Raw genomic sequence first — 58865 nt, forward strand, 5'->3', positions numbered from 1 at the left:
CTCAAGTCCTTGAGTTTTTCTTCAAGGTATGAAGAAAACTGTGATAAGGTTATAGGACTGAAAATGACGTTATGCCAGTAGGTCATGTCCACTACAGCCTCAGCACTACTCAAAGGCATCCTGCCAGGCATTTATAGTACTGGAACTAAAGGTACTTGCTGGACAATTCTTACCTCACTTCTGATTCTCATTGCTGAAGTTGGGATAGCTTCTGTTTTATAAATGGAAGCTTAGACATTAGTTGAGTATTCCCGTGATCACATAGGAAGTGGCTGAATCAGCTTTAAAAAAAAAAAAAGTTGACTGGTCGGTCTAGCTCTTTCATTTACTCCAGCTTGCTTCTATACCCAGCAGTCCTGACTCCACACTAACGGGAAAGATCATTCTGGAGTTGGCTATTCCGCTGTTGGAAGGAATGCTGTTGAGTTGATATCCCATTTCCTGAGGCTTCGCCCTGAACCTTTGCTGCCAGTGTCTAGAGGCTCTAAGAACAAGTTCAGTTTAGACCTGTGGCTTTAAGAAAGTCCCTCCAAAATTAGTTGGTTCTTCTAGAAAAGTAAAAGTTGATGAGTTTTAGTATTATGCTCTGAACAGTCAAATGATTTTAGACAGGCTTTGTGGCACACACCTGTCACTCTTGTCCTCAGCGGGCAGGGGCTCAGTGAAAAAGAAAGAATAGCTCAGGTGCCCATGGAAACAAATGCTTTGTCTTGTGAATAGTCATTCTTAAAAGTAGGATTCTGGTTGTGTTACAGAGGGATTATGCTAGGGATCAGACAGGAAGCTTATTTTTTTTTTTTTTGAGATGAGTGGATGAAGTCATGTGAACTGTTTGTTCTTCCAGCAGATGAAGAACTGGGTCTCTCATATAAATGGGTGCATCCTTTAGTCCCAGACCCCTGACTTTGAGTAGTCTTCAGAAGCCCAAGCAGTTAGGCTGGAGAGAACTGATTGAAATGTTCTGTTGCTTCTACGAACACGACTTTGTGTCTGACGTGGTCTTGCCAAATTAGGTGCTGAGAACTTGGTTTTTGCTCACTTTCCGTGGCAGAGTTGGAAGAAAGCTGGCTTTGTATAGCTCTAATCTAGGCAACTTGTCAGGGAAAAAAAAATTATTTTCTTCCAGATTGAACTTTTAAATTTTTTTAATCAGATGGCAATCTTATAAGTAATTCAGAAGAACCCCCCCCAAAAAAAAGCCGTGGCACTGTCTGAACATAGTAAAAATCAAAACAAAGTTCCCATGAACCTGTTACCCAATATTAACATCTATTAGTACAGAGCAAATCATTTTTATTGGCATTTTTTCTCTTTCCATTAGTTTAATTCTCAATGTTAATTTTTATTTTTATTTACTTATCTTTTTTTTAAGATAGGGTTTCTCTGTATGGCCCTGGCTGTCCTAGAACATACTTCATAGACCAGGCTGGCCTTGAGTCACAGAGATTGCCGACCTCTACCTCCTGAGTTTGGGGATTAAAGGACACACACACACACACACACACACTCACACACACTTAGCCCTCATCATAAAGAAGTTGACACACTGTTGATGCTGAGCCTTTGTCCAGTTAGCCTTGGAAGGTTGTTACTTTCCCAAAGGTAAAATGCTATAATCAGATACACATAGTATCTGGAGGTCTTATTACCAAGTTAGGATTCTTAGGTTTTTTTCTCCTCCTCCTCCAGTGGCTCTTACACTTCAGGCTAGGTTGAACTAACTACATAGCCAAAGATAGTCTTGAACCTTCACTTCTCCCAACCTCACCGCTGTGTGCTGGGATTATAGGCATGCCAGCTGCTGTGCTGATCTTTTTGTTTTGGGGGGGGAGGGTATGGGGGGGTGGTTTTGGACTTTTTGTTTGTTTGTTTTTTAAGACAGGGTTTCTCTGTGTAGCCCTGGCTTTCCTGGAACTTACTCCTTAGACCAGGCTGACCTTGATCGGTCTATCTCTGCTGGGATTAAAGGCTTGTGCCAGCACTGCCCAGCTGCTATGCTGATCTTGAAAGCACAGGCCTCTGTTCTGTTTTGCCATTTCACTGGCCACAGTGATTAACTTAGCTTCTTGCGCCTGTAGTTTCATTTGTAAAGTGAAAAGTCACATGTTTTCTGTAAGTGTCCAGATGATTATTTTTGGCTTTGTATATCTGAACTGTGTTGTATTGCTGTATTACCCAGGCTGGTCTCCAACTTCACGATCCTCTTAGGGCAGCCTGTGAGTGCTAGTATTATAGACACATTCCACTATGCCCAGCACTACGAGAATTATTAATTTGCTTTTTCTTGTAGGCTGCAAGAGCCCTCATGGCTCTCTAAGGAACATGATAGAGACTTGTGACTAGCTTATGTAAGGCTTCTAAAAGCAAATTGTGTACAGCCTTTAGTAATCCATGTTCTAACAGACAGTGCTGTAAGGGGGATGGCACACCCAAATGCAAAGCTTACTACACATTTATTTTTCTTCTTCACATCTTTTTGCTTCAACATCTACTGTAAAACTAAGCCGTTAGTTTTGTAATTTTGGGTGGCAGATCAGGTTGTGCCCAGCATAACTAATGCATAGGTCACAGCTCCATAGATTTGCTTTGTGTATGTTAGTTACATCCTGATGCTGTTCTTGTGACTTTATTTCCCAAATAGAGTTTATTTAGTAAGGAGTCTGGTGAGGAAGCAGTTTTGTGATGAATTGGATGGAGGGTTGTGTGCAGAGTAGAAGACATTCTTATGAATGTTCTGTAAATCTTTATGGGGACAATGCATGTGGCATGTATTAGACTTTAAAAGGAGCAAGTCACACACTGACATAAGTTCCTCTGACATATTTACTATATCACGATTTGTTAAAATATGTTTTCTTATATGCATTTCCTTTTGTGTGCATGAAAACATTCAGTGTAGTTTATTAACTGTAAAGTAACTAAGCATAAAATTGTAATGCCATTTTTACACTAATTTTTAATACTTCATTTATTAGCAGTCTTGCTTTACCAGTCTTTTTGAACAGAACTAATACAATATTTTGATGTGCCACAGGTAAATATTTCCATAACCTTATGGAGAGAAAGGACTTTGAGACATGGCTTGATAACATTTCTGTTACATTTCTTTCTCTGACGGACTTGCAGAAAAATGAAACTCTGGACCACCTGATTAGTCTGAGTGGGGCAGTCCAGCTCAGGCACCTCTCCAATAACCTGGAGACCCTCCTCAAGCGGGACTTCCTCAAACTCCTTCCCCTGGAGCTCAGTTTTTATTTGTTAAAATGGCTCGATCCTCAGACTTTACTCACATGCTGCCTAGTCTCTAAGCAGTGGAATAAGGTGATAAGTGCCTGCACAGAGGTGTGGCAGACTGCCTGTAAGAATCTGGGCTGGCAGATAGATGATTCTGTTCAGGACGCATTGCACTGGAAGAAGGTTTACTTGAAGGCTATCTTGAGGATGAAGCAGCTGGAGGACCACGAAGCCTTTGAGACCTCATCATTAATTGGACATAGTGCCAGAGTGTATGCACTTTACTACAGAGATGGACTTCTCTGCACAGGTAAGGACCTGGGTGAGTTGCCGGGGAGGGGAAGCAGTGTTCCTTCTCTCTACTAACTTACAAGGACTGATCCTTGTAAGCTCCCTCTTGAGAAGATCCAGCATTGCCTATACGGGATTATTTGTCATGGTACATTCCTCTGGGAAAGAGTCATTTTTCTGAGGGTTTGTGAGAAAAGCTTCAGATAGTCTTTTTTTTTTTTTTTCCCCAGACAAGGTTTTTCTGTGTAGCCCTGGCTGTCCTGGAACTCGCTCTGTAGACCAGGCTGGCCTCAAACTCACTGAGATCCGCCTGCCTCTGCCTCCCAAGTGCTGGGATTAAAGGCATTCTCCACCGCTGCCCAGCCAGATATTCTTTTAAGTATAATGTGAATCAGAAAGGTGTAGGTTACTTCTTACACTTTCCTCTGTGTTTGTTAATTTTATTTTATCGTGTAAACACTTTTTTTTTACATTTAGCAAGAACATTTTGAATGAATTATATCCTGTGTTTATTTCCTTGCCTTTAAAATGATGGGAAGAGACAAATTCCTTCCTTGGTCTAAAGTCCTGTAACCCTAAGAATTGGATGCTGAAAGTCTGGACATAGAAGCAGAGACAGCTGGATGTTTTTTAAACTGTTTGACACACCGTTCTGTACAGTCCACAAAGAATGATCTACCATAGCCGTACTTTCAGTTTTGAATGGGTTTATTGTCTGTTAGAGACTAAATAACAATCAGTAGAACAACCATCAGACTGAGCACTTCAGACATCTAGCAGAGATGACTGGGAGAGCAAACACAAGATAACACTATCAAGTTGGGGGCTTACAAACCTCCAGCAGAAATCAACTGGTAAAGTCAGCCAACTCCACCACCACCCCCAGGCAGCCAGCTGACTTTACCAAGTGAAAAGAGTCCTGCAGAGTAAGACTCCCAATTAAATAGCAGCAGGTGACATCATCAGATTGGGTGCTAACAGCATTCCTAAGAAACTAACTGGGGAGGTTGAGATGGTCCTTTATATTCCCAGTAGAGTCTTCTCTTCTCAGATAAGCTTCCCTGACTGAATACGTGCATTACAATGCCACTGCAGGCATTTTTATATTATGGGATAAACAGTAGTAATCTTGGTTGGAAATAATTTCCTTCTAGCTTTTTTGAAGGATGTCGTGTTTTTAAAACTCTTAGCTGCTTCCTGTTTTTTTTCTTCTCCCAGTTACAGAGCCAGGGGTCAACTTGTTCTTGGACAAAGTGCCTTGGAAAACACTTGAAATACATCTGCTGGATGTCATAGTTGCTTTTCTTTGGCTGTGATAAGACACTATGGCCAAATCACTTTATAAGAGAAAGCATTTAATTTGGGGTTTATGAATCCAAAGTCCATGATGGTGGCCATGAGCACAGCAGCAGGGAGGTAGGCAGGAATGGTTCTGGAGCAGTAGCTAAGAATATGAAGCAGAGAAAGCTGAGAATGACATGGCGTTTGAAGCCTCAAAGCTCACCCCCCATGACATAATCTTTCCAACAAGACCACACCTAAGCCGAGCATGGTCACTCTGGAGGCAGAGGTAGGTGGATTTCTGTGAGTTTGAGGCCAGACTGGTCTACAAGAGTGAGTGCCAGAATAGGTTCCAAAAAAACACAAAGAAACCCTGTCTCAAAAAACTAAAAAAGACCACACTCAATTCTTCCCAAACAATGCCACCAACTGAGGACCAAATATTCAATCATGTGAGCCTATGGGAGCCATTCTCATTGAAACTGCCACACTGGAGTATGGGACAGGAGAGCCCTCACAGAGTATACTTTTAACAAGCTTAAAGCATATGACAATGTACCTATATAATATACATTATATATACAACTGTTAAAGTTTTAAATTTTATGTTACTATAGAATTATAATGGATGTGTGTTTCTACAAATGGCTCTGATATGTGTCCACATTTAGGCAATGTCATTCCTTGGCTGTGTGTGGAATGGTTCTAGGAGTTTTTTGTTTGTTCTTAGATTTATTTACATGAGTGTTTTGTCTGCATGTATGACTACACACCAGAAGAGGGTATCAGATCTCATGGGATTAAAATTATAGACAGTTGTGTACCGTCATGTGGGTGCTGAGAATTGAACTCAGGATCTCTAGAAAAGTAGTCAATGCTCTTAACAACTGAGGCATCTTTTAAGTCCCCCAAATTTTTTATTTTTTAATTATGTATTTATGCATATGTCTGAGTTTGGATTTGTACAAGTTCATGTTCCAGCAGAGGCAAGAAGTGGGCACCAGGTCCCCATTTGTGAGCTTCTTGACATGGGGCTGGGAACCAAACTAGGGTCCTCTGCAAGAGCCATGTCTTCAGCCCAGTTCTGGTTCTTACCAGCAGTCTTAATGCCTGTTTGCTTACATCATGTACATTGTGTACAGATAACCATATTCATTGTTCAATCCAGAACATTTTGTTTAAGATTTATTTATTTATTATGTATACAATGTTCAGCCTCCATGTATGCCTGCAGGCCAGAAGAGGGCACCAGATCTCATTACAGATGGTTGTGAGCCACCATGCGGTTGCTGGGAATTGAATTCAGGACCTCCAGAAGAGTAGTTAGTGCTCTTTACCTCTGAGCCATCTCTCCAGCCCCTCCAGAACATTTTTTAACAAATATTCCTGGAGGGCCAAAACTATATAATTTTCACTTTTGCTAAGCATTGGTTGTTCCTTTGTGTAAATATATCATGTAGCTGTTTCCATGTTGGTATATATTCAGGTTTCTGTTTCATGACTTTATTTGCATCCCCTTCCCCTGCTTGGATTATTTACTTTTTGACAGAGGCTGGAGTAGAATTACCAGTTCCACAAGTGTGACTGACTCTCCGCTTACTGTCCGCACGTGTGCTGAATTGCTGCTGTGCGCACAGCAGGTGCAGATAATCTGCTTTATTAGTTAAGAAGTAACCTCTCAAGATTATTTTTAAATTGCATTTCTATATAAAGCACATATTTTCCCATGTGGTGACTTAGTCTCTGAAATGCCAGGCACTTTTTCAGTTTAATTAGTAATTTGATTACAGTATTTCATGGTTTGGCTTGTCACCCTGAACTTGCTTTATGCTTTCTATTTTTCCTGTAATTAGAACATAATCATCCATTTTTCTGTGCTTTGATGTCCTTTGTAGTTGTAATGCTTTCCAGTTGTATAAAGGCTGTAGCCTTTTTTTTTTTTTTTTTAATTAAGATATGGTATTGAAGCCAGGCAGTGGTGGCACACACCTTTAATCCCAGCACTTGGGAGGCAAAAGTAGGTGGCTCTTTGTGAGTTCAAGGCCAATCTGGTCTACAGAGTAAGTTCCAGGACAGGCTCCAGAGAAACCCTGTCTTGAAAAAAAGAAAAAAAAGCTATGGTATTGACTTGGCGTTCCACACTTAAATACTGGCAGTGGGCTCACTGTCTTCACAATCCCATTTCTTTCTTTTTTGGTTTTTCAAGACATGATCTCTCTGAGTACCCCTGACTGTCTGGAACTTGCTATGTCTACTAGATTGGCCTCAAACTCACAGAGATCTCCCAGCCTTTCTTTTTTTATTTTATGGGCGTTTTGCCTATGTGTACTTATGTGCATGCTTGGTAGAGGCCAGAAGAGGGCATCGATTCCCCTGGAACTAGAGTTATTGATAGTTTGTAAGCCACCATCTGGGTGCTAGGAATAGATCTCATGTTCTCTGCAAGAACGGCCAGTGCTAACTGATAAGCCATCTCAAGCCTTGACTCTAACTTTAAAAAATGTTACTCTGTGAGAGTGTGTGTGCATGTATGTGCTATTTTTAAGCTAGGTCTTGATATTTTAGCCTATGCTGTCCTGAAGCTTAGTACATAATATAGCTGACCTCCAACTTGTAGCGATATTCTTTCTGAGTTTGGGGATTACTGGCATTCACTAGTCATATGGTAAGCCCTAGGTTTGACTGAGAGACTCTGCCTCATAAGGAATAAAGATGGGGAGTGGTAGAGAAAGATTCTGGACATTGTCCCAAGGTCTCCACGTGCAAACATACATACACATACACACCCATACATGTAAGAAAAAGGGGGGAAAACTCATTTATTTGTTGAAAAAGTAAATGGGAAGTAATCCTCAAATCCTCTAGCTACTTGTTAATATTTGCTAGTGGACCCAAATCTGTATTTTTGTTTGTTTTCAGTGCTGGCGATTAGAAATCCAGGCTCTGTGCATGCTAGGCCTGTATTCCACCACTAAACCACGTTCAGCTCCCAAACCCTGTATTTTAAGATTAGTTTTTAGGGGCTGGAGAAATGGCTCAAAGGTTAAGAACACTGACTACTTTTGCAGAGGTCTAGAGTTCAGTCCCCAGCAACCAAGCACATGGTGGTAGCTCACAACCATCTATAATGAGATCTGGTGCCCTCTTCTGACCTGCAGACATAACATGCAGACAGAATACTGTATACAAGAGGAGGACTGGAGAGATGGCTCAGTGATTAAAAAAAAGATTGGTTTCTAAATGGGTATATATTATTTTTATTATAATTCACCAGTTTTGCATTTAAAAATTACATCATGCTTTTGAAATTGATCTAAAGTGTTAGCTAAAATTTCTAATGGCAGCATGCTTGAGACTTCACAGGTAAGAGAAATAACTTAGAAAATTATAGATGTGTTATTGTGTCTCTTTTTAAGAATTATTATTTTTGCCAGGAGGTGGTGGCACGTGCCTGTAAATCCCAGAGGCAGAGGCAGGCAATCTCTGAGTTCAAGGCCAGTGTGGTCTACAGAGCAAGTTCCAGGACAGCCAGGGGTACTCAGAGACACGCTGTCTTGAAAACAGACAACAAACAGAAAGGGCTTGTTTGGTATGTCCCAGGCATACTAAGTCAGACCAAAAATAAAAAAGAATTTTTATGTTTATTTGTGGGGGTGGGGGCTGGGGAGGCCAAAAATAGGTATCAGATCCCCTGAGCTCCCTGTCCCACCCCTCACTTCCTTATTTGTTTCTTTTTAAAAAGATTTTATTCATTTATTATGTATAGAGTGTTCTGCCTGCAGGCCAAGGCACCAGATCTCATTATTGATGGTTGTGAGCCACCATGTGGTTGCTGGGAATTGAACTCAGGACCTCTGGAAGAGCTCTCTGCAGCCCATAATTTGTTTCTCAAGAACTTTAATTTTCACTTGGGTGAATAGTGGGATCCTGAACTTGGTAGTGAAATAGCATTACCAAAGAGAGTGATGGCCACTGCTAATGATTGGCCTGGTCTGCGGGAGATGATTCTCCCTCTTTTCTGCAGTTTATTTCTGAAATGATGAGAGAGGAACCTAGTGTACTTTGCGACATTAATAGCTACTTATTTATGAAATGTGTGCCATTAGACAACAATGTGAGAGCCATGCGGGAGAAGCAGGGCAGTTCCTTTGCTCAGAGGGTACACATGCTCCATCAGGAAGATGACTTAATGTAGGTGAAAGTCTCCTGAGGACTGTGCCGGAGAAGCTTCAAATCTAGATTTTTGTGAAATGTGCTTATTATTTTTCAGTATTAATCTTTATCTGGATTTTAGAATATTGTGGCTAGGTCATGTTCAGCCTGTGGTAACCTGGATTGAGTGAGAAAACCACTGAGCCAGCTCCCCAGCCCTTAAAATGGGAAATACCAGAATTAAAAGACTTGGAATGTAAAAGAACAAAGTGTGTCCTTTTGATACCTTGTTACATGTTAAAGTATTAACACTTTTGACAAACAGAATTAAATAAAATACACTTCATTTTTTAAGTTAACCATTGGAAACAAAATTATATGCTGTTTCTATTGGGCATGCTATGCTGTTGACGACCTCTGCTTCTCAAGAGTGTTACTGGTGATAGAGAATTGCCTGACAACCTTTTAATCCCACATCTCTAAACTGGACTGCTTTAGCTTCCTTTTTGTGTGGGATTTGTCTTTGTATGCTCATTTCTTAATTTTTTGTGGTGTTGGGGTAGAACTCATAACCTTGAACCTCAGTGCACTGTGTATTCCAATAATGATCTCTTGGTGATCTTAAAAGTCTCCATCCTAGGGGGGCTAGAGAGATGACTCAGAGGTGAAGAGCACTGGCTGCTCCTCCAGAGGTTCTGAGTTCAATTCCCAGCAAAAGTCTCCATCCTAGAAGGCGCAAACCCCGCCTCTCATTTTATAGAGAGGAAAACGGAGACCAAACAGAGACCTAAATAGCTCTAATAGAGACTGTCTCTAATAGAGACAGTAAGGCAGCCTTCATTTCAGTGTCCTTGGAGTCTGTCCACATGGAAATCTTGCCCACAGTCTTTTACAAGTGATAGTTATTTAGCCATCCTCCAAACTCTGGCTCTTGACTAAAGGTGGATTTTCCTCCATTAGGATTTTTTTTTAATGTGTAGAGTGTATGTTTATGTCGCATGTGTGCTTAGTGCCCTCAGAACTCAGATAAAGGTGTCAAATCCCCTGGAACTGGAGTTACAGATAGTTGTGAGCCATCATGTGGGCGCTGGGAATTTGCTCTGAACCTTGGAGCCATCTCTCCAGCCCGTGGGGGATTTTGTGGCTGGTTTTGTTTAAACATTTTTCAGTTTTTGAAAACCAACTTGTTGGAGCTTTCCTAGAATACAATGCCCTAGTCAAAATAACTGTATTTAGTGTTTCTCAAAATGTCTTTTGTTGAGCCTCTAAAAGTAAAATTTGAGACAAAATTTAATAATTAGAATTGCAGACTTAATGAAAACTCAGTCCTGAATTACCATCATGATTAGTATAACTTTTCCTCAGAGGCCATGCTGTGTCCCGTGTGACTTGGGGCTAGGAGCCCTGAAGAAAGAACACATACATACAGTGAAGCTGGGATCGGGTGGGGCTCTCCAACCACAGTAACCCAGAACCTCGGTGTTTATTAGGTACAGCACAGTGGGAGGGTTCCTTGGTCTCAGTAGGAGGTGTCTTAGGCAGCCAGTCTCTGACTGTAAACAGCTGGGGGGGGGGAGGAAGCTGCAGTTCTCAGTCTCTGTACCATTCATTCATCAGAGACTGTACTTCCAAGGACAGCTTTGCCATCCCTTTTAGCCTGTTTAACTGTTTTGCCAATTTACCATGGGCCAACTGGTCTTGGAGTTGACAGACCTTACATATTCATTAGAAGTTTACACACTCAGGGCTTCCTCCACTCCCTACAGGTAGAAATGAAACCAACTTTTCCCTCCAGATTTAAACTGTCTGTGAGTTGATATGAATGTTTGAGGGTGATTTATCCCTAGTGTTCACTGAAGTTCCTTGACATCTTTCAGATGGCTCAAGAAATTGCCAGCTAGCTTATGTAAAAGTTACCCAGTGACCTGAGGCTCATCTTTATCCCTTTTCTGAATGGACTGTGCTTTCCTAGTCAACAGTCCTTATTTATTCAGGATTGTTAGGCAGTGAGTGGACAGGCATTCAAGTGTAAAGATGCAGCCATAGGTAAGACAAACACTAAAGTTAATATGAAAGCTCTGCTAGCCAGAGAAAGGAAATGTTGCAAATGGAAGCATAAAGAGGTGCCTTAGTCTAATATCCTACCTACAGCCCAGAAGATTACGAGAAAAGATAAGCTTGCTTTCTGTCCTAGTAAATTTAATGCCATTTTGAAGCCCAACAAATCACATTATTTTGTCCATGCTTTGGTTTTCTTAGCCATAAAGCAGAAGCACTCCAGAGAGGACTGACTGCCCTTCTTTAAGGTTTCTAGGACACACTAACCTTCCTGGTTTTTCTCTTCAAGGGTCAGATGACTTGTCTGCAAAACTGTGGGATGTAAGCACAGGACAGTGTGTGTACGGCATCCAGACCCACACTTGTGCAGCTGTGAAGTTCGATGAACAGAAGCTTGTGACAGGCTCCTTTGACAACACCGTGGCCTGCTGGGAATGGAGTTCTGGAGCCAGGACACAGCATTTCCGGGGGCACACGGGGGCGGGTGGGTTATTCTTTTTCAAGGGTCTTTACAATTACTTTAGCCATGCCTATTAAGATCAAGAGTCAAATACTTTGTATTTTATTTTTTCTTGCTTGCTTTAATCTGTGGTTTTCTCTTTATTACTGCAGCTATTTCCCTACATTTGGAATGATTTCTACATTTTGCTTTTTCTAAGCCTTCAAAACTCTCTTTTATGACCCCGTGTACTAAGAATAGTTGTCCTTCTCTCCCAGATTATTTCTCTTCCTGCACAGTCGCTCACATTTGCTCTTAGTAGATTTCCATCCTGCACACCCAAATATTCAGACCACTTTGTTTATTTATTCAAAGCTGAAACACCCTTGGGCAGTAGTTCATGGATTATATCTACACAGAGTACATCCAGTTAGTACTTGGCTGCTAAGTGAGTAAAACAAGCAACATCCTGGGACTAACATGAAAGAAATCTCTACTCTGGAATGTCCTATTACACACGTAGTCATAGTGACTACCTTACCTCCTACTCTAAGCTCCATAGGTCAGGGATTCGACTTATCTTATTTACTTTGATAGCCTTATGTTGTACCTGATACTACTATTTCTTTAGACCTAGCTCTTCTGCTACTAAACAACTCTCTTCAATATTATATATTTAAAGAAAAATTAATCTACTCTCATTTATTTGTTTTAGAAGTCAATGGTCCATAGCTAGGTGTGATGGCACACACCTTTAAGAGGCAGGCAGATCTCTGTGCTTTGGGCCAGTCAGGGCTACACAGTGAAACACTGTCTCAAAAAACAAACAAATAAGAAGTCTATGGTTTAATATGGATCTCATCCATTAAACAGAGTGATACTACACAGCATATGGATACCACAGCTTCTAGCAATTTCATTCCTTACCAGTTTTGGAGGTCCTGCTCTAAAAATGTTCTTCTATTTCTTGACACTGCTGTGGCTGTTAATCCCCTTTGCCTGGAGTGTTGCTTATTTTCTTAATACGCTATATGCATTCTTCTTGTCCCATCTCCAATATTTCATTTTCGGAAGTCCTCTCTCTGATGAGTAGTCATCATCTCCAGTGTTGCTCTAGCAAGAGTTAACCTCTTGAAAAAAACAACTTGTCTCTCACAGTTTCTTGAAGGAAGGGCCAGTTACCAATGTCCTTTTGAGTTTAGTAGACATTTAAAAACAAATACTGAAGCTGGGCAGTAGTGGCACATGCCTTTAATCCCAGCACTCAGTAGGCTGAGACAGGTGGATCTCTGTGAATTTGATGCCAGCCTGGTCTACAGAGTGAGTTCCAGGACTGGCTCCATTGCTACTGAGAAACCCTGTCTTAAAAAAAAAAAAACTGAAAATACTGAATATTCACTGCATGTCCTGAACTAATGTGGTTGCTAGGTGTACAACCTGAAGAAATTTAGAAGCTGTTGACCAAGTCTGACCTTTGAGATCCTTGTTTCTCTCTGCCCTGGCCTTTCTGGAGCCCAAGTGTTCTGCAGCTTATTTTCTTCACACTGCAGATTTTTTTTTTTTTAAGATTTACCTTTTTATTATACATAGAGAGTTCTACCTGCATGTATGCCTGCAATGCACCGGAATACATGGATGGTTGTAAGCCACAAAGTGGTTGCTGGGAACTGAACTCATGACCTCCAGAAGAACAGACCTTTGAGCCATCCCTCTACTCACCACATTGTGGATCTTAAAAGGGCTGCCTGTGCTGGTGTTTTCCTTTAAACCCTAAAAAGGGTTGCCATCATTTCCATCACACTGAAGCTGACACAAACAGAAAAGAGTATGTTAGTTGCAGGCTTTCTCATCCTTAGGATAAACTACAATAATAACAGTTTTGAAATAGATTTTCTTTGTATCTTAAAGCTACTGGTTGAATAGCTCAATTCTTAAAGTGCTCTGGTTAGGAAGTTACCTATTTGGAGAGTTAGAAGAATAAATGTTATTGTTTTTACAAAGACCCGTTGACAGTGAAGTGTTTTCACTCTGACTGTGTTGTGTGCACTAGTGTTCAGTGTGGACTACAGTGATGAACTGGATATTTTGGTGAGTGGCTCTGCGGACTTCGCTGTGAAAGTATGGGCTTTATCTGCTGGGACATGCTTGAACACACTCACTGGACATACTGAATGGGTCACCAAGGTAGGAAGACCAGGGGATGTCCTTTGTATCTGGCTCCTCACTGGTGGGGAATGGAGGATGATAGACCTTGTATATATTGTAGATGAATCATGGCAGAATAAATGAACTCACAGAGCATGGTGGTTAAGATACCTTCCTTGATTCAGAACTGTAATTCTGATTTTGAAAAGTGTTAGGATAGTAGTAGCACATACCTTTAATCCCAGCACTCAGGAGGCACAGGCAGGCAGATCTCTGAGCTTGTGGCCAGCCTAGTTTACAGAGAGAGTGTCAGAACAGCCAGGGCAACACAGAGAAACCCTATCTCAAACACCATCCCCAACAACAAAAAAGTGCAGTGCTTGTAAAATGTGAGATTGGGAGGAGCTGGGTGTTGCTCAATGGTAGAACCATGTACAAGATCCTATGATCAAGCACCATTATGACAAAAATATAGGGAGAATAAAAGAAGAAAAATGAGTTTTTAACAGAATATTGTGTTCTCATTTTCAAAATAAAATTGTTTCGAATGCAATATTAATGGTATACTTGTTGTGCAGACACATTTCTTGAGCTTATTATACTCTTTTCCAAGAGGCTGAGGATGTAGGAGTAAACAAAATAAACCTTGGTCCGATCTGATGGATTTTAATGTAATAGAAATGGTTACTATGGGGGCTGGAGAGATGGCTCAGAGGTTAAGAGTATTGCCTGCTCTTCCAAAGGTCCTGGTTCAATTCCCAGCAACCACGTGGTGGCTCACAACCATCCGTAATGAGGTCTGGTGCCCTCTTCTGGCCTGCAGGCATACACACAAACAGAATATTGCATACATAATAAATAAATATTTTTTTAAAAAGAAATGGTTACTATGTAGCAAATTCACAAAAAGTAATGTTTAATTGCAAATTAGTTCTGTGAAGGAGAAGTGTAGTGCAGTATAAGAAAATCTAGGAAGTAATTAGGAAAAGCTTTTTGAGACAGACCAAAAGGTGGCTAGGCAATAGCTGTGTAAAGAGCAGGGTATGGTTTACATATGCGTGTGTTCAGGGCCAGGAAAGCACCTGAAGAAGGCCAGTGCAGCCATGCTGTAGAGGCGAGAGCTGGCCTCATGAAGAGGTTGTGGACCAGAGTAAGGTTGGTAGATAGCAGAAGTGTATTGAGAAAGCTATTGAAAGTTATGATTTAAGGTCTGCTTTGATTTATGTATAAGAAACAATTTGAATGTGGAAAGCTGATACATAAACATGGCTACGAGATGCCTAGTTGGGTTTAGTCTAAGCAAAAGATGTAATGGCATGAAGGATCTACCTTTAATATAAAGTCACCTACAGTTAGTTATTCATTGTAGGTTAGAAAGAAGAGAGACTCAGAAATGCCTGCCAGGTTTTTATATTGGGTGGGTAATCTAAAATTTTCCCTGACTAGGTAAAAGTAAAGATAGGGAAGTTTGTGAGAAGATAGGTAACCACTGGACACATTCACTTACCAAACAGGAAAGTTATATGTCATAGGCAACCCTAAGTGAACCTGAACCATAGGTGTGGGCTCAGGATGATGCCTATGATGTGGACAAGTTCCTCCTCCCTTTATTACTTGGACTCTGTCATTTGCTAAATTCTTATGCACATTAGTTAGATGTTGGGGCAGCATTGAGCAGAGATGCCTGATGTGTGCTAACAGATCTTCAGGTCTCACTGCTCCTCTATCTCAGGCTTCTGAATGGTTCTGCTGGTCTATTTAAAGATTCCTAGGGCCTAACAATAGCAGGTGACCCCCATGTGCTGTAGAACTTTGCCTTTTCCTGTTACTATTATTTGTATGGTTCTATTTCATCTTCATTGCCATTTATATGAAGTAAAGTCATAGGTATTTTATCTAAAAAATGAGTAACTGAGAAACAGTAAGTCTGGTATAGCACATTGGTAGCAGCTCACTTAGCATGTAGGAGGCTCTGGGTTCAGTCTCCAGCACTAAGGAACAGCACACGGGCTGCTCTGTTTTCTCCAGGGCCATGGTTAGCAGATCTCTGTGACAGATTGCAGGGTCTTAGTCTGAGCCTGGTGCTTTTCCTTTGTGGTGCATATGCTTCTGAAAACAGATCATATCTGTCTACATCTGTGTGCAATTCATGTTCCTTATTTATTTGTTTGTTTATTTATTTATTCATTCGTTCATCCATTTATTTATTTATTTATAAGAGCTGAGTCGTTTTAGGTAGCCCTGGTTGATATGGACTCACTATATAGACCATGCTGGCCTTGTTTTCACAGAGATCTGCATGTTTCTGCCTTCCGTGTGCTGGGATCAAGGGCATGCACTACCTCACTTGGCTCCTTAACGTTTAAGTTACCTGCGGGGTGTGTGTGTGTGTGTGTGTGTGTGTACGCAAGAGAATGCAATATCGAGGGTCAAATTGGAGCCTTGTGTTTGATAGGCATGCAATTTACCACTGAGCTACATCCCAAATGTGCACTTTACAATTTAAAAATTAATCCTGATGTTAGCACTTCCTAATTTAAAAAGAATAGGAGTAAGTGCTTCCAACACTAGACATTGAGATACAGCCAGTAACAGAATCTGTTTGTAGTAAAAATGTTAAGAATTAACCTAATAATGAGTTCCACATCATATTTTCTAGCATAGCATATCAAGCTCATTTTCTTATTTTAAAGATTTATTTATTTATTATGTATACAATGTTCTGCCTGCATGTGTTCCTGCAGGCCAGAAGTTGGCACCAGATCTTATTACAAGTGGTTGTGAGCCACCATGTGGTGGCTGGGAACTGAACTTATGACTTCTGGGAGAACAATCAGTGCTCTTCACCACGGAACCACCTCTCCAGCCCCTCAAGCTCATTTTCATATTTTAATTTAAAAACAATATAAAATTAGCATAGGGACAGGGTGGTAAGTTCTCTGTATAATATAGATGCTTATGCTTATAGGTGGTTTTGCAGAAGTGTAAAGTCAAGTCTGTCTTGCACAGCCCTGGAGACTACATCCTCTTAAGTGCAGACAAATATGAGATTAAGGTAAGTCTTCTCCCTCTGTAATTTATCTCATCAAAGGGGAAAAAAAATAGCATATAAGGAAAACTAAAAAGGTATGACAAAAGCTAGGCATGGTGGCACACACCTTTAGTCACAGCACTGGGAAGGCAGAGGCAGGCGAATCTCTGTGAGTTCAAGGCCAGCCTGGTCTACAGAGTGAGTTCCAGTCACCCAGGACTACACAGAGAGACCCTGTCTTGGGAGTGGGGAGTGGAGGGATCCCTGGGACTTGCTCATTAAGCCAAATTGATGCACTGCAGTTCTGTGAGACACCCTATCTCAAAAATAGGGTGTAAAGTGATTGAGGATGACACCAACATCAACTCCTGGCTTCTGCATGAACTCACACCTGTGTTACGCACACTGATGAGTGTACACACAAAGGAGAAAGCACTAAAAATTGTTTTCCACATACTTAGTGGTTTTTGTTTGATTTTTGTATTTTGAGAGGCTCAGTCATGTAGCCCAGACTGACCTCAAACTTGCAATCCTGCCTCAGCACTCTAAGCACTAAGATCTTTTCTCTTAGATCTAAACTACAAAAAGAAACACTGATTTATTTAACAATTTACCAAATATTTACAAGACACATGTTTTTTGAGACAGGGTATCTATGCAGCCCTGACTGTCCTGGTACTTACTCTGTGGACCAGGCTGGCCTCGAACTCAGAGACCCGCCTGCCTCTGCTTCCTAAGTATTGGGATTAAAGGTGTGCATCACCACTGCCCAACTGACACTCCATTTCCTTGCATTTTTAAACCACCTTTGTAGTAGGCATTATCTTCATTCAGAGAGGTTAACTTCTGACCTAAAATCACAGAAAATCAGGACTTAAACTTTGTAACTCTTGACTAAAACAAGAGTCTTGACCCTGTATTTTCTTTGTGTCTGTTAGCAGGTGCCACTTTTTTTTTTCTTTGAGCCATGTTATATAAATTCTAGCTTTTCTTTATTAATAAGATCAATCATCTTCCCCCTTTTTTTCTTTTTTGGTAGATTTGGCCAATTGGGAGAGAAATCAACTGTAAGTGCTTAAAGACTTTGTCCGTCTCTGAGGATAGAAGTATCTGCCTGCAGCCAAGACTTCATTTTGATGGAAAATACATTGTCTGTAGTTCAGCGCTTGGTCTGTACCAGTGGGACTTTGCCAGTTATGATATTCTCAGGTAATGTTTCCTTGGCCCATGTGCTGTGCCTCTGAAAGTCTGTACAGTTCAGTGGTGTAAAGAGAAGATCTGAGTGTATGTGTCAGTGTCTTCTTCTGGAAAGTACCACATCAGTTAACAGTGGGGTTGTGTACACTGCATTCAGGCAAATGTTTTAGAAGCACGTGAGAAAGTATCATATGCTGAGACCTAAAGATCAACGTTCTAATCCCTCCCTTACTCTGAATTATGAGCCCCTTCTTCCCTTTCAGGAATCAAAACCTTATTCTGGAAAATGGGAGATGTAGATGAGAAGACTTTTCCAACCTCCTTCAGGTCTAATATTTTAAGTTCGACTTCATCATCAGTTGAACTTATGCACTGTTATTTGGTCCTGACTCCCAGTGGAGTCTAGTCAGTAAGTGGCCTTCTGTTGACTAGTGACTAGGTAAACTAGATTCACTTCCTTATAAAGACATAAGAGTTTCAATGGCAATTTTGTGCCCCACTGAATACTGTTGACCCCTTCCTAGGAAGTGGAAGGGTTTTGGGGGGGTTTTGTTTTGTTTTTTAAAGGTTTATTTATATATTATATATACAGTGTTCTGCCTGCATGTATGCCTGCAGGCCAGAAGAGGGCACCAAATCTCAATACAGATGGTGGTGAGCCACCATGTGGTTGCTGGGAATTGAACTCAGGACCTCTGGAAGAGCAGCCAGTGCTCAACCACCAAGACATCTCTCCAGCTCTGGAACTGGAAGTTTATGTTGACATGTTTGAGTGCTGTATGATAAATTTATGGAGAATTTACTTTGATTAAAAAAAAAAAGTCTTGAATTTAGGCACCAAAGTCTTTGGCTTTTTGGCACCTCTCATCTCAAAGATCTGAATCCTCTCCTATGGTCTGTGTGTTTTTTGTCTAAATTTCTCAATTCTGTGATCAGGTTTTTTATTTATAAATGAACCTAGTACAGGAGCTGAAAATCTTTTATTAATAACTCAGAAGCCCTTCATTAAGGACTGTTTGAATTTGTGTAGTCTCTTGTATTGCACACCTATTAATAATTCAGTCAGTACTGTGTAGCATAATTCAGGAAACAAGAGAATAAAAAATGGAATAGAAAAAACTGAACACTGTCGTCATTGTTTCTATCATGACAAATACAGTCTAGGTCAGCTTATACAGGATATGACTCTAGTCCTCTAGTATGACGTCATTGTTTCTATCATGACAAATACAGTCTAGGTCAGCTTATACAGGATACGACTCTAGTCCTCTAGTATGACGTCATTGTTTCTATCATGACAAATACAGTCTAGGTCAGCTTATACAGGATACAACTCTAGTCCTCTAGTATGACGTCATTGTTTCTATCATGACAAATACAGTCTAGGTCAGCTTATACAGGATACGACTCTAGTCCTCTAGTATGACGTCGATGAGCTCTGGCTCCCTGGTCTCAGCTACAGCCTCATTTGCATCTGAGTCAGAATAATTAGTTAGGTTTCAGAGCTGTCAGAATCACTTCTAGGGTAATCATGCTTTGAGAAAAGGATAAAAGCAGCCTAAAAGTATAAGGGCCCTATATTCTACACCTCCTAGTCCAGCATTCATCCAGCCACGGCTGTATTATCCAGATAGCAGGCATAAGCCAAGGGCACCAAAACTGAGGACACTGAAAGAACTTGAGCCATAGGTGCTGTAATTTTGTAACTTGAGAGGTGTAGCAGGAGAATCTGGAGTTCAGAGTAATCCTGAGCTAAATAGTGAAGCTGAAGGTCAGCCATATGAATACTTGTCTCAAAAAACAAGAAATCAGTGAGATCAGAGTGAGTAAAGGCGCTTGCTACCAAGCTGACCATGTGAGTTTGATTCCCAGAACCCGGAAGGTGGAAGGAAGTTGTCCTCTGAGCTACACACACACACACACACAAAAGCATGCACGCACGCAAGCACATGCCATTGTTTCAGTGCTTCCTACCCAGAATCCTGAAAGTTCTATTGATGTTCTAGAATTTGAGCATGCTAACTTTAAGTAATGAACCTGAATGATTGTTTGCTGGTAGGAAGTGCTAGGTTTAAAGTTAAAAGAAGACAGTTCTGTCTCTGCCTTTTTCCACCTCCAAACACAAATAAAACCTTTTTGAAATCCCAGCACAAATCCTGCAGCCTTGGTTCCTAGAACCTTTCTAGTTTTGAAGCTAACAAAAAGCAAACAAACAAAAAGCACAAATGGCAGCATGTTGTGCACTTTAGGTAGAGAATGGCTGTGATCTTGAATAGCCCAGGACCCAAACTGCCTGTAGGAATTCCTGTTTCCACATCTAAAGAGGTCAGAATTGGGCTCTGCATCAGCACGGCAAGTCCTGTATTCTATTCTGCAATATTGTATTTTAATCTTGGAAATTAACTCCTCACAACCTAGTTTCCACAGACATCCTGCTTTGAATTGATGGTGCTGGGATTACCACCCCCCACCCTGCTTCCTTTTGGTCTTTTATATGAATTTTCTTCTTTTCTGTTCTTTGTACCACAGCTTTATTTGTTACAAGGGATTTATTGAACACTTACCTGTAAGTCAAGCATTCTGAAATACACAGGGAAGCAGCAGAAACATTATACCAAAGTCATGGAAATAACTGACCAAGAAGAGAGAAGACCAACATGTAATAGCTAATTATAGGGCTTGGTAGCTTAGTGGTAGACATCTGTCTAGTTTGTCTGAGGCTTTGGGGGGCTTAACTCCCAATACCATAAAACAAACTAATAACATACAATTTTTTCTTTCATTTTTTTATTATATACAAAAATATCATTGATCAGATGGAGTGTTTAGCTTAACTAGATATATGCTGTTCTTGAATATTCCATTTGGTTTGGTCTCCCCCCCCATTTTCAGTCCAGGTTACAGTATGTGCTCTGGTCTAGTTTTCACACTAAGGACCAGCAGTTTTTGACTATTTCACTACTCTCATAGAATATTATCCTGGTAGGTTTTTTTTTTGTCCTGCCCCTCCCCCCCCACCCTCTACACACACACACACACACACACACACACACACACACACACACCAACAAGGTTTCTCTGTGTAGCCTTGGCTGTCGTAGAACTCACTCTGTAGATCAACTTAGTCTTGAACTTAGAGATCTGCCTCTCTCTGTCTGGGATTAAAGGCATCCACCACTATTCCTGATTCACAGCTTCCTTTTTATCAAAAAAATCTTACTAGCTCTAAAGTTGCTTAGGAATTTGATCTATAGCAAAGTTGCCTTCTGTTTCATGATTCTGAACTCTCCTCCTTGTAGGGTCATCAAGACACCTGAGGTAGCAAACTTAGCCTTGCTTGGCTTTGGAGATGTCTTTGCCCTGCTGTTTGACAACCACTACCTGTACATCATGGATTTGAGGACAGAGAGCCTAATTAGCCGCTGGCCTCTGCCAGAGTACAGAAAATCAAAGAGAGGCTCCAGCTTCCTGGCAGGCGAAGCATCCTGGCTGAATGGACTGGATGGGCACAATGACACGGGCTTAGTTTTTGCCACCAGCATGCCGGACCACAGTATTCACCTGGTCTTGTGGAAGGAGCATGGCTGACACCTAGAGCTACCACCGCTGACTGACTTTGGGTGCCAGGGCTGCGGGTTTTGGGTGCAACGTCTGTGGCAGCCAACTGCATGAACCAAAGTTCTCACCTAAAGGTATCATCGCGCAGTGCACAATCATTTATCTCTGTTTGCCAGGGCTGGGGCGGGAGGGCTTGTCTTACTGACATACACCGCAGCATGCTAATGAGGTACACATTGACTTACTTCATTTGTACTTAGTTACATTGGTCAGTATAAGAGGTTGCATTTTTGGATTTATCTTTCTGAGTGGAATATGGAGTAAAGACAGTTAAATGATTCATTAACTTGCTAAATGATTGCCTATAAAATCACATGGAGTCTGTTATTAAAGTTTTCTCCCATAGTCTTTGTTTGAAATTGAAGCAAAGGTGCTATGATATTGTTAGAGCAACTTTCCTCACATGAGGCTTTAATTTTACAAGAGCCCTTGTTAAAAGACCCGAGTCTTGTGACATTCATTAACTTTCTACTAGGCACTGTTCTACAAAATATCTTCTAGTGCAGATCCGAGTCTGCTGATTGACAGTTTCAGCCTCATTGTAAACCACAGTTCTTGGCAGAGGCAGGATTGGCTATTGTTAAGATGTGAGGGTTTTCTGAACTTTTCGTTTACATGTGGAGAAAGCTGGTCTGCTCCTAGCTGGTGGCACAGAGATAACCTGGGATAGTAAGAGCCCAGAGCTGGAAGATTATGTCAGTCATGTGCTTTCTCTAGCTCAGTTTTCTGGGGTGTGTGGTCAGGTGTTCAGCTAAGATTCCTCCCAGGCTTAAATATACACATGTACACACATGAATAAGCATATGTACATGTGCATAAATATATACATGTACACACATAAACATCTATTTTGAGATAGAACTATACTAGTGGGGCTGGAGAAAGATGACTGAGCAGTTAAGAACACTGGCTGTGCCAGGCAGCAGTGCTGCATGCCTTTAATTCCAGCACTTGGAAGGCAGAGACAAGTGGACCTCTATAAATTCAAGGCCAGTCTGGTCTATAAGAGCTATTTCCAGGACAGCCAGAGAAACCCTGTCTTGAAAATTTAAAAAAAAAAAAAATTCCCAAAGCATTAGTTCCAAGGGGTCTGACACCTCATACATGCAGACAAAACACCAATCAATGCACATAAGAAGAAAATAAAGATTGACAGCACAAACAGATGAATCTGATAAAACTATTTCCAGAACAGGGGAGGGAAAAAAAAAACTTATTAGATACCCGCCTCCCAATTTCCTAGTCAACTACTAAAAGAGAATTCTAACTTCTGTATAGGCTGGAGAAGTGACTCAAGGGTTAAAGGGCACATACTGCTCTTGCAGAGTTCCATTTCCAGCACCATGTGCCTGTAACTGCAGCTCCTGAGAGGCATATATACACACATATGCCTCTATGCATACACACACACACACACACACACACACACACACACACAGTGGATATAAGTTCAAGATCAGCCTGGTCTACAGAGTGAATTCCAGGATAGCCAGGGCTACACAGAGAAATCTCATTTCGATAAACCAAAATAAAGTTGAAAAAAGCACACAACAGGAGCTGGAGTGGCTTAGCAATTAAGAGAGCTTAATGCTCTTGCAAAAGACTCAGGTTTGATTCCCAGCACCCACATCAGATAGCACATACCACCTACAAAACCAGTGTGCACACACACTACACAGAGTGCACATAAATTCACACAGGTACACAAACATAAATATTAGCAAGTATCTTTCCAAAAATTAAGTTCAACTCTCTTACCACAATAAAATAAAGTACATCAGTATTACAATGGAAGCAGGAGAATCATACCAGCTTGGGCTACATGATATTCTGTATCCAAAGGAAAAAAAATGCTGGTGAGATGGCACGGCACTTGAGATTGTACAGATCTGAGTTCAGTTCCCATCACCCACATCTGACAACTCACCTGTCTGTAACTCTAGCTCCAGAATGCCCTGATGCCTCTGGCCTCCAAAGGCACCATGAGCACATATTGCCCTCCCCCACAAATTAAAAATAAATTTTATGGGCTGGAGAGATGGCTCCGGAGGTTGAGAGCACTGACTGCTCTTCCAAAGTTGGGTTCAATTTCTAGCATCGACATGGCAGCTCATAACTGTAACTTCAAGATCTGACACCCCCACAGAGACATATATGCAGGCAAAAGAGCAATGCACATAAAATAAAAATAAATAGGGCCAGGTGGTGGTGATGCACACCTTTAATCCCAGGACTCACAAGGCAGAGGCCAGTTTGGTCTACAGAGCTAGTTCTAGGACAGCTAGGGCTGTTACACACAGAAACCTTGTCTCGAAAAATCAAAAAATAGATAGATAGATAGATAGATAGATAGATAGATAGATAGACAGACAGACAGACAGACAGAATTTTAAGAGAAATAAATCTTATTTGTTTGTTTTTAAAGAAGGAAGGGGAGAAAGTACAGAGCAGCCAGGCATGGTAGTTTAGGCTGCAACATTTTAGAAGGGGAATCAAGAGGATCAGGAGTTCGAGGTCATCCTCAGGTACTTGGTGGTCTGGAAGCCACCATGAACTTTAAGATTTATTTTTTGCAGGCAGTGGCGGTGCACACCTGTAATCCTAGCACTCAGCTGGGTCTCTGTGAGTTCAAGGCCAATTTGGTCTACAAAGCAAGTTTTAGGGCAGCTAAGGCTACAAGGGAGAAACCCTGTCTTGAAACCAAACAAACAAAAAAGACTTATTTTATGTATATGACTTTTTGCCTGAAACATGTGAAACATGTGTGTGCCTAGTGCCTGCAGAGGCCAGAAGAGGGCATCACATCCCTTTAACTGAAGTTACAGAAGGTTACAAACTGCCATGTCCTTGCTGGAAACAGAACTTTCAGGCCCTCTGGAAGATCAACCAGTGCTCTCAACCACTGAGACATCTCTCCAGCCCCAACAAGAACTATCTTAAGATCTTGTCTCAGAAAGAAAACAAAAATTACCAAGCAGAAAAAAAGACAAATGACTGGAAGATGCAGATGGCTGAACATGAATACCAACCATGTAACACATATAACACAAGTTAGGTACTTTAACACAGACAGCATATGTGGTCTTAAACATTTTGCATATTGTTCACTGATTGAAGTATAACTTAATGTATCAAATGAGAGAGAAAAAAACAGCAAAATCTTCCTAAGAAATAAAATTCACCAATGAGACATAATTTTTTCTTCAAATAATAGTTTTAAGCCCATAGTTTAAGATTATTATAAAAACAGCATAAAAAGAATTCAAATGACCATGAATTTATCCACTACATAATAAAGTTAATGAAGTAAAATAGACACTAGTTCGGGTGGTGGCAGCGCGTGCCTTTACTCCTGCAGCATTAGGGAGGCAGAGGCAGGTGGGTTTCTGTAAGTTCAAGGCCGGTCTGTCTACCGATTTGAGTTCCAGGACAGTCAAGACTACGCGCACGCAGAGGTTTGTTTAAACGATGTCTAGGAGTGAGAGGGCTTACACTAGCAACATGGAACTAAGGTGTCTGGGAGTGAGGGGGCTTACACTAGCAATATGGGACAAACACGAATGGGGACTAAGCACTAGCTTTAGCGGAAGCAAACACGTTTGCAACAGCGGGACACCAACGGCTTGCTCCCGTTCCCTTCAGTCCTTTACCACTCTCTGCTTGAACTGAGTGAGACCTCCTCAGAAAACCGAGAAAACGACACTTTGGCTTACGGGGGAAGAGCTCAGAGGTCCTAACACATTGGAACTTCTAGATAAGCGACCGCTTGTCCACTAGCTGAATAACCTACTCAGAAATCGGACCCACAGCCAAGTGAGCAGAAGAAAACGAACTCCTAAGACGCAGTTTAACGGAGTGGTGAAACAGAGGCGACCTGACTCTCCCATCACGGTCACACCGGTCCCGCCCACCGGCTTCCCAACTCGCAGGGACTAAGCTGCGGCTACCCGCGTCCCTGGAGCAGACGGCAGCTCCTGTCACCTCTGCTGGGAGGACCCCTTCCCGAGAGCGCTGCCCGCCGGGCTCGGCCGGGCTCCATCCCCGGGAGACCGAGCGTGTCCGAGTGGAAGAGTCTTCCAGCAAAGCTACTAGGGCTGGGAGTCCCGAGGGGCCGGGGCCGCACATCCCCGGGATCCCCTCAGGGAGCCGCGTCAGCATTCGGGATCGGGTTCCCCTGCTCCTCGGCGTCTCGCCGTGTCGGACCCGGTCGCCTCGCACCGCGGAGCGCCCCCCGCCGCACCGGGACCGGGTGCCGGGTCAGGGTCCGCCCGAGGGAGAAGGGCGGGCCGGCGGGCGCCCCGCAGCCGGAAGGGGCTTGCCTCGCAAGTAGGCCGGCCTCCGGCCCGGCTCACCTTCAGGTCGTTCTCGGGAAGGTACTTGCACTGCCGCGCTATCTCCACATACTTGTCCAGATCTAGCGGCGCCATTTTAGGGAGAACGAGCCACAGCGGCGGTAGCTAAAATACCGGAGGTAGCGGCGGAGGCCGAAGCCGAACCCTTCTTACGTCACGTCCGACCCGTGAGTGGCGTCTGCGCAGCGTCCTCAAAACCTGACTCGCTCCTCTCAGGCCGAACTCCGGGTCTCTCAGAGAATCCTGCTGGGACCCGTAGCTATGTGCCGCAGGGAGTGCTGGGACTTGTAGTTTTAGTAAAACCAAATGCTCTTCCTGTCCTACTCTTCAAAGCTTTTCCCTGGGAAGATTACGAAGTGGGTAGCTAGGTTTTCTCTAGTGTTATGCCCAAATCCAAAAAGTCCCCGCAAAAGCCAACAAGGAGACCGAGTCCCTTATGTAAAAACAAAGAGCCTTTATTTTATGCAAGTTTGTAAACTCGGTCTCTCCGCCTGTCCAGAGTATTGGAAGAAACGGAGAGCCCCGAACTCGGTTAGAATTGGGTTTTTATAGTAGTAAAGGTGGGAGTGAGGGGTTTCTGAGGTTTAGGACCCCTGAATGGCTGACATTTGTCTAGGGGTGTCCTGGTGAGTGTATGTTAGCAGGTGATCCTATCTATAGCTGTTGGAATGTTAGGCATTTCCTTTGGATGGTCTGTTCTTGGGTGGTGCTCAGGTAATCTGTTTGTGGTTCTTCCTGCAGCCAGGTATTGCTTCAGGGTAAACTACTGAGACTCAGGCCTCCAGTTAAATTTGTCTAGCCGAGTCCTTCTCTGGCAGGTGATAATGGTTGGGAGTAAAGAACTTCCTTTGGATGACCTGCTCGCTCATACCTAGCTCTCATTTCTACCCTGTAAAGCACCCTGTCAGCATCTTCAGTTACAGTTAGGATAACTGTTGCCGACTTTCCAGTGAAGACCTGGCCTAGACGTGTGAAACAGATTTTAAATCCCCAATTCTCCGGCTTGGAAGAAAAGAAATAAATATTAAAGCATTTCTTAAGCTAAATTCTATACAAATACAGGTTTGTTTGTTTGTTTTTTTCCTGTTCAATTCTGATAGGAATACAAAGCTTCCACTTATTACTTGCAAAGTGATCAAAGTTATTTGAGTTTTCTTTTGCTTTGGTTGGTTGGTTTTGTTTAAGCCTTCTCTTTAGCCCCTTTGACTCCCATTTTAAAAACAGAACTCAAACATTCCTACAAGAATTTAGGAATGCGATTTCTATTCTAAAGGGATTAGTACCTACAAGGTAAACTATCCGATATTCCAGTTTTTCTTGTTAATATACCTCTCTAGCATGGCATCTTGAGGTAATCCTAGTCAAAAGACCCAGGGCCCAGCAAAGCAGTCTGGAGCTCTCAGCAGTAATTGCTGTCTAAACACAAGTCAAGTACGTGGCAGAGCCAACCTGGCCTTGGTCCTCTTTCCAGAAGGAAAACAAGTGAGTGTATCCCTCTAAACTCTTCTTCGGAAGCCATCGGGAGAGTTTTTATTATTTACAGGAAGTCATACAGAGTCCAGGTGTGGGAAACATATTGTTAGGAATTTTTTTCTAATGCGAGCTCTCTGCTGAAGCAAAAATCTCAATCAAGCCAAATTAAAAATATCCAGGTTTAATGGAATTCCTGCGCCCTCGGGTGGCCCTGAGGGGGAACCGGGAGAAGGCTAACACTAACAGGTCCACCAGGAGGAAGGAAAAGGGACCTTACCGTAAAGCAGTTTAAGTAGACTGGGGGGGGGTAGTGGTCAAAATTTTGGCGGGCTCCTCTTGACACTCTTCCGGGGAGGGGTCAAGGCTTGGCGGGCACAGGGACAAGGCCTTCAAAAATGGAGGCCAGAGACCAGGACTTGGGACTTACACATATGGCAAAGCCAGCAGCCTGGGCTACATAAAGATACACTCTTTGATTCAGAATTGTAAGTTTCATTTTGAAGTGTTAGGGCATTAGTGGCACATGCCTTTAGTCAAGCACTCAGGAGGCAGAGGCAGGCAGATGTCTGAGTTCTAGGCCAGCCTGGTCTACAGAGTGAGTTCCAGGATAGCCAGGGCTACGCAGAGAAATATATGGCAAAATAGTGAAGAGAGCTGCAACCCCCAAATTCCGCTTTGTCCATAAGTGTTGGTTATATTTTCAAGTAGCTAAATGAGGTACTAAATTGGTGGCAGGAGGATCAGGAACTCAAGGTCATACTTAACTACACAGTGAGTTGGGGACCAGCCTGGGCTACATGAGATCTTGTCTCAAAATTAAAACCCAAGTTTTCTTTTCACTCGAATTAGTAGATTCTCCCATTCTACACGTGAGTAAACCAGAGTTCCTAGAGGGGAACGGACTTGGCAGTTGTCAGAGTTCCCTGGTAGGTGCTGGAGTCTGTGTCTGAGGTCACATTTGTCTGCCCTTTACCAGTAAGTGCAGTAGCTTTGCTGTTTCTAGCCTGAGTTCCGACAGTAGTTAGTGAGCATGACAGTGTGGTATTCTGATCACACATAGGCACAGGTCAGCCACATTTATTTTGGGAAAGACACAGAGCACTTGTTGCTAGGACATAGGTCAGAGCTTATGCAGATGAAGTTGTCGACAGCGGGGTTTCATTTATAGGCAGAATTATCATGGCCTTTACAGAGAAACCAGCTCTGAGCCTCCAAAGATACCTGACCACAATCCCTATAGAAATCTTAGGATTTCTGTTGCAGAGAGAAGACACCCAAAGTATTAATTAATAACTTCACCCGAGATCATACGGTCTCAGTCTCAGTGAACTTTTTATTCCTCACTCTTCACAAGGACCTAGTAGTCATTTGTGTTTACTCTCTTGGCTCAGCCTGTGAGCTGTGGAAGACCCAAGGCCTGTGGTCTGGAACATGCTGTAACCACACACGACCATTACGGAGATGAACCGCTTTAAGCGCCACAGCTTGAACCAGCCTCAAGCTTGCACAGGTAAAACCTGGCATTGTAGAGCCTGCCCCTCACTCAGGAGGCTGCAGCCGAATTCAAGGTCTTCCTGACTTACGTAATGAGTTCCAGGCCATCTCTCCCCTTCAGAAGTCACTACTAAAGACCGCTGTGACAAACTCCGTTAGCCCTTTAAGGGTTGAACAAGAAATTGGAGTAATCGAACGCCAGTCTAGTTTGGAGTCGGGCTGTCGGCTGGACACCGGGGAGACTAGAGCGGTTGGTCTGGGTGCACTTCCGGGGACTGGGGAAGGGGGCGGGCTCGTAAGCCCCGCCCTATGGGTGGAGCTACGTACAGGACGAGCAAGGGCTGCGGCAGGTAATTGGTGTTGGGCTGGAGGTCTCTGGGCGGAGCCATCTGGAGGAGAGCAGATTTCTTTCCTCACGGAAGTGTGCCTGAGCTTGGTGGAAGCAACAGTGTCCCTCCTCTCCCGACGGCAAATTAGCGGAAAGCAGGTTACCATTTCTCCCTCACTCTGACTTCTTTAACGCTGAGATGTGGCTGAGAGAGATGTAAAGGAGGTGGCTTGGGAAGTCCCCGCCCATGCGGAGCCTGTCCCTCTGAGCTCTGACCTTGTGGTCAGTGACTGAGGCCGCGGGTGGACCTCACCGGTGCATCTCTCCTTTAACTCCTGGTTTTCATTCATTTGTCCCTACTTCTACTTCCTGCGGGCACATTGGTAAGTTATCAGAATGAATCAGAAGGCTAGACATGCTAAGATTTTAGAATCTAGGCTAGATACTTTTCTGTTACTGTTGTTTAAGAGTCTCACTGTGTGGCCCAGGCTGGCCTCTGTCAGTCCACTGCTTCAAGCCTCCCAAGTGCCAGGTAGTGCACTACCGTGCTGGCTGACTACAGACTTTTAAATAGATTAGATAATTATATTCAAGGGTGTGAGGGTATAGTTCAGTTGACAGAGTGCCTGCCTACCGAGAACACAGCTCTGGCACGTTTATCCTCAGCATGGCATAAAACCAGGCATGGTGGTATTTGCTTGTAATCACAGTTTTTGAGAGGTGGAGGCAAGAGCATTAGAATTTCAAGGTCATTCTTGCTACGTGATGAGTCAAGGCTAGCCTAGGCTATATGACTCTGAATAAGTATATAAGTTTTTTTTAAGCTAATTATGCTTAGAATGATCCCTGTAATACTGATGGCAAAATAGAGACTGCCATAAAGGGAATCCAAACCCAAGTCCTGCTAGCTAAGCCTCTCTGCCAAGTGTGTGTGTGCATTGTTAATCCCTGAGTCTCTCCCCTGAGAGGGTGAAAAGGGAAAGTTTCTTTAAGGAACTTTTGAAATGGGCTTTATTTTTTAATTTCTCTCTCTCTCTCTCTCTCTCTCTCTCTCTCTCTCTCTCTCTCTCTCTTCAAGACAGGGTTTCTTTGGCTGTCCTAGAACTATGTAGACCAGGCTGGCCTGAAATTTACAGAGACCCACCTGCCTCTGCCTCCCAAGTACTGGGATTAAAGCCATGTGCCACCACCATCCAGCTTTTTGAATTTGTTTTCTTTTAGGGGGATGAGGATCTTTATTTTTTATTTGCTCCTTTTTCTGGGAATTGAACCCAAGGCCTTGACCGTGCTAAACAGGCACCCAGCTACAGAGCTACGGCAGCTCTTGGAGAGCAACTGTAAATATTGACTAGAAGTGTGCACATTTATGAGAAGGGAGGATGGGGAGACAGTATTACCACAAAACACATGTCCCTTTGCTTAGATCGAGTGGTCAGAAGCACATGGTAGGAAAGGGCTTGATTGCTAGAGGACCAGCAGGAATCCCAGTATTGGACGTGGGGCCCATAAAGAAGATACAGATCACTCCAGGACAGTCAGAGCCCCTCAGTAAAGCCCTGTCTCAAAACAGCCACAAACTATGGACCAGATGCTTGCTCTTCTATAGCATGCTGAGACCAAGATTTATCTCAAAATTCAGTATTACTCAGCTACTCAGCTACTTCAACTGTTTTATCATATACATATATATAATTTTATATTTATTTATTTATTTATTTTGAGACAGGGTTTTTCTGTGTAGCCCTGGCTGTCTTGAAACTCACTATGTAGACCAGGCTGGCACTGTATTCACAGAGATCCTCTTGCCTGTGCTTTACCAGTGCTGATATTAAACCACTGTTGCTGGGCAGTGGTGGTGCACGCCTTTAATCCCAGTACTTGGGAGGCAGAGGCAGGAGGATCTCTGTGAGTTTGAGGCCAGCCTGGTCTACAAGAGCGAGTTCCAGGACAAGCTCCAAAGCCACAGAGAAACCCTGTCTCGAAAAACCAAAAAAAAAAAAAAAAACCAAAAAAAAAAAAACAAATAAAAAAAGGTACACCACTATGCATGGCTCTTAAAAAATATTTTTAATTCAATTTTTAAGTTAACCTGCAAAACAATGTATTTCAGGGGGCTGGAGAGATGGTTCAGTGGCTAAGAGCACTGGTTGCTCTTTTTTAGAGGACACAGGATCAATTTTCAGCACTCACCTGGCAGCTTGCAACTGTCTGTAATTCCCATCCTAGGGGACCTGACACCCTCATACAGATATACATGCAAGCAAAAACGCCAGTGTACATAAAATAAAAGTAAATAAACAAAATTTAAAAACCAGTTTGTTTCATTATGGCATTTTCGTATATATGTGTTGTACATTGTTCTGGTTTGTATCCCCCGCCTTATTGCCCTTCCCATGCCTGTTGTCTCTTTAATAAAGACCTCTGACATTTTGATATGGGTCCCTCCCTCGTGAGACTGAGAGACAAGTGCAAAACATTAGCTCAGAAACTTGAGTAACTGTGTTGTGTCAAGGGCTGTGGGCGTGTAGCCCGAACTAGACATGTAGCATGCTTAAGGCCCTGGATCTGAACCCTGTCACTGGGGGGAAACTAGATATAGTGGCTGCAGTTGCGGTGTTGAGGAGACTTAAGCAGAAGGATTGCCTAAAGTAAGACGTCAGCCTGGGCTACTAGAGATCTTGTTTCTAAACAAAGATAATCCCATGTATGGTGACTTTGATTCACATTCAGCCTCAAAGGATTGGTGGGAGTTTGTTGTTGTTCCTTCCCAGTTTTGGGGATCCCACTGAGCTCCTCCACAGTCTAAGAAAGATTTGTAAGGACTTGTGTGGGGGGAAGATGCCTGAACTCTGCCTTCTCTCTTCTGTGTAGGGCATCATGAAGCAGCTGCCCGTCTTGGAGCCTGGAGACAAGCCCAGGAAAGCCACATGGTCTGTAAGGAAAGTTCAGACACACACAAGAGCTCGAGTTTTTATTTCATTATATGTAGTTTACTAACATATTTGCACATCACCAAGGGGGTAGCAATGAAACTGGGGTGATTAGACTCAAACTGTCTGAGGTCTTCAGAGGAAAGACAGGGGGCAATCATTATCACAGAACAGCTGCTAACTTTATTAAAACCTGTTTACCAGGAGGAATAATGCTCTGGCCATCTGGCATTCTCAGCTACAACTCCGAGGTCCTCCCCTGAGCTGTGACTCATTCTTAAGGTTTCAGGGAATTGAATGTGGATTATACTGGCTCCAGTGTGAATTGGCTGTTTGTTAAACCCTTCATTCATCACCTCCTACTGGCTAATATTGACAGCTGCTGTATAGGCTCCAGAGTCCGAAGGCCAATAGTCCCTCTGTAGTGAAGTTAGAGACAGAGCAGGTGATGGAGTCTGAGGGGCTTCCAAAATGTTGCAGAGAGGTGCAGTGTTCCCACAGGGCTCCAGGTGAGCCTCCATGCCCACTTCCATGACCTACCTCACTGCAGAGCCATCATACATGTGCTGAAGATGTGCTTTAGGGTAAAGCCCTCTAGAGAACTGGAAATGTAGCTCGATTGTAGAGCTCTGCCTAGCATATGTAATACCCCTAGTTAGATCCCCAGCACTGAAAGGCAGGAGGAAGCAGGCGCCATAATGGAGGCCCACACAACCAGGCTGTTCCTGCCTGTCCGTTCAACCGCAAATATCTTTGCTTATTCTTTCACTGTTTTATTTGCCTCATGTAGCCCAGGTTGCCTCGTAACTTTCAGCAATCCTTTCTCAGCCTCCCAAGTGCAAGATTGCAGACATAGCCACCAAGATTGACCTTGTTTTGTTCAGGGCTAGCCTAGGCAGGGGAGTAAAATGCTGTCGAGAAAAAAAAAGCAGAAAGAACTTTTATGTTAAAATTTTTCCTTGGCTGTGAAAACAATGGAAAAGATCTTCGTGAAGCTTTTGAGTGGCCCTTTTACCCTGTGGTCCTTCAGGGCTGTGAAGGCAGGCAATTCATTGTCTCATTGGCATTTTTCTAGATGTTTTCTTCTTTTCTGTCTTGTTTTGTTTTGTTTTTTTTACGGTTAGTTTTTCTTTTTTTCTCTTTTTTTATTGATATTTATTGAGCTCTACATTTTTCTCTTTCCCCTTCCCTGCCTTTCCCTCCCCTTTTCAGTCCTCCCCCGAAACCCCCATGCTCCCAATTTACTCAGGAGATATTGTCTTTTTCTACTTTCTACTTCCCATGTGGATTATATCTGTGTAAGTCTCTCTTAGTGTCCTCATTGTTGTCTAAATTCTCTGGGATTGTGGTTTGTAGGCTGGCTTTCTTTGCTTTATGCTTAAAAACCACCTATGAGTGGGCACATGTGATAATTGTCTTTCTGTGTCTGGGTTGCCTCACTCAAAATAATGTTTTCTAGCTCCATCCATTTTCCTGCAAACTTCAAGATGTCATTGTTTTTTTCTTCTGTGTAGTACTCCATTGTGTAAATGTACCACATTTTCCTTATCCATTCTTCAGTCGAGGGGCATTTAGGTTGTTTCCAGGTTCTGGCTATGACAAACAAAGCTATTATGAACATAGTTGAGCACATGTCCTTGTGGCATGATTGAGCATCCTTTGGATATATACCCAAAAGTGGTATTACTGAGTCTTGAGGAAGGTTGTTTCCTAGTTTTATGAGAAATCACCACACTGACATACAAAGGGGCTGTACCAGCTTGCATTCCCACCAGCAATGCAGAAGTGTTCCCTTTTCCCCACAACCTCTCTATCATAAGTTTTCATCAGTGTTTTTGATCTTGGCCATTCTTACAGGTGTAAGATGGAATCTCAGAGTTGTTTTGATTTGCATTTCTCTGATGGCTAAGGATGTTGAACATTTCCTTAAGTGTCTTTCAGCCATTTTAGATTCCTCTGTTGAGAGTTCTCTGTTTAGGTCTGTACTCCATTTTTTTTATTGGACTTTGTGATCTTTTGATGACCAATTTCTTGAGTTCTTTGTATATTTTGGAGATCAGACCTCTGTCTGATGTGGGGTTAGTGAAGATCTTTTCCCATTCTGTAGGCTGTCGTTTTGTCTTGTTGACCGTGTCCTTTGCTTACAGAAGCTTTTCAGTTTCAGGAGGTCCCATTTATTAATTGCTTCTCTCAGTGTCTGTGCTATCAGGGTTGTACTTAAGAAGTGGTTTCCTGTGCCAATGTGTTCAAGTGTACTTCCCACTTTCTCTTTTATGAGGTTCAGTGTGGCTGGCTTTATGTTGAGGTCTTTGATCCATCTGGACTTGAGTTTTGTGCATGGTGATAGATATGGGTCTATTTTCATTCTTCTATATGTTGATATCCAGTATGCCAGCACCATTTGCTAAATATGCTTTCTTTTTTCATTTGATATTTTTTGCTTCTTTGTCAAAAATTAGGTGTTTGAAGGTGTATGGATTAATATCCAGGTTTTCGATTCAGCTCCATTGGTCCTCCTGTCTGTTCTTATGCCAATACCAGGCTATTTTCAGTACTGTAGCTATATAGTAGAGTTTGAAGTCAGGGATTGTGATGCCTCCAGAAGTTCTTTTATTGTACAGGATTGTTTTTGGCTATCCTGGGTTTTTTGCTCTTCCATATGAAGTTGAGTACCATTCTTTTGAGGTCTTTGAAGACTTTTGCTGGGATTTTGATGGGTATTGCGTTGAATCTGTGGTTTTTGTTTTTTGAGACAAGGTTTCTCTGGGTGACTTTGGCTGTCCTGGAACTCACTCTGTAGACCAGGCTGCATTTGAACTCACAGAGCTCTGCCTGCTTCTACCTCTCAAGTGCTGGGATTAAAGGCATGAGCTGCCACCACCTGACTTCTGTTCTTGAATATAATGCTCATATGCTTAATTTTTTTACACCTCTGTTCCTCCATTGTTAAACTAAAACTACACTAATGGTACTTTTGACTAGTGAGCACCCATAAGGTGATGTGAAGCCAGGGTTGCGGCTCTGTGAGCAGAGTGAGTGCATGGGGCACTGTTAGCAATCCTTCCGCTGATGGGATACACAAGTCTGAATGTCAGGACAGATCTGAGCAAGGAGGAAAGACCCCAGAATCACTGATAATGACAGAGATGGACCTCCATAGAAACCACCAGGACAGATAAAATGAGTCAGGAAAGCAAGCACAGACTGAGGAGAAGGACTCTAGGACACTGAGAGTTCCAAGGGGCTGGTGGGAGAGGGATCAGAGAGGAAAGGAAGTATCTGCCAGAGGTGAACAGACACCAAGGGGAAAAGCTGTGGAGAATCCAGGTTCTGGGAAAGCTGCAGGGAAGTGGAAGGGGTTAGAGTCCCAGAATCAAAGAGCTCAAATAAGGCAGGACTCGTAAAGAGCCAGGAACTATTCTTATTTATTGTGTGCCTCGGCACACACCTGTAATCCCACATTTGGGAGATGGGGGACAGGACCATCAGGAACTTAAGGTCCTCCTGGGCTCGCTGGAGTCCTAAGGCCAGCCTAGACCACATGAGACCCTGTCTCAAACTAAATTTTGGTTCATTTGTTTCCAACCTGGAAGCTTGAGTTATATATATATATATAACTCTCTCTCTCTCTCTCTCTCTCTCTCTCTATATATATATATATATATATATATATATATATATATATATATAAATCTGTTAAAATCAAAATAAATGTATCAGGGAATGCCTAATCCTATATTTCAGCTTGTGAGTGCTAGGTTTAGGTTCCATTTGGTTGAGATTGTCAAGCCTGGAAAGGCTCTTAATAAGTCTGTCTAAACCCACAGACCAGGATAATACCATCCTGATGGTGCCAAGGCACACCGGTGGACATCTCTCGTGTCAGTTCCCCTGTCTACCACAGAGCCCCATGGGAGTCAAACGTCCAGCCAAAGTTGAAAAGCCAGAGACCGAGCAAAGGGGAGGTACTGTCGTTGGTCAGGATATGACTTTGCTGGATACAACTGAGATATCAGTGTGAAGCCAGGGAGACAGCTCAGCAGGTGAAGGCACTTGCCCAGCAAGCCTGGCCACTTCGGTTCAGTCTCAGGGACCCACATAAAGGTAGAAGGCGAGAACCTGCTCTATGGAGTTTCCCTGTTATCGCAACACCTGCACCATGGCACTTCCGCACACGTCACGCGTGTGCTCACGTACAATAGCAACAATTAAGGTCTACGGCATCAGCGTGTGTACCTTTCATCCTGGTGACCGTGTTGTGGGGCATGGAAGAGTATCCTCACACAGGCCTCCTGAATTTATCTTCCCTTCGGCAGGTACACCCTGACTCTCCCTGGAGACAAGCCCTGCCCTCGTGTTGGTCACAGCTGCTCATATTTACCCCCAGCTGGTGATGCCCAGAGAGGGAAGGTCTGCATCGTAGGGGGAGCAAATCCAAACCAAAGCTTCTCAGATGTGCACACCATGGACTTGGGTAAGATCAACGCTCCAGAGCGTTCCTAGAAATACTGGTTCTGCTGGATGTGGTGGCACACGGCTTCAAAGCCAGAACCAGAGAGGCAGAGGCAAGACAACCCCGGGAGTTCGAAGCCAGCCTGCTCTGTTTAGCAAGTTCCAGGCCAGGAAAACATAGACTCTGTCTCAAAATAATAATGATAATTGTAATAATAGTAGTACCAACTCACACCAGACACAGGGTTTTCCTCTTAGAGAGAGAAATATCTTCCCTGGCCCCTAAATAAGGTCTCAGCTGACCTCTAACACATACCCACCTGTGCAGTACATCCTTGTTTGGGAAGAGTCTGTTGAGCCCTAGCAATCTAGAAATTGGTTATTTATTAACTGTTCTAGGAAGCACCAATGACCCTCATTTCTCCTCTGTCTCTTGTCCGCTCTCTGATTGGTCATCAAGTCCTGACTTTCTCTGTCTTCCTCTGTCCCTTTCTGTAATCCACACTACTGCTGTCTTCCAGCTAGGCTTGGAATCATTTTCACTCCAGTCTCCTTGCTTCCACAGTGACTCACTGTGCAGAGCATATTCCACACCCACTCAGAAAGTGTTGTGCTTTGGTTTGGGGGAGTGTTACTTAGTTTTGAAGCAGTCTCATATAGCTCAGACTGGCCTTGAACTTACTGTGTAGCTGAGAATGACCTTGAACTTCTGATTCTCTTCCTTTGCCTCTCAAGTGGCTACTGTTATATATCGGTGCCGCTTCACCAGGTCTGTGTAAGCTGATGTGCAAACCCTGGCTTCCATGCACACACTCCCATCTCCCCTTCACAGGTCTTAGTGCACATAGTTTAAGGTCCTTGGAGGCAGAGAGTGAGACTTTTACTCATAAGTATATCCCCAGCCACTTCCAGAGCATGAAGCCAGAGCAAGCACTTTGTATTTCGATGAATGAATGGATGAATGGATGAATGGATGAATGAATGAATGAATGAACGAAGCTGTGAACAAATTACTACATGCTATATTACTATACAAAAGGCGGAAGTTGAAAATTGATGACCTACATCTGTGTTTGGCAATGGCCATGTAACATTTCCATTATAATATATATACACATGCATATATACATTATACACACACACACACATACACACACATATGTATATTAGTTTTTTGAGATCCGGTTTCTCTATTTATGTCTGGCTATCCTGGATGTGTAGATGAGGCTGGTTTTGGACTCACAGAGATGTACCTGCCTCAGCCTCCCAAGTGTTAGGAGCTGGCATTAAAGCTGTGTACTAGCATACCCAGTCCAAGTATTAATATTCTTATTACATTTATTATTTGGTACATGTGCATAGCACACATAGAGATTAGAGGACAACTTTGTAAAGTTTTTGAAGATTTGTTTTATTATTATTACTATTTATTTATTCATCTTAGTTTTGGGGACAATGTTTCTTTATGTAGCCTTGGCTATCTTGGCACTTGCTTTGTAGACCAAACTGTGTTTTGTTTGTTTGTTTGTTTGTTTTTTTAGCAAAGATGATTGGCTTAAGGAATTATTTTAAGAAATATATTTCTATGTGTATTAGTATTACACATGTATGTGTATGCACCATAGAAGGAGTTGGAGCCATTAGAACTGGAGTTACAGAGAGTTTTGAACTACTGTGGTGCTAGGAACTGAACCTGGGCATTCTGCAGTAACCACTCTTAATTGCTGAGCCATTAACCCAGCCCATTATCCTACTATTTCTAATGTGTGTGTGTGGAGGTCTGTGTGTGGGTATATGCGTGTAAGTGCCAATGCCCACAGAAGCCAGAAACATAGGATCTCCTAGAGTTGGAATTATACGGATGATGGGAATTGAACTTGGGTCCTCTGTAAGATTAGCAAGATTAGTTAAGAGGGCCCTTAACAACTGAGCCCTCTCTTCAGCCCCAACTATATCAGTTTTTACATGCACACTTGATTTGTGAATGACTCGAGATTAAAATAACAGAAATGAAGCTGGCAAGATGGCTTAGTGTGTAAAAGTACCTGCTGCCCAGCCTCATCTGAGTCTGACCCCTGAAACCCACATGGTGGAAAGAGGAAAGTTAACTCTCAAATACTGTTCTCTGACCTCCATGCAGCTGCTGTGGCACAAATGTGTATGCACTTACATTTGCGTAAGAAACAGAATATAATTAGAAAATTCTGAATTGCCATGGTTGGCCTTCTCAGTAATTTTAGGAGGTCTGACACCTACATGGCAGTAGTAGACCTGGAGTGTCACCTATTGACAAGGCTCCACCCACGGAGTCTCTGTTTGTACTGTCCAGGCCCTTGAATCTCTACCCCCAGCACTAGGCATAGGTACCTTGAATCCCTTTCAGCCCTCAAGGGGCTTATCTTCTACCTCAGTTAGGTTGTAACTACCTGTTTGTGACAGCATCTTCCTATGCAGTCCATTCTAGCCTGGGAGTCTCTGGGTAGCCAGGAAGACCACAAACTCACAACCCTTCTGCCTCCACTTCCAAGTACTGGGGTCCTGAACCACCATACCTGCTTTAGTTATATCTTTATCGCAAGTTATCAGTGCCGTGGTGACCTTAGCAAGGCCCTTTGGACCACAGTACCCTGTTACATAGAGATTACCAACCGGCTTCCTTTGCAGTTGTGGTTAGTGCGAACAGCAGCATGGTACTTGTAAGGTCCTAGTTTATTGCTTTGCTAGCTAAAAGAATGGGTTGATTTAGACGTCATTTCTGTTTGCCCAGAGACCATTTAGTCGGGCCACTTAAAATGGGGAGTCCAGGAGATTGAGATCTATAGCAATACTAGGAGTGTTTCTCAGACTCTAAGGACAAAAACCAGCAGCCCAGGCTGCAGAGAGAGTGGAAACTGGCTCCAAGTGGGCCATCTGAGTCAGGCAGCTCCCTCTGGCCCCGTTAGTCACAACTAGAAAGTTAGTGTTCGGCGCATGTCGCCTGGACTCTGGGAGCAAGAGCAGAGATGGTTTCTATCACAAAGTGTTCGTGGCCAGGCGGGCAGCCTGCCAGCGTGTACTGGAGAACATTTCAGTTTGGGCAAGTTCCCTTTAAGGACTTGACAATGAGTCACTTATGATTTTACCTCTCACTCCTGAAGTTTGTCAACCAGCATTACCAGTTACAGCCCCAGCCTAAGGACCGGTCGATGTTTTCTAGGGACGCAACAGTGGGACACGGCCACCAGTGAAGGTCTCTTGCCTCGGTATGAGCATGCCAGTTTCATTCCCTCCTGCACACCTCACAGCATCTGGGTGTTTGGGGGTGCAGACCAGTCAGGAAATCGAAATTGTCTGCAAGTCCTGAATCCTGGTGAGTAGACAGAGGTTGTTTTCTTTTTTATCATGCACATGTAGATGCATTTATATTACGGTACATTTGAATTGCTCTAATTAACCTATTTTACTTTGCTGACCTTATGGAAATAGGAATTTATAGGGTTTTTTTTTACATTTTAAAATATGTATGTGTGTGTGTGTGTGTGCGCGCATGAGAGAAAGATCATACACACTGAGTAGTGTACATGTGGACATCAGTGCCTCTTTTTACCGTGTGCGTTGGTCCCAGGGGCAAACCACCCGGCTAGCCCAGGACACATGACCTGCTCTCAAGTGATGGAATTATAGAGATGTGCCCTTACAGGACTGAATTTTCTTTTGTGTCAAGTATTGACATTTCTTTGTAGTATTTGAAAACCATCTTCTTAGATGTCTGTTTGATTGGTTTGAATGTTTGTTATCTTCCCTGCCCTCCCTCTCTGGAATGTAAATGCTTTTTTAAAAAAATACATTTTATTTTGTTTTTCAGACAGGGTTTCTCTGTGTAGCCCTGACTGACTGTCCTGGAACTCGCTCTGTAGACTAGGTTGGCCTTAAACTTAGAGATCCACCTGCCTCTGCCTCCTAACTGCTGGGATTAAAGATGTGTAACATCACCACTGGCTAAAACATTTTATTTTTTAATTTTATGTGTATGCAGAACTTCCTTCCTTCTTTCCCTCCCACCCTTCCTCTCTCCACCTTCCTTCCTTACTTCTCTTTCTTTCTTTTTTTTTTTTTGACATGGTCTCACTCTGTAGCCCTGGCTGGTCTGGAACTCTTTATGTAAACCAGACTGGCTTGAATCAGAAATGCACCTGCCTCTGCCTTGCAAGTACCGGGATTAAAGGCAAGCATCACCATCGTGGCTGAAATGTAAATGCTTTGAGGATAAGGGTTAGGTCATTGTTCCCAGGGTCCAGAACACAATCGGATATAGAGTAGACAGCCCCGCAGCCTCCTGGTCTGTCTGGAACACCACCATAGAGTATAATGGGTAAGCTGGGTCTGGGGGGGACAGTCCTAATAGCCCAGCAGCTTGGGAGACCGAGGCAGAAGGATCACGAGTTCAGGGCATTCTGGGCGAGAATCTGATGGTTGGCAGTTCAGATCGCCAGAGTGTATGCAGTAATAGAGTGCTTGCCTGGCATGTGTGGATTTCTTGGTTAGATTCCCAAAACGTGGGAAAGTAGTAGTTCAGGTCAGAATCTATGCTTTGCTATACACTGTTCATGATGTTAACCCCATGTCCTTGGGCAAAACTTCTCTACCTCAGTTTTCTTTTCTTTCCTCCCTTGTGAACTTGTTAAAGATTTGAACGAGCAGCTAACACTCTCTGAAGAGTGGAAATCAGTTCTGAAAGTCCACCTTTAAAAAGATGGTGGGGTGTGTGTGCGTGTGCACTCATGGTGTGTGTGTGTATATATGCCTGCATGCATATGTGCAGGTTTGTGCATGTGCATATTTGCGCATGTGTGTGTGCATGTGTGCATGCATATGTGCGTGTGTGTAACACCCAATTCTGTGTTACCCTCTCGGTACAGTTCGTGCGCCACTGTACAATACGCGAGTTGGGCAAGGGCCTGGAGATTGAAAGAACACACAAGAGACCTGCGTCATTCAAAAGATCAGCCGAATTTATTCAACCTTGGGGAAATCCTAATACACCTCACTGCTATACAAGAATTTCCGCCCAAGCAGGTGGGAAATTACCACACCAAAGATGGAGTAAACAATGCCTTATAGCTAATAACCAGGCAGGGCGGAGGAAGCACAGGAACAAACTGAACATTTTAGCTGGCTGACCAGAAACTGTCCTCAAGATGCAGCCCAGGAGCAGGGGCAGACCAGGGTCCTACACGTGTGTGCGTGTGCTCTACAGCTTTATAGCCCAGGCCTTCCGCCTCAGCTTCACAAGTGCCAAGTTCACACGTCATTTGCTAGGACCCTGTTTTTTTGACTCTAGGTAATAACATTTATTTAAAAACAAAACAAAAAACCCACAGTGGTGATATAATCCCAGCATTCTGAAGTCAGAGGCAAGCAGATCCTGCAAACTTGAGGCCAACTAAGCCTACGTAGCAATTCCAGGCCAGCCGGGGCTATGGAGTGAAACCCTGTCTCAATACAAAACAACAGCAAAAGCAAAACAGTGGAACTTTGGAAGCTTCTGTCAGAAAAATTGATTTTATTTTATTTTTTGTGAAATATTCCTTCTCACTGTATGAATATATGTCATTGTGATTGGTTTAATAAAGAAACTGCCTACAGCTAGGCAGGAGAGCCAGACTTAAGAGAACGCTGGGAGGAAGGAAGAGGAGTCCGAAGAGTTGCCAGCCAGACTCGGAAGAATCAACATGAACAGTACACAGATGAGGGAAATGAGCCTCAGGCAGCACACAGATGAATAGAAATGGGTGAATCCAATCTATAAGAGCTTGTTAAACACAACTTTAAGCTATCGGCTGAGCATGTATAATTAATAATAAGTCTCTGTGTGGTTATTTGGAACTGACAGGACAGAAAAGCCACCTACATTTTTTATTTGTTTTGTTTGTTTTTGCTGATAGAGTCTTGCTAGAGAGTGCAGGCTCTTAGACTTCCTGCCTCGTTCTCCCAAGTGCTGCAGTTACAAGCTTGAGTCACTACATCCAAGAGTCAGTTTCTGTGATTCAAGCCCTGCAGCTCTAGAGAGGGCTCATTTCGCTCTGATGTAGGCTGAGGCCTGTTCCTTCTGCGCCTTCTTGTTTGGCTCCCACATGTATTGTATATGCCTGGTGTAGCTTTTGGTATGTTTTATGCAGATCTTTTGCAAGAGAGGCACGGAGGTTTTCTAACAGGAAATCCTACTCAGTTGTGGTGCGAGTAGTGTGGGAGTCTGACAGACCAGGTTCAAGGCTGTTTCCTCTCTGGTCTTCTGGCTCGTCGCACCTTGACTGTCTCCTCCAGCCTGCCTAGCTACTGGCCTTTCAGCTCGTTACTAAACCAATCACAGTAATACATCTCCACACAGTGCACAAATACCCCACACCAGCTTGGGCCCACCACCCTGCAGAGAGGGTGCTGCCTGAGAAGGTGCTGAATTCCTATGACATTCATGGTTTCTTTCCTTCCTTCCTTCCTTCCTTATTTCCTTCCTTCCTTCCTTCTTTCCTTCCTTCCTTCCTTCCTTCCTTTTAAAAATCTGCTTATTATGTATACGATATTCTGCCTGCTTGTATGCCTGCAGATAAGAAGAGGGTACCAGATCTTAATACAGATGGTTTTGAGCCACCATGTGGTTGCTGGGAATTGAACTTAGGGTCTCTGGAAGAGCAGCCAGTGCTCTTAGCCTCTGAGCCATCTCCCCAGCCCAATTTACTTTTTATTTTCAAAGGAAAGAAACTCTGTGCATCCCCCATGTGATGACATACATTGTTTGTTTTCAAGACAGAATGGTAGAAAAAGCACAGACCATAGTGTTATTAAAACTGTTCATACTGGGACTGGAAAGATGGCTCAATGGTTAAGAGCACTGGCTGCTCTTCCAGAAGATCTGGGTTCAATTCCCAGCAACCACATGGTGACTCATAACTATCTATGGTGGGATCTGATGCCCTCTCCTGGCGTAAAGGTGTACATGCAGACAGAGCACTCGTATACATGAAATAAATTTTTAAAAAACAAAACTGTCCAAACTGGGGCTGGAGTTCAGTGCACTGGCTGTTCTGATAGGGGACCCAGGTTTGATCCTCAGCGCCCACATTGAGGCTCACAACTGTCTAACTCCAGCCCCGATCTGATGCTCTCTGGCCTTCCTGAGCACTAGGCATGGGGTACAGATACAGATCCAGGCAAAACAGCCATACATGTAAAAATAAAATAAATATGAAAAAGTGTGTCTAGAGCCTAGCAGCCGTTTGCTTGCCAGGACAGCTCAACAAGGAACAATGTAGCTTGGCCTCAGCCTCCTCTGAGAAGGGAGAAACTGACATTTATTTGCCGTTCGTTATTCAGTAGGATTACTGTCAGTGCCTCTGAAGCTGCAGTGATATTGTCTATTTTCTTTCTTTTTTTTTTTAAGTGTATTTTATGTAACGAGTACTGTGTATCTACATGTATGCTTGCCTGCCAGAACAGGGCATGAAATTCATTACAGATGGTTGTGAGCCACCATGTGAATGCTGGGAATTGAACTCAAGACCTCTGGAAAAGCAACTTTAACCTTTGAGCCATCTTTCCAGCCAGTCTTTCTTAAGCCGTGTATTTTGGGAAACTTGGCACATCTGTGCTGCCATAGTGGGGATGGGTTTTAGCAGATGCAGGGCTCCTGGATGCAAAGGCAGAGCTGTCAGCAGAGTGGAAGGGCTCAGATATGGCACTGACCTCACTCCTCCTTGAACTTATGGCTCTCAGGTTTGGGGCATTTGGTCTGTCTGAACAACCTCTGATCATCCTATTCTTCCTTAGCATTGGGGAGTATGAGCTCTCTACCTAAAGTTGTGCTGTGCCGTGCCGTGCCGTGCCGTGCCGTGCCGGGCCGTACTGTGTTCCTTAGAGACTAGGGTACCAAGGTGCCCCTGTGAGGCGCAACCAGAGTCGCAGACCTGCAGATGTGCATCAGTGGTAGAAGGCAAGCCCAGCAGGTCTTGGGTACCCTAGCATCTCAGAAAATTAACAGTAAGTCAGAAACCCCTCAGCCAAGATCTTGTTTCTTTTCTCTCTGGACTAGAAACCAGGACTTGGACTACACCAAAAGTGAGCAGCCCCCCACCATCCCCAAGAACATTCCACACATCAGCAGCAGCTATTGGGAACCAGCTGTATGTCTTTGGGGGAGGAGAGAGAGGTGCCCAGCCCGTACAGGATGTGACGCTGCATGTGTTTGACGCAAGTATGGACTGGGGATGTGGGGGTCGTGGGGCTGCTTACCTGGCCAGGGCCACCTCAGCCTCCATTATCTCTGCTACAGGAAACAGGGTCTTGAGAAAAGATTTTGAGCTCAGTAGATTACTTGCCTAGCATACGCCAATCTCCACACACATTTCATCACTAGCCCTAGACAAACCAAGCATGATGACAGATGTGTGTCTGTAATCCCAATAGGTGAGATCAGACCTAGCTGAGGATACATGAAACCTGCCAATAAATAAATAAATAAATAATAAATCTTGGTGGGTTGGTGCACACCTTTAATCCCAGCACTACCAGGCAGAAGCGGCAGACCTGTGTGAGTTTGAGGTCACCTTGATGGTCATCTTGATCTCTATGGTTCCAGGCCAGCCACAGCTACATAGTGAGACCCTGTCTCAAAAAACAAACAATGACTAAAATTGATGGTGACTCTGGGCTGGATGTAGCTCAGTGGTAAAGCCCGTGCTCAGTGTGTGCAAGAGCTCAGTGTGTGCACGGCCCTGCACGTGCTCAGTGTGTGCACAAGCTCAGTGTGTGCACGAGCTCAGTGTGTGCACGGCCCTGTATGTGCTCAGTCTGTGTACGACCCTGTACATGCGCAGTATGTGCACATGCTCAGTGTGTGCACGGCCCTGCACGTGCTCAGTGTGTGCACGGCCCTGCACGTGCTCAGTGTGTGCATGTGCTCAATATGTGCATGACCCTGCACTTGATTTTCTGCACCTGTCAAAAGCAAACAAGAGAGCAAAAGAGAAAAACAGAACAACTACAAAGACTTTTCACAGAAGAAGCACACACCTTTATTTTAACCTTGGAGTAGTTCTGGGTTAAAGCTAGGACATATTTTTCTTTTTTCTATTTTGGTTTTCCAAGACAGGGTTTCTCTGTAGCTTTGGAGCCTGTTCTGGAACTAGCTCTGTAGACTTGGCTGGCCTAGAACTCACAGAGATCCACCTGCCTCTGCCTCCTGAGTCCTGGGATTAAAGGCGTGCACTACCACTATCCAGCTAAGGGACATATTTTTCCAATCCAAAGCAAAAAATGACTTCCTAATACCTAATACCCAGACTGTAGAGCAGGCCTGCTAGGTTATTGCTTTGTAGTCTCTATCCCTGGAAGTGTTTAAGTAGAGGTTGGATAGTCGGATTGAGATCTACTTGGCTGATAAGTCAGAGGGAAGATTTCTTTTTCTTTCTTTCTTTTAATAATTTTTCTTTTTTTATTGTTTTTATTGTGCTATACACTTCTCCACTCCTCTCCCTTCCTCCCATCTACCCTTCTACGCTCTCCTATGACCACCAGGCTCCCAATTTACTCAGGAAATCTTGTCTTTATCTCTTTCCTACCTATTTAGATCCCCACGTCTCTCTCAGAGTCAGAGGAAGGATTTCAAGGTCACTTCCTTCCTGTAGCATCTTTGCACTGGGAGGTGCTGAAGAGGCTTGCCACATAGTATCAATGCATTCACTTTTGTAGGCACTTTGACCTGGTCTCAACCAGAGACACACGGAAGACCTCCATCTCCCCGGCATGGCCATGTGATGGTGGCAGCAGGGACAAAACTCTTTATCCACGGAGGCTTGGCAGGGGACAAGTTCTTTGATGATCTCCATTGCATTGATACAAGTAAGTATGTTAGAGGACCAGGGGATTTGTGTTCAAAATTCTTTAAAATGTGCTTGGAAAGAATTCAACTTTGCTCTGATGTGTTGATAACTTGAGCAGCTGTCAGAGTCTTTCCTAGATTCCATGAAGCATAGCCTGAGTACTAAGGAATGCAAAGCTGGGGAGCTAGCTCAGCCGTGACACCGGCTGCACTTTCCAGAGGATCTGGGTTGGGGGCCACTACCCACACAGCTGCATCTGCAGCCCCACAGTCTGTCACCCTTTCTGTCCTCCACAGGCAGAGAGAACACTGTATACTGTAAATAAATGAATTAGAAAGGCAGATAGATAGACCGACAGACAGACAGATCTGAAGAAAAGGAGGAAGAAGAAAAATATTATTAACAATTTGATTAGAGAAATGGCTCATCTGGGTGGTGGTACCACATGCCTTTAATCCCAGCACTTGGGCGGCAGAGGCAGGAGGATCTCTGTGAGTTTGAGGTCAGCCTGGTCTACAGAGCTAGTTCTAGGAGTGATGTGGGAAGTCCTTTTGTATATGTGTTACTTTTATTAGTTTAGTTAATGAATAAAGCTGTTTCGGCCTATGGCTTAGCAGAGTAGAGCCAGGTGGGGAAATCTGAACAGAGATATGGAGAGAGTAGGCAAAGTCAGTGTAGCTGCTGAAGGAGGCAGACACCATGGAGCTGCCCAAGAAGCAAGAGGTAACAAACCATGAGCCTTGTGATAAAATATAATAAAAATGGGTTAATTTAAGATATAAAAACTAGATGAAAATGCGCGTGGGCCATTGGCCAAACAGTGTTGTAATTAATATAGTTTCCGTGTGATTATTTGGGTCTCAGTGGCCGGGAAATGAACGAGTAGTCTCCACCATAGGACAGCTAGGACTGTTCCCGGGTTTCAAGAAACCCTGTCTCGAAACAAAACAAAACAAGGAGAGAGAGGGAAACGGCTCAGTAGTTAAATACTGCTCTTACAGAATACCCAAATTCAATTCCCAGCACTAACTGGTCTCAGTTGACCCCTGCACATCCCCATGCATACACATACACACACATGTACATAATTAAAAATAAGAAATTTTTAGCTAGGCGGTGGTGGTGCACACCTTTAATCACAATACTTGGGAGTCAGAGGGCAGGTAGATCTCTGCAAGTTAAACACAAACCTGAACTACAGCTTGAGTTCCAGGACAGCCAGGGCTACATAGAGAAACCCTGTTTTGTCAAAACCAGAAAACAGGGCTGGAGAGATGACTCAGCAGTTAAGAACACTGTCTGCTCTTCCAGAGGTCCTGAGTTCAATTCCCAGCAACCACATAGTGGTTCACAACCATCTGGTGCCCTCCTCTGTCGTGCAGGCATACATGAAGACAGAACACTATATAATAATAGTAATAATAATAATAAAATCATTAAAAGAAAAAAACAAAATGAAATATTCTATATATCTGGGTGTTTTTCGTGCATATATGTCTGTGTACTTACCATGTGTACATAATAGGGGCCAGAAGAGGGCATTGGATTCCCTGGGACTGGAGTTACAAGTGGTTGTGGGTGCTGGGAATTAAACCTAGAAAGAACTTCTAGAAGAGCCAAGGCATCTCTCTAGCCCCCAAATACATCTTCTTAAATTTTTTGTTCACTTTTTTTTTTTTTTAAAAAATTTCTAGCCGGGCAGTGGTGGCGCACGCCTTTAATCCCAGCACTCGGGAGGCAGAGGCAGGTGGATATCTGTGAGTTCGAGGCCAGCCTGGTCTACAAGAGCTAGTTCCAGGACAGGCTTCAGAGCTACAGAGAAACCTTGTCTTGAAACGCCAAAGGAAAAAAAAAGAAATTTCTGAGACAGGGTCACAATTGGCTTGCCAAGACCAAGATGACCTTGAACTCCTAGAGACCCAAGCCTCAGCTCCCAAGTGCTGGGATTAAAGGTGTGTGCCACCACACCCGACTATGGCTCTTTAAAAAAATAAATAAATAGTGTCGCAGGGTGGTGGTGGTGGTGCATGCCTTTAACCTACGGATCTTTGTGAGTTCGAGGCCAGCCTGGTCTACAAAGTGAGCTCCAGGACAGCTAGGGCTGTCACAGAGGAACCCTGTCCTGAAAAACAAACAAACAAAAAACCTAAATAAAAACAAGTACAATCCTTCCTAAACACCTAGTGTGTGTGTAGGCACCCAGCCCTCTCCATCGTGCCTTCCTACATTTCCTGTCCCAGCTAGAGCGCTTGAGGCTTTGGCTCCTGCTCCATTTCTGGTCCAGCTAATGGAGGTGAATGACCAGAGCTGCATGTTTGCTGGGCTGCCTGGTCAAAAGGAAAGCTAGAGAGAATTTAAAGACTGTCCCACCTCCGAAGGTGAGACGCTCCTGCATCTTTCTGGCTGTGAGCTCCGCGGGCGGGGACTTCCTCTTTCCTTTGTGTATTTCAAGCACTTAATGCGGTCGCCCGGGGAGCGGGTGATCACTTGTCTACTCTTGGAAGGCTGGATGAATAAATGAGCAAAGTCTGCCTGGCTCTAGACTGCTGAGCAAAGGGATGATGGGCAGAAGTCACAAGAACACCCGTGCAGAAGATTTGAGTCCTTACAAAGCACTTTGACTCCCGGAAGCAGGCTCACTAGCTGGAATCCCTCTATTAGCTACCATCAGGGCTTTCTCTTCCTTTTTTTTTTTTTTGAGATAGAGTCAGGCTGTGCAGTCCAACATCTTTGGTCTGCTGAATTCAAAGAGACATTTGCTCCTGTGCAGTTTCAAATAGGACGGCATTTGTTCTTGTTTTGAGAAAAGGTCTCACTGTTTCAAATAGGACGGCATTTGTTCTTGTTTTGAGAAAAGGTCTCACTGTGTAGTTCTGGCTGTCCTGGAACTCTCTGTAGACCAGGCTGTCCTCGAACTCACAAAGATCCGCCTGCCTCTGAATGCTGGGGTTAAAGGTGTGCGCCATCATGTTTGGCCTGATATATTTTCCTGTGCTGAGGAAGTACAGTCTTCTGCTCTACAACCCAGCGGTGTGTATGTACTTCACTTCCGTGCTCCTCTGAAAACATGCAGACATCTTTGCTTGTTTGGTTTGGTTTTGGTTTTTTTTCGAGACAAGGTTTCTCTGTAGCTTTGGCGCCTGTCCTGGAACTAGCTCTTGTAGACCAGGCTGGCCTCGAACTCACAGAGATCCGCCTGCCTCTGCCTCCCGAGTGCTGGGATTAAAGGCGTGCGCCACCACCGCCCGGCACGCAGGCATCTTTGTAAAAGTAGTGTTGGGAGTAAGTGCTGGGCTGCTCTGGAGGTCTCTGTCCTCCTCTCGCCTGCGTGCTCGTCCCTATGAAGAAAGGTTGTAGACAGAAGTGATAACAACTCAAAGGGCTCAACAGGAGCTTGCGAGTCGTAGCCAGCACTCAGAGGTGCTGTTGGAGGGGCCGGAGAGATAACTTGGCATCTTCCAGAGGACCTGTGTTTGATTCCCGGAACCCACACGGCAGCTCACAGCCAGTGTAATCTCAGTCCAAGGCATGAAAAACCCTCCTCTGGCCTCCATGGGCACCATGCATGCATGTGGTACACAGACAAACATGTGAGCAAAACATATATATGCACTTATGAACATGTGTGCCTGAATATTTATATACATGCACATGCACACACAACCTTACCTATCTGGACAGTGAATAATGATATCTCAGCTTTGGATGACCCTCAGTAATCATACTGCAAACTGTAGCAGGTAATTTGAAATCCCATGTTAACTCATGTGCAAACCCTTTCTTGTGACAGGTAATATGAAATGGCAGACGCTTAGTCCCACGGGGGCTGTTCCGTCAGGCTGTGCTGCTCACGCTGCCGTGGCTGTAGGAAAGCATGTATATGTGTTTGGAGGGATGACTCCCACTGGAGCACTGAACACAATGTATAAGTATCACACAGGTGAGCAGGGTCACTTCTGATCGTTAAACAAACACAAACGTTCTTTGAAAAGTTATGCAGAATTTTGTTGGGCCATGGTGACACACACTTTTAATCCCTGCACTCAAGAGGCAGAGGCAGGCAGAGCTCTGTGAGTTCAAGGCCAGCCTGCTCTACAGAGTGAGTTCCAGAGTTCCAGGACAACCAGAGCTGCACAGAGAAATCCTGCCTCGACAAAAAAAAAAAAAAAAACACAAAACCCCACAGAAAAACAAGGTCTCTTTGTGCACCCCAGCTAGTCTGAAAATGGCAGTAATTCTCCTGCCGTGCCTCCTGAGCACTGTTATTACAGATGCGCACTATCTGGCCCAGTCTGTTTCCCCCTTTATTTCCTCTTTTTGGGTTGACTAGTGCAGGAAATCACTGACTGTCTCTGTCCCCCTTCCATAGAAAACCAGCACTGGACCGCACTTCAGTTTGATACTTTCCTACCCCCTGGACGCCTGGACCACTCCATGTGTGTCATCCCATGGCCAGTGGTGTCCACTTCCGAGAACGAAGATTCAGATTCTCTCATCCTCAGCTGTGAAGTTGAGAAAGGGGGTGCTGCTGACAAACAAGTGACTCGGGGTGGTGGGTCAACTGAGGAAAATCAGACTCACACGCTGCTCTGTTTTGTCTTTGGTGGGATGAATACAGAAGGGGAGATCTTTGACGATTGCATTGTGACCGTAGTTGACTAATAAAACCCACGTTTTTATTACTTGTTAGTTTTTACAAAAGCAAAGGCTCTTTGAGTCATGCTGCCAAACACTCTTTACAATGTATTCTCTTAACCAAGAGGATGGGACGGGACGATGTGCACTTCTAGTTACACGATGGAGTAGAGGCAGAAGGGTCACCCTCAGCTACACAGTAGATTGGAGGCCAGCCTGGGCCACACAACATGGATGCTGTCTCCAAAAAGAAAAAAAGACTTTAAAATGGCGCAGCAGATAAAGGCACTTACCCCTTAACCTGATGACCTGAGTTCAATCCCAGGAAATCACATGATGGAGAACCCACTCCTAGAAGTTCTCTGACTTCTACATGCTGCTGTGACAGTATGTTCACTCACATACTGGGTGGGTAGGTGGGTGGAAGGATGGATGGAAAGATGGAAGGAAAGATTGAGTGGATGGGTGGATAGAAGGGTGGGTGGGTGATTAGAAGGATGGGTGGATGGAAGGGTAGGGGGTGGGTGGATGGAAGGAAAGATGGATGGTTGAATGGTTCATTTTTCTTAATAAAAAAAATTTCCAACATGTGTGCTGCATGCCTTTAATCCTAGCACTTGGGAGGCAGAGGCAGGTGATCTGAGTTCAAGACCAGCCTGGTTTACAGAATGAGTTCCAGGACAGCCACAGCTGTTATATAGAGAAACCAGTCTTGAAAAGCAAAATAAAGATTTGTTGTTCCTCAAAAACACCAATAGACAAATCTTTGGGCAGATCTGGGGTTTAAGTCTGTGAGCCAAAGCTCACAGTTAAATGTCAAATGTTAAAATTGGCCTTGTTTGCTTCATGCTGGAATATATGTGTAATCTCCATCTTGCACTTTTTTAACTGGATAGTCCAGTGCAAACAATTCCATTATAAAGTTTTACCAGCAATGAAATCTGTAGATACCCAAACTAGGTACTGGAGTAGATATTTATCAGTTGGAATCTTTTTAATGTGCATTAGTCATTAGAAAGAAGTGCAGAAAGGGGCTGCAGATAGCTCAGTTTAGAGCATTGCTTTAACTGAGGACCCATATGGTAGCTGACACCTGTCTCTAGTTCCAGGTCCAGGGGTTCCTATGCCTGACATTATAGCCAAAATAGTCAAATAAGCTAAATTTAGGGGGGGTACTGACAAAAGCTGGGTGTGAGGTCTTTCGGTTCATAAGCCTGATTGTGCACCTCCCGTAAACCTTATTTATCTTGGGAACTTGACCCATCTAAAAACGGGGGGGGGGGGGGAGTAAGCAGAGCATGGTGGGTATATGCTTTTACTCAGAGCCTAGTCTGCATAGTGGGACTCTGATTTGTTTTTAAAAGGAGTGTTAGCAATGGAGGACTAGAGTGAAGACTGCCTCTTACTCCTATTTACCCCTTGACCCAGCATGAAGTTAATAAGGCCAATTTTAACATTTGACTGGGTGTTGGCCCAAAGACTTAAGCTCCAGACCTGTCTGAACACTTGCCTGTTAATATTTCTGAAGCAAAAATCTGGCAGCCTAGGCTGGCCTCAAAGTTGTCATTCCCCTGCCTCAGCATCACAGAGTGCTAGGACTATAGGTATAAAGTATCTATCATGCACCTGCCCATCACTTTTTTAGGATAGGGAAAACAGGGCTGGAGCTAAGTAGGATCTCACACTATAACCTTGAATTTGCCATAATCCTGCCTCAGCCAGCTTCCTGAGAGTAGGAACTACTGGTATGAGCCACCATGCTGGATTCAAAATATATCAGATAGCACACAAATATGTAGCTCAAGACAGGTTTGTTGTCAGATCCCCAAATCTATCATTCTGAGTAAATTGTTGTTACAGCTGGCTGCTCAGCCGTAGAACACCCATCTTTGGGCAGTACTGAATTTCATGTTAGCTCTTAACAAAATCCTCACTGATTATACACTCATTACCTAGCGCATCCGTTTCCCAAGGAAGCCAATCCAAACCATATTCTACCTGTCCTCTATCAAGTTTGTAATCCACCACATTTCAGAAGTGGGGATTCTCACAAATCAGACTTCAGAGCCCTCATGAACTATCTAACTGAAGCTGGTATTTCATTAATCTTCCTGCTTCCAGCCTGAGCCACTACATCCACTGTGCAGTGCTGGGTGTCAGACATGCCGGACAAATGCTCTACCAATTGAAGTAAATCCTTAGGCTGTTACGTTTGAGACAGGGTCTGGAGCTCACTATGTAGACCATGATGGCCTCAGAGATCCTCTTACCTGACTCCTGAGTGCTTCCATCAAAGGTGTGTACCACTGCATTTTCAAACTACACATCTTAAAATATAAATCACAAACTAAGTACCACCCAGTGATAGGCCATGGGTTTGATCTGATACCACAAAGAAAAATAAAATCCAAATGTATAAGTCATCAGGTTACTCAAAAAAATTTCTTCTCCAGCAGAGGATCAAACCAGGGCTTCTTTACGCTTGCAAAACAATGCCCTACTACATCCATTTTGCATCTTTTCAGACAGCCTCAGTGCCCTAGGCGGGTCTTGCAGTATTTTGCCACAGCTGGAATTACAAGCCTGGCACATCACCAGTTCATAAGAGAATCCACAGCCCCACAGCATTACTTAATACAAATCAGATAGGGCAGTAGCTGTGCACGCTTGTAATCCCAGCACCCAGGAGGCTGAGACACATGGTTCCAGACCAGCCTGGTCTAAAATGAGTTCTAAGATAGCCAAGGCTGCACAGAGATCTTGTCTTAAAATTCCAAGACCAAGCAACAACAAAAACACCCAGAAAGCAGTTTTACAAAGGGGAAGTAAGACTTCAATCATGTTCAAGAGAATTGGAATTGTGCACTATGAAATGATCCTAGACAAGGGTCCTCATACAGCAATACCCTTTGCCTTGCTGTAAAGCTAGACAAATTTCCCGGGAGTGGTATCACCCAGATCACAAGCCTCCACCCTTTCCTGCCCAGCATACAGGCAGACCTGAGAATCCAGCCTTAAATTTTAGTTATCTAAAATAAAAGACAGATAATTATAAGGTTTTCACAAAAATTAGACCAGTGTAAATAACAAACATTTATTGGTGTCACTTATGGTAGAAAAAAGTTCCTACACCAGATGTGCATGACCCAATTGTTAAATAGAACATTTCCAAGGTGAAATATTGTAAATACTAGACTCAGGAACTTTCGGTAGGAGAAAATTGAGAGTACTTATAAGTCTCGAATGTAATTTTCTCCCAACGAAAGTTCCCGAGTCCAGTATTTACAATATTACAATATTTACAGTAAATTACAATTATTACAGCCCTTGCAGATCAGTGCGCCTACAACTCGTCTTTCTCTGATGTATCTTCCTCACCAGTTGGGGGAGGGCCTGCACTTCCATAGAGTTTGCTAATAATAGGCTGAACAATTTCTTCTAGCTCCTTCTTTTTAGCTTTAAAGTCTTCAATGTCGGCATCCTGGTGGCTTTCCAGCCATTCAATTTTTTCCTCTACAGCTTTTTCCATGGTTTCTTTGTCTTCAGAGGAAAGTTTACCTCCCAGCTTTTCTTTGTCTCCAATCTGGTTCTTGAGAGAGTAGGCGTAGCTTTCTAGTTCGTTCCTGGTGTCAATGCGCTCTTTGAGCTTCTTGTCTTCCTCAGCAAACTTCTCAGCATCATTAACCATTCTTTCGATCTCTTCAGGTGTCAGGCGATTTTGGTCATTGGTAATTGTGATTTTGTTTTTGTTTCCTGTACCTTTGTCTTCAGCTGTCACTCGAAGAATACCATTAACATCTATCTCAAAGGTAACTTCAATCTGAGGTACCCCACGGGGAGCTGGAGGGATTCCAGTCAGATCAAATGTACCCAGAAGATGATTGTCTTTTGTTAGGGGTCGTTCACCTAGAGTAATAACAGGAAAAACTTGTTATTAACAAGCCTAGTGCATTGGTATCCTTATACTTCAACCTGTTAGAATGTATGTGTATGGGGGACGGGCAAAGACTACTACTCTTAAAACAAATTTCATTTCTTAAAAAGCACTACTATATGTCTCTTTTTTGTATTCCAAAAGCCAGTGGACAAGAATGTTAAGTAGTGAATCTAAAATTGATTTACAGGAGATACTTCTTTCGCTGGGCATTTAACAATGTATCATTAATTCCAAAGTCACACTCTTTCAAACCATACAGTATTTGTGAATGTAAATAATTACCTTCATAGACCTTGATTGTTACAGTTGGCTGGTTATCAGAAGCTGTGGAAAAGATCTGAGACTTCTTGGTGGGTACCACAGTGTTCCTTGGAATCAGTTTGGTCATGACGCCTCCCACAGTTTCAATACCAAGTGTAAGGGGACATACATCAAGCAGTACCAGATCACCTGGCAAAGGAAAATCAATCAGGTTAGGTTCTGATTAGAGTCCCAAGAGCACTGCCATGCAATCTCCCACTGTCATTTGCCCAGGTGTTCTAACCATAAACATTTTAGGGCAAATGAATTAATAGCTGCTAATGATTTTAACTAAACCTGATCCAAGTCTTATCACCATACCTTGATCAGCTATGTGGCCCTGCTGTTCCGACCCTACTGCTTTCTGTTTCAACAGCCGATCATAGTCTTCCCATCAAACTACATCAGTGAAAGATGCAGTGACCTACCTGTATCTTGATCACCAGAGAGGACACCAGCCTGGACAGCAGCACCATATGCTACAGCCTCATCCGGGTTTATGCCACGGGATGGCTCCTTGCCGTTGAAGAACTCTTTCACCAGCTGCTGAATCTTTGGAATTCGAGTAGATCCACCAACAAGAACAATTTCATCAATATCAGATTTCTTCAAATCAGAGTCTTCTAAGACTTTCTGGACCGGCTTCATGGTAGATCGGAACAGGTCCTGGTCAAAAAAAAAAAAGGCATTATTACTATGGTGCCACTGTACCTAGATGTTGTTTAGTTTAGTTGCTCTGCATTCAAGGGTCTACAGTCTAAGCAGATCTCATTAGCACCGACAAAGAGCATACCATGTTTAGCTCCTCAAATTTGGCCCGAGTCAGGGTCTCAGAGAAGTCTTCTCCTTCAAAGAAGGACTCAATTTCAATTCTTGCTTGATGCTGAGAAGACAGGGCTCGCTTAGCCTTTTCCACCTCGCGCCGGAGTTTCTGCACAGCTCTGTTGTCTTTCCTAACATCTTTCCCAGTTTTCTTCTTGTACAGCTTGATGAAGTGCTCCATAACCCGCTGATCAAAGTCTTCCCCACCGAGATGAGTATCTCCATTAGTGGCCACCACTTCGAAGACACCATTGTCAATGGTCAGAAGAGACACATCGAAGGTTCCGCCACCCAGGTCAAACACAAGGATGTTCTTCTCTCCCTCCCTCTTATCCAGGCCATATGCAATAGCAGCTGCTGTGCTGTAAGAATGAAAAAGGAGGGAAAATCTTAGTCAGGTGCACTTTTCCCCTACTTAGCAAATAGCCTGGCCCCAAGTCCAACACTTACGGCTCATTGATGATCCTCATGACATTCAGTCCAGCAATGGTGCCAGCATCTTTGGTTGCTTGCCGCTGGGCATCATTGAAGTAGGCTGGTACAGTAACAACTGCATGGGTAACCTAGGAAGACAACAAAGATAATTTAAGTATACTCTGTTACTTCCCTGTCTTATCAACTACAGTCAGTTTCTAAGCCAGTTTACTGATAAGGGCATAAAACATACACATTTATAACAACAGAATTAAATGGTAACTAATGAAAACTAACTAGCATTTAGCTTGACCTCCCACAAAGCACTACATCATTAAGCCTGACAAAAGTTGTTACCAGGTGGATTTAAATTTTAAACCAGAAAGGCTTCCTACGTAAACCAACAGGAGGACCAACTGTAATCTTAAACACTTAACATCGTCCCACACATGTATTTACCTTCTTTCCCAAATATGCTTCAGCTGTTTCTTTCATCTTAGTGAGAACCATGGCAGAAATTTCTTCTGGGGCAAATGTCTTGGTTTGCCCACCTCCGATATCAACTTGAATGTATGGCTTAGTTTTCTTCTCAACCACCTAAATAAAGTACGGAATGATTGAAAGGTAATTTTCCCAAAGCTGAAATAATGGCACTACAAACTTTAAAGGAAAAAAAAAAACATTTTTCTCTCTCCCATAACTTGATTCATTTTGCTCCCTTAGGGAGATTTTTACTAAGCTAAGCACTGCTGTACGGTAGACAGAGCGCCAGATTTGGTCTGTCTTTCAACTTTTAGACACTGTAACACTGTGTTACGTTTTATGATGATACTAAAAACGACAACATCTAAAAACGTTACATAAACCCCAACCACATCCTTTTAGCCGTTTGCGTGTATTTTTTTTCCACCTAGTCGCAACCCTTTATTCCCACCACCCTAGCCTCCCCCTTCAACGTGGAAACAAACAAACAAACAAAAAACCAAACCCGTTTCGGACCTTGAAAGGCAAGAACTTGATGTCCTGCTGCACCGAGGGGTCATTCCAAGTGCGTCCGATGAGACGCTTGGCGTCGAAGACCGTGTTCTCGGGATTGGAGGTTAGCTGGTTCTTGGCCGCGTCGCCAATCAGACGCTCGCCTTCGGGAGTGAAGGCCACATACGACGGAGTGATGCGGTTGCCCTGATCGTTGGCTATGATCTCCACGCGGCCGTTCTTGAACACACCGACGCTGACGGAAAAACCCCACAAAAAAGGAAATCAGCACCTCACTTTCTCACGCCAGCCCGAGACCACGCCCCACTCTCCCGCACTTCAAACGCCACTTACCAGGAGTAGGTGGTCCCCAAGTCGATGCCGACCACCGTGCCCACATCCTCCTTCTTATCCTCCTCCTCGGCCCGCACCGCGCAGAGCAGCAGCAGCGCCGCCGCCACCACAGTGAACTTCATCTTGCCGGCGCTGTGGGCCAGTCACTCAGCGGTCGCTCAGGAGTCGTAGCTCAGGACGTGTAGCAACAGGCTGTAGCCCCGCAGCGCGACGACGTTCAGATCCGGAGTCGGGAAGAGCCGCGAAGCAGGCTCAGCGTAGGCCTGGAAGAAGCAGGCCGCGGCGTTCAACTCTCACGCTCGCGGAGACCCAAAGCCCCTCTCTGTGTTGTCTGGCCAGTGTAGAGCATGCTGTCGCCGACTCGGCTTATATACCCTGCCCCCAGCCCCGTCGTGGAGGCCTCCGATTGGTGAAGGCGCTTCTCGTTGGAGGCCGCTGATTGGTCCATGCCACCAAGCTGGCCGCTGCCGATTCGAAGCTGCCTCCTCCGCAACTCACGTCACTGCTACCCCCCCCGGGCTGACTCATTGGCTACTGGTCGGTCTAAACAGCCGCCAATGAGAGGCTGCATCCGCCTTGTGCGTTGGTCCTATTGGCTCAGCAGCTGCCTGTCCTTCGGGTGACCTCTCACCCCGAGACCGTTTCCGCCGGTAACCGTCCAGGTCCTCCCCTCACGCCGGGCCCCGGGGGACTGGTGCGGGGTCTGCGTGTCAGTTCCCTCGGGGCGGTGTGACTTGGGTCCTCCTCTCTGTGTCCGTCTCTCCGAGGCACTGCGCAGCCTTTTCTCCTCCTAGCTTTCCTCTCGTCCTGAGGTGCCCGGGCTCCGCGGAGATGCTGTGGTCGCCTGGGAACAGTTTCTCTTCCCTTCCCAGCCTCCACACCTTCTCGGGTGTCCGAGCGACTCGAGCTGGGCCTGGTCTGGGTGGGTCCCGCCTCGCTGCTCTGTTCAGCTAACTACTTTCCCTTCACCCCCAGGCCAGCTGCATTTGTCTATCAGGCCTTCCCAGTTTCCCTTTTCCCGGGGTTAAGTCCCAGGACGGGCTGGCCAATTGCTACCTGGTCTTGGGTCCGCTTTATGCTGAGGTTGTTCTATGAATAG

General features: G+C 43.9%; 3 protein-coding genes and 1 long non-coding RNA gene across 8 annotated transcripts; 2 read left to right on the forward strand and 2 right to left on the reverse strand.

The window, feature by feature from the left end:
* Positions 1–3054: 3054 nt before the first annotated feature.
* Positions 3055–21791, forward strand: Fbxw2 (F-box and WD repeat domain containing 2). Its single transcript, XM_048432200.3, has 6 exons — positions 3055–3544; positions 11306–11500; positions 13506–13639; positions 16569–16655; positions 17671–17840; positions 21128–21791. Exons 1-6 carry the CDS (start codon positions 3055–3057, stop codon positions 21414–21416), a joined length of 1365 nt encoding a protein of 454 aa, XP_048288157.1. The 3' UTR covers positions 21417–21791.
* On the reverse strand, positions 3540–26019 carry LOC148118657 (uncharacterized). Of its 2 annotated transcripts, XR_015735825.1 has the most exons (4): positions 25799–26019; positions 17315–17482; positions 13175–13261; positions 3540–4969 (listed from the first exon to the last, which is right to left on the reverse strand). It is a non-coding gene; the product is annotated as an uncharacterized LOC148118657 (long non-coding RNA). The 2 variants fall into 2 exon arrangements; XR_015735824.1 differs by lacking the exon at positions 3540–4969 and having other exon boundaries at positions 11802–13261.
* Positions 26020–29094: 3075 nt separating this feature from the next.
* Rabepk (Rab9 effector protein with kelch motifs) lies at positions 29095–51011 on the forward strand. 4 transcript variants are annotated; one of them, XM_087899689.1, is made up of 8 exons: positions 29095–29115; positions 31965–32023; positions 36340–36497; positions 39672–39824; positions 44541–44702; positions 46199–46348; positions 50120–50269; positions 50699–51011. In XM_087899689.1, exons 2-8 carry the CDS (start codon positions 31971–31973, stop codon positions 50989–50991), a joined length of 1119 nt encoding a protein of 372 aa, XP_087755815.1. In that variant the 5' UTR covers positions 29095–29115; positions 31965–31970; the 3' UTR covers positions 50992–51011. The 4 variants fall into 4 exon arrangements, with proteins under 4 accessions (XP_087755815.1, XP_087755813.1, XP_048288156.2 ...); XM_087899687.1 differs by lacking the exon at positions 29095–29115 and adding an exon at positions 29149–29476; XM_087899688.1 differs by lacking the exon at positions 29095–29115 and adding an exon at positions 29188–29252.
* Positions 51012–54044: 3033 nt separating this feature from the next.
* Hspa5 (heat shock protein family A (Hsp70) member 5) lies at positions 54045–58122 on the reverse strand. The gene is made up of 8 exons (XM_048432194.3): positions 57767–58122; positions 57437–57668; positions 56897–57034; positions 56474–56586; positions 55995–56385; positions 55630–55867; positions 55184–55351; positions 54045–54870 (listed from the first exon to the last, which is right to left on the reverse strand). Exons 1-8 carry the CDS (start codon positions 57886–57888, stop codon positions 54308–54310), a joined length of 1965 nt encoding a protein of 654 aa, XP_048288151.1. The 5' UTR covers positions 57889–58122; the 3' UTR covers positions 54045–54307.
* Positions 58123–58865: the final 743 nt, after the last annotated feature.

This window comes from Myodes glareolus, chromosome 21 (assembly GCF_982192425.1).
Source record: "Myodes glareolus chromosome 21, mMyoGla1.1, whole genome shotgun sequence".
In the NCBI taxonomy this organism is placed as follows: domain Eukaryota; kingdom Metazoa; phylum Chordata; class Mammalia; order Rodentia; family Cricetidae; genus Myodes; species Myodes glareolus.

Bases quoted from the DNA above. Each gene is read 5' to 3' on its own strand.
- Fbxw2 (XM_048432200.3), top strand. From the start codon at position 3,055: ATGGAGAGAAAGGACTTTGAGACATGGCTTGATAACATTTCTGTTACA. The intron at 11,501-13,505 runs GTGGGTTATTCT...TGTGTGCACTAG, and splicing joins CCGGGGGCACACGGGGGCGG to TGTTCAGTGTGGACTACAGT. The intron at 13,640-16,568 runs GTAGGAAGACCA...TTATGCTTATAG, and splicing joins ATACTGAATGGGTCACCAAG to GTGGTTTTGCAGAAGTGTAA.
- Rabepk (XM_087899689.1), top strand. From the start codon at position 31,971: ATGAAGCAGCTGCCCGTCTTGGAGCCTGGAGACAAGCCCAGGAAAGCC. The intron at 32,024-36,339 runs GTCTGTAAGGAA...TCCCTTCGGCAG, and splicing joins AAGCCCAGGAAAGCCACATG to GTACACCCTGACTCTCCCTG. The intron at 46,349-50,119 runs GTAAGTATGTTA...TTCTTGTGACAG, and splicing joins TCTCCATTGCATTGATACAA to GTAATATGAAATGGCAGACG.
- Hspa5 (XM_048432194.3), bottom strand. From the start codon at position 57,888: ATGAAGTTCACTGTGGTGGCGGCGGCGCTGCTGCTGCTCTGCGCGGTG. The intron at 57,035-57,436 runs GTCCGAAACGGG...TACTTTATTTAG, and splicing joins TCAAGTTCTTGCCTTTCAAG to GTGGTTGAGAAGAAAACTAA. The intron at 55,352-55,629 runs GTAGGTCACTGC...TTCCTTTGCCAG, and splicing joins CTCTGGTGATCAAGATACAG to GTGATCTGGTACTGCTTGAT.